Consider the following 60948-nt stretch of genomic DNA (forward strand, 5'->3'; position numbering starts at 1 on the left):
CCCATCTATGAGGTAGGTCATGCGGGGACATGAAGCTCTCAGGCACAGGGACAGCAGCTTTGGAGAGTTGGGCAGGTCTGGGTTTTGATTGACATTCCCAGGTACCTGAAAGGGAAACAGCATGTCTCCAGGTGGGACCCCCAGTCCTGCCTGGAAACCTCTGTGGCTATCCCACACCCGCAAGTTCAAAGCCTCTCTCCTAAATCTAGGCTTGAAGCCCTTCTGGTGTGGCAATTCCAACCTCCCTCTCTCCTTCCCCTCACAACACAGCTTATGGGGCCACCAACCCAGCAGGCTACTTCATATGTCCAGGCCTAGAGCGCCTTCTAATGTGTTGATTAGGGCAAACCCCTTCCTGGCCTTAAAAAGCCATTACATTCGTTCATTTGAACGCTGCTCGTTGAGTGCTGTGTGAAAAGCACATCTTCAGTACCTGGCACAAACTAGACACTCAAAAATGTGTATTGAGGGCCGGCCCGTGGCTCACTCGGTAGAGTGCGGTGCTGATAACACCAAGGCCCCGGGTTCGGATCCCATATACGGATGGCCGGTTTGCTCACTGGCTGAGCGTGGTGCTGACAACACCAAGTCGAGGGTTAAGATCCCCTTACCGGTCATCTTTAGAAAAAAAAAAAAAATGTGTATTGAAGGGACGAATGAGGGACTAATAATAATGTCTAATTTGATTTAGTGACTTCTGAGAATTTTCTAAGTGCCTTACATTTCTTAACTCATTTAACGCTCACAGATGACGCCATGAGGTAAACAGTACTGTTATCCCCATTTTACTGACGGGGAAGCTGAGGCCCTGAGAAGCTTAGGTAACTTGCCCAAGGTCACGCAGCTTGTGAGTGGAGGAGCTGAGGCCAATTATGTGAGAAATGGTTCCTAAATTGTTAGGTGCCGCATGAGGGCCAAGATAAAATTCTTCTCTTCCTTCTCTATGTCTTCTGTTCTTCTGCTCCTTCTTTCTCTGCCCCCAGCTCTGTCCCCTTTAACTAACTCTACATCAGGAGACGCTAAACCTCTGCTACATTTGCTGGTTGCTTCTTAAATTAACATTTAAAAGTAGTATATTTCCTGTTCTTCTAAGTAGCAGACCGGCTTAAAACTATGTTTTTCTTACATAAAAAACCTAAAGCAGATTTTTGTTATTTAAGTCCATAATAGAATGAGTTTTCCCATTCTGTAATATAGTGATTTACTCATCATTTTTCATATCATTTTTCATATTATTCATATTACCATCCTGACATGACATTCCTGTATGTTACAAGTCTTGGTGGTGCAGGGCTTTCCCCCAGCATCGGTCTCCCACCCATTTAATGCCAAAGCACCCCCATCGTGACAATCAAAATCTGCCTGCCAGGAATTCCCAAACGCGCCCCCAGAGGAGGCAGGAACAGGACCCTTGTCTGTCTTGATCATTGTGGTGTCCCCACTACCTAGCACAAGACCTGCGTGCAATAAACCAATAATTGTACCGTCTAGACATCCATGCTGTAACTTACTGCCCTCTTCCTACGAGGATTCCCTGTCCTCTCTTCACGCCCCCTGCCTGGGGAAAGGGGGAAGAAAAACAACTCAGGGCGCACAGAGCCCCCCCTTCCACAGTGGTGTCTACACTGTTCACAGAAGCTATGGGAAAATGGGTGCTTTAGGGCCCCTCAGTCCTGGTGGAGAGAGATGAGGACAGGGTGAGCAGAGACGTGTAGAGACGAGAACGGTTCAATGGGTGAACCACAGTCTGGAGCCCAGCAGCCTGGCTCTGGCGCTGGCTCTGACACTTCTATGTTGTCTGTGACCCCAGGGCTGACCGCTCCCCCCGTCTGTGGGACCCCAGGACTGACCGCTCCCCCAGACTGTGGGACCCCGGGAGTGATAACCTGCAGCCTGGAATGGACTACAGCGGCCGTGGGGAGGAGCGCAGAAACGGAACAGTCCACCCAGGAGCATACCCCTGGGGAGGGCGGCCATCTGGCAATGCACTATTTTGCTTGTGGGGGAGGAATACCGACGGAGCCTCATCTCCGCACGGGGACCGGCCTGCGCGACCCAAAGTCTCCGTCCCGTCTTCCCGACTCCCACCCGCCCTCGGCCTTCGTCACATCCGCCAGGTAAACGCCTCTCACCCGCCTCGATCCTTTATTTTGAATCAGCTTTCAGCGCACCCGAGCAGGCAATTGGCTCAGGGGCGGGCCCTCGTGGGCTCTGATTGGCCGATGACCGAATTCCGGTCCCTGCTGTTGTCCGGAACTGCCGGGGCCTCGGGAACAACATAGTCCCGCCTCCGCTCCTGCGCGCCGGGCTCCCATTGGTTACAGCATGGGGGCATGCGCAGTGGCTGCCGGGCACGAGCAGTGGAAGCTATCGCTGTGCTCCCGCTCCGGAAGCCGATTTTGGGGTTTGGGGGTGTTGGGTCCGGATTGTTCACCTGTAAAGGGTTGGAAGAGGGTGCTTACTGTTGGTGGTTAGTGAGCCCACACGCCACGGCGTGGCGCCTGGTGCGCGGAGCGCTTCCACCGTAACCTCCGACAAACCCAGTAGTGTTTTCTTTTTTTTTTTAAAAAAGATGACCGGTAAGGGGATCTTAACCCTTGACTTGGTGTTGTCAGCACCATGCTCAGCCAGTGAGCAACCGGCCATCCCTATATGGGATCCGAACCCGGGGCCTTGGTGTTATCAGCACCACACTCTCCCGAGTGAGCCACGGGCCGGCCCCCCAGTAGTGTTTTCTGCCTGAGCCCAGTCGTTCTTAAATTCATTTATTTTCTAGTTTCTCAAAACAGAAAGTGTTGCTTTGAGCTTGGATCTGCCGGAGTAGGACAGGCAGAGTGGGTGTCTCGTTCTCCCAACACCATAAATGTCAGTAAATATGCTGTGGTCTTTGGATACGATGTACTAAAATCATATTAATTTTGCTCCTCTGACAAAGTTACAAAGTTTACAGCAGATAAAAATCCCTAAGTGAAAGAAAGGAAAAGAAAAAATAAATGAAAATTTAAAAAGCCCCTTAATGCGCCAGCTTGTAACACGAAGGCTAGGGTTCGAATCTCCGCCCCGACCAACAGCAAAAATAAAAAATACATAAACGAGCCCTAAATGGTGGGGCTTTTGACGAAGGGAATAAAAGTTTTCCCCAGTTTTCCCCCAGGGAAAGTGATGGTTTTGGAGCATATGGCCCGGCCAGATGGACGGGATTGCTGGCATTGACCGTGATTGATTGATTGATTTGGCGGCTGCCCAATATGGGGATCCGAATCCTTGACCTTGGTGTTCTCAGCACCAAGCTCTACTGAATAAGCAAACCGGCCAGCCTTGACACGTGTTTTTTAACACACGTCGTAGGTGATGCAGTCAGTTACCTATTTTGAAGTTTCCAATTTTTACATTTTATGTATATGTAAATTAAAATACAAGTATATATTACATGCATCATAAAAGTATATGAATATGTATAAATACGTGATTCATAAGGATATAGATACGAAGATGCTACCGAAAGTTCGTAAAAAGATTAGTATTATCTTTTAATTCTATTTTTTCCACGAACTTTTTGAAGTCCTCTCATATAGTTGATGCAGATGAAGCAGTGGGGCCCCAGTTCACTGTCCTGGGTCAGTCACATGCTGAAGGGGAGGGGACTGTTGATAATTTAACTTGGTGCCCGATTTAGGAGGTCTGAACCCTGAGCCCCCTGCCTTCAGCAGGCAGGGACAATTTCCCTAAATTAGCTTGGAAACTCCAACTCTATGCTCAGTACTGCCTCCTTTGTTGAAACACAAATCGTCCTTTCTATCAGCTCTGGTCCCGAGAAAGATTGTTATTTTAAGTGTGTATGTATACACTGGGGTGCTGGGTGGAACACATCAAAGGTTCAGTTAAAGTGTGGGCACTTCATCACTGAATGTTTCTGAGGGAGGCAGGGTTTGTAACATATACACTTCAGTTTAGTACCTCCAGTCAGGGGCCATAGGAGGTGAGGGGTGCATCTGTTTTTGTTTGGGATCTTGCCCTAATGGTTACACTATGGTATAACCAAACATACAACAAGGTGTATGGTCTCATTTAAAGAAACACACCCAAAAGTATTACAAGTAAAAAAGAAAGGGCAGAACAAAATAAAATCTTTAGCTTATTAATAAAAGAATGAGCCTATTTAAATAGATTAAGATGCTTTAGAAAAAAAAACCTTGAGTAAATATAGCTGGTCTTTTAAGTCTGTAGCCCTTTAAATTATAAGAATTTCATCACCCTCATCGACCCCCCCCCCCCACACACAGACCTTCATTACAAGCAACTTGAAGAGAAAAAGTTTCTTTTTTTTTTTTTAAAGATGACCAGTAAGGGGATCTTAACCCTTGACTTGGTGTTGTCAGCACCATGCTCTCCCAAATGAGCTAACCGGCCAACCCTATATAGGGATCCGAACCCGTGGCCTTGGTGTTATCAGCACCACACTCTCCCAAGTGAGCCACAGGGTGGTCCTGGTATTTCTCTTTCTGCGTGCAAAAATCTCTTAAAAGAATTTTTTTTTACTTTTTGATTTTCCTTGATTTGTTACTGAATCTATTTTTTCAGTGTTCGAAAATATTCACTCTTTCAAGAGTTTTTTTTCTGATTCATTAGTAACAGCCTTTTTTGGGGGGATGAGGGTGGGCGGGGCAGCTGGCCTGTACGGGAACCTGAACCCTTGACCTCACTGTTAAAACACTGTGCACTAACCAACTGAGCTAACCGGCCAGCCCTTCTATAATTCTCTTATAATTCCAGTGTTACATGAGGAGTTCATCTATCTTTGTTAAGATAATGTTATGGACTGAATTGTGCCCCACCCCCAAATTCACATGTTGAAGTACTAACTTCAAATGTGGCTGTATTTGAGGTAGGGCCTTTAAGGAGGTAATAAAGGTTAAAAGAGGTCAGTAGGGCAGCGTCCTAATCCAACAAGACCAGTGTCCTTATGTATTTGTCCCTTTTTGTTGCTAAGAACAGAATACATGGAACTGGGTAATTTATAAGAAAATGAAATTCATTGCTTAGAGTTTCTGAGGCTCGCGAGTCCAAAGTCCATTGGGTGGTGGTGACAGTGACCCAGGGGTCTCACAATGCAAGATCGTGGAAGCAGAGAGAGAGAGACAGACTCTTTTCTTCATTTAAAGCCCTCAGAACCACGCCCCTGACCACCATTTTTAATCCATTCACTACTGTAGGGTCCTATAATCCAATCACCTCTTTAAGGCTCCACCTTTCAATTACCATAATAGGATTTCCCACCCTCTTAACAGTCACAGTGGGGGATAAGTTTCTAATACATAAAACTTGGGGGATACAATTCAAGCTCCAGGGAGTTTTTGGGGGACATAATTCAATCTACTACAGCCCCCCAAAAAATTAAAGGAAGTCTGTCTCATCATGTCTCCTTCCTCTGCTCCAACCCCCCACCACCGGCCCCCAGTGGCTCCCTATTTCACTCAGAATAGGAGCAAAAGCCTTTTAAATGGCCTACAAAGTCCTCTGTTGTTGCTTTGTGTTGCTTTGCTCCCACAGATTTGTCACCCTACTTCCCCTGGGTGAAAGAGATGCAAAGGATTACTCAAAGCCCATCTCTTCTGAGCAGTGAGAGACCCTGAAGCAGTTAACTTCCCTGGGACCCTCCAGCAAGAGGCAACCGTTCCTTGGGAAATTAATGCCAAATTGGGGTTCTCTTCCCACATTTATTTTCCAGACCAGGAAGTTACAGGAAGAGAACATAGGTCAGATTATAGTTTAACAATATAGGCTGGTAACTTTCAGTGAAACAAGCCAGATGACATTCCATTAGACAATTAAGTGATCTTACAGCAATTTCTCAGTATCTTTACATAACAATCAGTAACTAGTCTGTCCTTGAGCCAACAACCTTGCTGTGCCACAAATCTTTATCTTACACCAGGTACTTATAGCCTGAGGAAAATTTCCAGTCCTCTGCAAGGTTAATATTTGAAACTGCAAGACTTTGGAAAACCAGGCCCTGTGAGGTACATATGCTTTCTAGTATATTCCACACTCTGTGATCTGCCTGCCCCCCATACCACTGTGACCTCACTTGATCAAGTAACACTGATATCCTTGCTGTTCCTTCCTCCAGAAATGTTCCTCCCCCAAATGTCCACAAGGCTCACTCCCTCACTTCTTTCAGGTCTCTGCCCAAATATCACCTCATTATGTTATCAGGGGCTGCCTTCTCCCTTTCAAAAAGAAACCACTCCAAAGTCAAACATTGGTGAAAATGGAAGTCAGCTTTTATTCAGGAATATGGGTGACCTGAGGAGAGATGTTGGGCTAACCAATCTCTCTGGTAAACCTGAAGGAGAATGGCCAGGCTAAAGCCATCTCAAAGACTCAGGTTTACTGAGGGGTTTTTAAAGAGGGGGCTGAGGGTATGGAAAGTGGTAAATGCAAGGCAGGAGGGAGGGGGATGTGAGCTGGGGGGGGTGTCCGTGCAAGGAGCCAGGTGCAAGGTCTCACCAAGATTCCATCTGGTTTCTGCTCCCATCCTTTTGTTATCTCAGGGTCCTGCTTGATATTACGTGCCTCCTGGCAAGTCTGTAGCTTCAGGCTGACTGGAAAACTTTTTATTCATGTAAATAATGTCATCCTGCCCCATAATCAAGGTTCAAAATATCAAATAACCGAGGGAAAAGAGGGAACTCAGAGAAACGCATGCCAAGGAAAAAACTCTGTGTTGTTAAAATTTACCTACAACCCATGCAGTGTTAGCTCTCAACATGGCTTCAGTCCTGCTCACTCCAACAATTAGAGAAGCTTCTCTGACCACCCTAAATAAGATAGCAACCCCTGTCCTAGCCCTTCCTATCTCTTAATCCTTTTTCTCTCCATAGTACATATATATATGCATATATATGTATGTGTGTGTGTGTATGCATGTATGTATATATTCATCATTTTTCTCAAGGACAAGGATGTTGTTCTGGTTCCTGTTCTATTCCCAGCACCTAGTACAGCATGCCTGGCATATTTTAGGCACTCAGTAAATATTTGTTGAATAAATGCATGAATGAATGTTCAATGAATAGTTATTAAATGAAGGCATGTGGAAATTAGGATGTTACTTTTCAAAACATAATAGTTAGGGCTGGCCTGTTAGCTCAGTTGATTAGAGCACAGAGTTATAACACTGGGTCAAGGGTTTGCATCCCTGTACCGGACAGCTGCCAAGAAAAAAAAAGCTACATCAAAACATCAGAGTGAAAATTCCTCAATCCATAACCTGAATCCATTTTCCAGGATGCATTAGAGGAAGGAAATTGTTGTAGTTCAGTGAGTCACACCTACAAAGGTCAAATGTTCCAAGAAGGGACACTAATATTAAAGCTGGCCCAACTGGGGTCTGAGCAGAGTACTTTTTAGCTTCAAGAGTCATGTTTTGAGGAAGACTTATACTGAGATATACTTACAACTCATTTCCACAAATCTGGAATGCCTAAACTTTCATCCAAGTTTGGATTTCAACTTACTAGGTTATTGGAATTTTGTCCTTTTCAATCCTGACACCCCTTCTTATAATAACTTTGTATGACAGGAATATGCATCATTCTTTGTTCTCTGTTCTGTTGATATACAACATTAAGTAAATAACCAGACCACTGGATTGAAAAGCAAAGTAAAAAGGACTTAAAGACTTAGGAACCCATCTTAATTCAAGTAACATATTAAGTCCAATTTGCTCTAGGGAAAAAGGTGAGGTAAAACATTCATTGTGCAGGTGACAGTGGAGTGGTACCTTTACAACCAGAAGCTTTAACAGCTCACTTATGTACTTCTGAGTGTGGTATGGGAATCCCTGGGAGTCCCTGAGACCCTTTCATGACACTAAGACATTATTTACCCTCTTCACGCTCATTCTCTCACAAGTGTATAGTAGGGGTTTCCTGAGGTCACAAGATACATGATATCACAAGAGATTGAATGCAGAAGCAGATAGGAGAGTCTAGCCATATACTGTATGAAATCAAGTATATGGTTCTTTATGACTGGCTATTTTCAAGGTTCATCCATGTTGTTGCATGTGTTTTCTTTTTTCTTTTTTAAAAAGGATGACCGGTAAGGGGATCTTAACCCTTGACTTGGTGTTGTCAGCACCACGCTCTCCCAACTGAGCAAACTGGCCATCCCAATATAGGGATCCGAACCCACAACCTTGGTGTTATCAGCACCACACTCTCCCAAGTGAGCCACGGGCTGGCCCTGTTGCATGTGTTTTCTGCTTCTTTTTATGCCTAGCAACCTTTGTTTGGATAACATATGACAGAGTTTGGACATGTTGTCCTCCCCAAACTCATGTGGAAATCTGATCCCCAATGTGACAGTGTTGGGAGCTGTTTGAGTCATGGGGGCAGATCCCTCATGAATGGATTAATGCTCTCCCTGGGGGTTGAAGGTATTGAGTTCTTGCTCTATTAGTTCCCACGAGAGCTGGTTGTTTAAGACACTGACACCTCTCTCTCTCTCTCCCTCCCTCCTTCCCCCCCTCTCTCTCCCTCCCTTCCTCCTTCCCCCTCTCTCTCTCCCTCCCTCTCTCCTTCCCTCTCTCTCGCTGGCTCTTGCTCTCTCACTCTCTTGCTTCCTGTCTCCATGTGATCTGCTTGTACCCACCAGCTGCCTGCCACTTTCCACCATGAGTAGAAGCAGCCTGAGGCCCGTGCCAGATGCAGCTGTCCCAGAATCGTGAGCCAAATAAACCTCTTTTCCTTATAAATTACCCAGTCTCAGGTATTCTACTATAGCAACACAAAATGGACTAATACAACAGACATTGCAAATTTTACCTTTTTAGGTACTGGATTTTTTTTATTCCTATAGATCTTTTGAGGTCTTCCTTTTATGATTTATTAAGTGGGTCTGGAGCAGTACTAAGTCTAGGGCTAATTATTCCCCACAACTAAGGCGAGGCTTTCCTGTGTACTCTATGCCCTGTGAATTATGAGTTTTTCCAGTCTGGCTGGTGGGAGCAGGCACTATTCTCAGCCTTGTGAGTGCCAGGCCCTGTTCCCTCTAATCCCTTTGGATGGTTCTTTTCCTGGCCTTGGGTAGTTTGTCATAATGCATGTGTTGATAAGCACTTTGCTTGAGATATACTTTTTTTTTTGGCGACCGACTGATATGGGGATCCAAACCTGTGACCTTGGCATTACCAGCAATAAGTACTTTGCTGAATACTTTGCCCTCTGCAGATCTCTGTATGCAGCTCTCTCCTGATATTTCTGTCCTTTGAATTCTAGCTGCTTTTGTCTCTCTAGACCATCTCAACTTAGGGAGTCCACCAGGTTCTGCCTCAGTCTCCCCTTCCTGTACATGGAAATTCTCCAGGTAGTATGCTGGGGCAGCTGTAGGGCTCACCTTTTTCCCCATCTTCCGGGGATCACTGTCCTTCAGAGCCTGGTGTCTAACCTCTCAAAAGTCGCTGTTTCATGTATTTTATATGCTTTTGCAGGGGAAGAGGAGTTGGTTGTTTCATGTGAGAGGACAAATTTGGTCCCTGTTACTCCACCTTAACTAAAAGTGTATGATATGTTTTTTTTTTGTTTTTTTTTTTTAAAAAGATGACCGGTAAGGAGATCTTAACCCTTGGCTTGGGTGTTGTCAGCACCACGCTCAGCCAGTGAGCTAACCGGTCATCCCTATATGGGATCCGAACCCGGGGCCTTGGTGTTATCAGCACCGCACTCTCCCGAGTGAGCCACGGGCCGGCCCCAATATGATATGTTTTTGGTTTTTGGCAGCTGGCCAGTACGGGGATCCAAATAAATGCATGATATCTTTTGACAGTGGGACAAACAGAATCTGCCAGTGACAACAGAGGGGAATTAAACATGATATACCTGCTCTTTGGTGACAAACTGGGTGTTGTGGTGACATTGGTTGAGATGAGGGAGACAGGAGAAGGATGTTTGAGCAAGGGAAATGCAAGAGATCTGTTTGGGTGGATAAACTTTATGAGACATCCACCTAAACATGTCAAACAGGTCGTCACTGTATATGTGAGTCTGGTATTTAGGAGAGAGGTCTAGGCTGGAGAACTAAATTAGTACATCTTCCAAATATTTGCTATAATTAAGGCTATGAGACAAGATGAAGTCACCTAGGGAGAGAATATTGGCTACAAAAGTAAGGGGGCCAGGATCATACCAAAGGATACTCCAATAATTGAAAATTGGATACAAGTGGAGGAAGTAGCCAGAGATGGAGAAGAAAACCAAGAGTGACAGCAAGAAACTGGAGTGCATTAGGAGGTCACAGTAGAGGGCAAAGAAGTGATTGCTGCATTGGCAAGATTATTATTTATTCCTCAATGATCTGGTTAAGAGAAGTCTCAGAGACAGGAGAGTGACAGAAGCCATACTGAAGTGAGTTAAATGTAGTCTGGGTCATGAGGAAGTGGAGACTGAAGGAAGCCAGAAGATTGGCTTTGCTGAGGAGCACAACAACGCGGTCACGCCTGCTGGTGTATATGGGGTTAAAATTGACAAGTAATTGTATCCATGGATGTACCTGAAACCACCTAGATGGCCAACAATAGGGGAAGAGCTGAATGATGCTACATTTACACCACAGAATATCATGAAAGGATGAGATAAGCAGATGTCCTCATATATTAATATATGAAAAGATAAAAGCATCCAAACAATACGTCAAGAAAAAGTAAAGGATGGGTGGATTGTATCAATGTCAATATCCTGATTTTAATAAAATTATTTCTCTGTATTGTTTCTTACAACTGCGTGTGAATCTACACTTATCTCATAATTTTAAAATTTCCCTAAAAACACTTCCAAGTATGTACATAATTTGGGGGCTTTTTTTCCCCCCACAGGAAGCATTCATACCTTTTACCATCAAAAAAACTATTTTTCATTTTGTAAATAAAACAGAGCTGGGTGGGGGCAGGGAGAAAAAAAGCAAAATCCCATCCCTGGCTTTCCCTGGCCAACGGGATAGTCTCAACTTTGAAGGTCTCCAGATCCGCCCCCACCTCGAGCCTCCGGAGCCTCCTTTGTAGATAGGTCTGGGATTGACTCCATAAGAATAGAGAGAGGCTACTCTAGCTCACCTCGGAGGTCCAAGTCTTGTTACCCCGGAAGGTTAACCCCTCTAGCTCGCCGTGGGTTACCGAGTTGTTGATGCTCGGCCCTTTTCCGATTAGCGAGGGGAAGACGCTCTCTGTCTCCCATCCCTCTCCAGTTGCCTCAGTCAGTCTTGCCCTTATGGAGCCTCCTCCGCCTCCGGTTCCCCAGCCAACCTTCCTCCGCTCCCCACGCCCTCCTCAGAGGACTCCGCCATCGCTCGCGATGCTCCAAGACCGGCGAACTGGACGAGGAAGATTGCAGCCGCGTTTTTCGGGCCCAGGATGAGTCATTTCCGGTCACAGTTTCCCTCCCCCGGAAGTGGGGCCTGATGTAAACACCGGAGCCGGGCGCCAGGGCCCGGGAGGTCAGAAAGCCGGGCCGCGGGCGGCACCGACAGCTGCGGCCGGGGTCGGGGACGTGCGGAGGTGAGGCTGGTGAAGAGCTGGAGCACGATCTCAGGGTCGGTTGGTGTCTGGGGGAGGTCGGGGGTCTTTTGAGTAGGGGTCTTGGTAGACGGGGTGTCTAGGACAGGGGTCTTGAATGGATGCTGGTGTTGGAAGGAATATGAGGGCGGTCTTGGGAGAGGGATGAGGCATTCCGGGCAGGCTTCTTGGGTGGCGCGGGCATTTGGAATGGAGGCCCACAAAAGGGGTCTGGAAAGGTGGAGCTGTCCAACAAATGGGAGTGAAGCGATCCAGTGGAGGGTGTTACAGGGGAGGAAAGGTAGGAGGTTTGAGCTCTTGGAGGATGGACAGGGGGTGTGCCTGGGCAGAGGTCTTGGAGTGCTGAGGGTCTGAAAGGAAGATGGCTCTGGGGCAGGAATCTTGCGAGGAGGGCCTAGGCAGGCATCTGGGGGGTTGAGGTTTTCCTAGGCAAGGGTTTTGGGTAGTGTGTCCTGAGCAAGGGTCTTGAAGGGTGCCCTGGGGCAGGGTCTTGGGGAGAGGATAGGATGTCTACAGGAGGAATCTTAGGGAGATGGGGTTTCTGGGGGTGGGTCCAGGCCAGGTCATGTTGGAGTCGACAGCAGAACACAAGGAAGGGGATATCCCAGGGGTGGGGGATTTATAGTGACAAGGGAATCCTGAGATAGAGGCTTCAGGGCATAATGGGATCTGGGGGAACATCTAGGCTGGCCCTGGTTGGGCAAGTTAGCAGGGCAATAAAAGGGGTCATCCCAAGGTAGGTATGGGATCCTGAAGGGATTTGGGGAAACATCTGAGGGGAGAAAGTGTGAGAGGACTCTGGGGAGGTTGAATAGGTTAGATAGAGTTAGAAGGGCATGAGGAGAGGAATTCCTGTGGGTGTTGGACCAAGCATAGCAGTCTCAGGGCCAGGTCAGGAGGTGCAAGAAGAGATGGGTGTCCTAGCACACTATCTCCTATTTATTGGCAGGAGGAGTTGGGTGCTGAGTCCAGGTGTGAAAATGAGAACTGGTTGGGGAGCAGTTCCAGGCCATGTTGGGCATTGGGGCCAAGATTGGCTGGGGGTGGGGAGGAGATATCACTGGGGCACCCCCTACCCCATTACTTCCTGACAAGTCAGCGAGGGCCAGTGTCTAAGGGTGGAGGGTGGAGGGTGGAGGGGGTTTCCAGGTCAGTGTAGGCTTGTAGCTGGGATTGGCCAAGTGTGAGAGAATGGGAGGTTCCTGCCCATGCTGTTTGGAGTCTTGGGAGCTTAGAGCAGAGAACTCAAGACTTTCCTCCCGTTTTTGTCTTCTTTGCAGTCCTGCCAGGGTCAGTAGCTAGCAAAGTGGAAGGAGGAAGAAGGAATCACTTGGGGACAGGAGTTCTAGGACTTAGAGGGGAGGCCCCAAGACTCTTCCTAACTCTATCCATTTTTGTCCAGGGGAGAAATCCTGGAACATGACTCAGCAGCCACTTCGAGGAGTGACCAGCCTACGTTTCAACCAAGACCAAAGTGAGAGAGGCTGGCGCCTGTACCCTTGTGGGAGGGAGGGTGAAAGGGAGAAAAGGTTCAGAGGTGGGCCAGGGGCCTCCAGCTTCCTACTCGGACATTCTTTGAGGCAGTCTGGATTCCTTCTATCCCCAGGCTGCTTTTGCTGCGCCATGGAGACAGGTGTTCGCATCTACAATGTGGAGCCATTGATGGAGAAGGGGCATCTGGGTGAGCTGTTGGTGGGGTAGGGGCAATAGTCCGAATGATTGGGCTGGGCTTGGCATTGGCTCCCACCTCCACTGACATCCTGGTCCCTGTCCAGACCACGAGCAGGTGGGCAGCATGGGCCTGGTGGAGATGCTGCACCGCTCCAACCTGCTGGCCCTGGTGGGCGGTGGTAGCAGCCCCAAGTTCTCAGAGATCTCAGGTAAGTGCCCTCATCTTGTCCGCCCTTGGCCCAGATTCCTGGCCTCCCACAGGCACCCAGAAACACTGACAGATGAAGCTGTCAGAGCACATCCAAGTCTCACAATGAGGCCTGCAGCTTGGAAGTCATGGATCTTATAGCTTGAGAAGATGGATGTTTTGTTTTCATTTAAAAAACACTTATTGAGTGTCTCCTGTATGCCATGTCTTTACCTATGAAGCACTTACTGTGAACCTGGTATTGTTCTAAGCACTTTATGTGAATTAGCTCATTTAATCTGCACAGTAACTCTATGTGACAGGAAGTATCATTATCCCCATTTTTACCCATGAGGAAATTGAGACCCAGTGAGGTTAAATGACATATCCAAGATCACACAACCAATAGATTTAGAAATCTTGGAGCCCTCTCCCCAAAGCCCCCTTGGCTTGAGCATGAAATGCCACCTTGTTTTAAGGGTTTTTCTTGTTGATCCCACTGGGAAATGGCAAGTGTAACCCTTCACAGAGCCCTGGGATTCCTCACAGAAATCTCCTGGGGGTATGGACTGGGACCCTGGAGGCAGAAATCGTTACTAAGGGGAAGTGACAGGCCTGGGTGAGGGTCCCTACTTGGTTGCTGATGGGCTATGAGGTCCTTAAACCAGACACTCAACCCCCTTGAACTCAGTTTCCTCATCTGTAAATGACTATACATTTCTAGAACCAGTTCTCTCAGGAATCATGTCTACAAGTGTTCATGCTGTGTGAGGCTCACATTGGGTGTCTAGTGAAACGCTAAGCAAGTGGGTTGAAGTCCTGTTGGGGTACGGGTGGGTCCTGTGTCACCAGGGCTGCCCCTCACCCTAAACTTTGGCCCGACAACCAACCCACCTGCCCAGCAGTGCTGATCTGGGATGATGCCCGGGAAGGCAAGGACTCCAAGGACAAGCTGGTGCTGGAGTTCACCTTCACCAAGCCAGTGCTGGCTGTGCGCATGCGCCATGACAAGTGAGCCTGAGAAGGACTGGAGTGGGAGGTGGGAGGTTCCCACGGCAGGTGAGAAGCTTGCCACCCTCCCTTCATGGCCACCCTGTGTTGTGTGATGCCCACAGGATTGTGATCGTGCTGAGGAACCGCATCTATGTGTACTCCTTCCCCGACAACCCCCGAAAGCTGTTTGAGTTTGACACCCGGGACAACCCCAAGGGTGAGAGGACCCCGATGTGTAGGTGTAAGGGCGTGAGATGGTGGGCAGGGCAGGGGGCAGAGAGGAGGGAAAAGAAGGGGACACACACACAGAAACTGAGGAAGAGGCAGGGAGAGAGTCTTTGTACAGAGATGCTCACACTTGCAGTCTCCATTTTCCCATCCCTCAGCCACTTCTCTCTCCCCACCCTCGGCCCTGCCCCAAATGGCAGAGCTTCTATACCTAGTGAGGACATGGATGGGTTTCAGAAATTTCTGGGCCTCCTGGGGCTGTCATAGCCACTTACTAGAACTCACAGCTGTATGGGGAGGAAAGGAATCTGTCTAGCTGGTGGGGAGTGCAGCTGAGCCAAAGCCCCCAAGGGTTCTGTGGGTGACATGTATCATGGAAGGTTGAAATCTGGCCCTTATCTTCTTCTGTGCATTCTGAGACCCTGCCTGGCCCCTACCTCCCCTTTACCCTCACACCCTAGGGCTTTGTGACCTCTGCCCTAGCCTGGAGAAGCAACTGCTGGTTTTCCCAGGACACAAGTGTGGGAGTCTGCAACTTGTGGTGAGCCGCCCATCGGGCAAGGGTGGATAGGTGGGTCGGCTGGCTCTCCCTGTGGATTCTCAGCCCCTCCCCGTGGATTCTCAGCCCCTCCCCTCTATACCACTCAGAGCCCAAACTGCTCCCCTAGGACCTGGCGAGCACAAAGCCTGGCACCTCATCTGCTCCATTCACCATCAATGCACATCAGAGTGATGTGGCCTGCGTGTCCCTGAACCAGCCAGGCACTGTAGTGGCTTCGGCCTCCCAGAAGGGCACCCTCATTCGCCTTTTTGACACACAGTCCAAGGAGAAACTGGTGGAGCTGCGCCGAGGCACTGACCCGGCCACCCTCTACTGGTGAGCACAGGGTATGCTGGTGAGCTGGTGACCTCACACCACATGATGTGTAGGCATCACTGCTGGTCTGTCTTCCAGCATTAACTTCAGCCACGACTCCTCTTTCCTCTGCGCTTCCAGTGATAAGGGCACTGTCCATATCTTTGCTCTCAAGGATACCCGCCTCAACCGCCGCTCCGCGTGAGTACCCCCTGCCCCCCGCCCCGTCCCCATCCCCCTGCCCATGTACCACACCTGGGCTTAGCCAGTGCTGCCTACAGGCTGGCTCGTGTGGGCAAGGTGGGGCCTATGATTGGGCAGTACGTGGACTCTCAGTGGAGCCTGGCGAGCTTCACTGTGCCTGCCGAGTCAGCCTGCATCTGCGCCTTCGGTCGCAATACTTCCAAGAACGTCAACTCTGTCATTGGTGAGTGGGAATAGCCCCTTGGTTGAGAGTACTGCATGGGCAAAGGCCTGTAGGTTGGACCTGAAAGAATTTTAGAGCCATGGGAAGCCTGAGGGAGCTAGAATTTGTGACTCAGTTCTATCACTAGTAAGGGGGATGGCACTTGGGCAAAGGCCTGAAGGTAGACCCCAGGCCATGGGATACCTGAGAGGACTGGAGTATGTGGCTGTGGCAGTCTCTAAACTTACCATTCTTCCCCTCTCCCCCAGCCATCTGCGTAGATGGGACCTTCCACAAGTATGTCTTCACTCCTGATGGAAACTGCAACAGAGAGGCTTTCGACGTGTACCTTGACATCTGTGATGATGATGACTTTTAAGGACCCTGGGGGCTGTGCAAGGGACCTGTAGTGGCAGATTGCAGAACCGAGCCTTGGTGGGGGGACAGTGCTGTGGAAACCACCAGCCAGCAAGCATTAATGGGGGCCAGTGCCCACTTTCCACTCAGCAGAGCTGTGTCTGAATAAACAGCTCACTTCCCCCAAGCACTTCTTGATGACTGTGTGCTCCGAGAGCCATGCCGGAGACCCAGAGAGGCAGTAAATCCCCTGGGGCCACTAGCCTGGAGAAGGTTGCCAGGGACCCGGAGGGAGTCCTAATCCATCCTGAGGAATTAGAAAAGCTTCCCAGAAAGAGATGATCTCTGGTGTGATAAACATGAATAAAAGGCCCTTAATGGCATTTATGGCTTGACTTCAAGGGTGGGGCACGGAGTTTCCAGGAGACGCGGGACCCTCTTGGACCCTGACAGGAAGGATGTGGAGTCCAGCTTGGGTCCTTCTGACAGCCCCTGCTATCTTATCTCTGCCTGGCTGGGTATCGTGTGCTTGAGCTGCCAGCATTGCCCAGAACAGTCCCCAGAGGTGCTCCGCCCGGGGGTGGATAAGCGTTTGAAGGGTGGGGAGGGCCTCGCCCGTGGCGGAGGCTTGATTTCCCGGCAGCCTTTGCTGCCTCGCTGTATGGTATGATTTTTGCATTTCCGGTCACGTGCGTTACCGCCCCTGCGCAGTTCATATCGGTCTTTAGGAGAGTAACAATCCGGCACAAACTCCATTTCCCGGTGTGCGCCGCGATGGCGCGGGATGTAACGGATGTTGAGGTCTGGACGCCCTGTTGGCTGGTCCAGCAACATCGACCGGCAGGATGTCGGAGGTGCAGCTGCCACCGCTACGCGCCTTGGACGACTTTGTTCTGGGGTCGGCGCGTCTGGCGGCTCCGGATCCACACGACCCGCAGCGATGGTGCCACCGCGTCATCAACAACCTCCTCTACTACCAAACCAACTACCTTCTCTGCTTCGGCTTCGGTCTCGCTCTGGCCGGGTGAGGGACGGAGGGAGGTGACGGTTGGCCCGGGACGCCTGCAGGGCATGGAGGGTGGGTTCGGGGATCTTTGAGAATCGAGAGGGGGAACCCGAGAGGGATGTAAGGCCGAGAAGGACAAATTCAGTAGCGATGGAAGGCCTGAGAGGCATGGAAGGGGGGCGACTTGAAGAAGGTGGAACCTGGTTATAAGGAGGGCTTGCGGGGGATGGAGAAAAGTATAGTACTGAAGGGGAGAGTGGGCTGGTAGACAGACCTGAAGATAAGGAGGGCCCAAAAAGGGGATATGAGAGTACCTAGGGGCGGGGGGGGGGGGAGTGATAGTGGTGGTGGTGATGTGAGTGATGGGGCCATATTAAGGCAGCCCTGGAGGAATTAGGGCAGAAACAGTGACAGGGACGTGGTAAAGTTGAAGGGTTTAGAAGGTGGACTTGTGGCGGATCTGGTCTTGGAGGGGAACCTGGCTATGACTGGAACGCGCCCGGAGTAGGTACCTGTTGGGGAACTTCGGCCCAGAGGGAGGACCCAGGATTGGAAAACCTGAGACCAGAGGTATGGAGAATCTGGAGGAGGGACTTGGGCAGGGCTGGAAGGGGTTCTAGCAATTTTAGTGGGAGGAATCCGTAGGGAGACGGGAGCCTGGAGGAGGCATTTGAAGGGGAGGAAACCTGGAAGGAGGTCTTGTAAGGACCCTGGATTTGGGAAGAGGGAAATGTGTGGAGGCAGAAAGCCTGGAAGAGGTATCTGCAGGGGCTGGGCTTAAAGGGGGGATTTAACGGCAGGTTGGAGGGGGGAGGACTGAAGAGGGGCCTGCATGGATAGAAAAGGAAAGACCAGGGAAGCTTTGGGAGCCCCAAGGGTCTAGCGGGATGGGAAAGCCTGAAGTGGGGACCTCAAGAAGATGGGACTGTAGGACTGACACGGAGGAAACGAGGGTCCACAGAGGTCTTAGGAGTCAGAAGCCCTGGAGGACGGACCTGTTGGAGACGGGGTTGGCGGGAATATCTGCCGGACAGGAAGGTTCAGAGACCGGGAAGCAAAGCATCATCGGATGGATGGAAGGGGTGGATGGTAGTCCTGGAGGCTCGGAGGCCGGGCGGCACTCTCCCCGCCTCTCCAGCTAGCTTAGTTCCCTTGTCCCCGCAGGTACGTGCGCCCGCTGCACACGCTCCTAAGCGCGCTGGTAGTGGTGGTGGCCCTCGGCGTGCTGGTGTGGGCAGCTGAGACCCGCGCGGCCGTGCGCCGCTGCCGCCGCAGCCACCCCGCCGCCTGCCTGGCCGCAGTGCTTGCCGTCGGCCTCCTCGTTCTCTGGGCCGTGGGCGGCGCTTGCACCTTCCTGCTCAGCATCGCCGGGCCGGTGCTTCGTGAGTCTCCACTGCCCCGAGATAGCCGGGAAAACGGCCAGCGCATGCTTAAAGGCACCAGGCCCACCCTGCCCTGGTTCCTGGGCCGAGAGGGAGGCTGGGAAACTTGGAGGGCATGGCCAAACCCCCGTTAAAAACGCTTTCTCGGGCATCATTCCCCACTTCGGGGAACGGTACTCTTATTAGCGCCTTTTCCGGTCTTACGGCGTTAAGTGCCTTCCACTGGCCACGTCCCCGTTGCAAAGCGAATTACTCTGCGACACATTCGATCAGAGGCGTCCTGCCCACTCAACACTCCATTTGCCTGCCTGCGCGCCAATTACCTTCTCTGGGCCCCGATAGGCTGCAGGATGAGGTCCCATCCCACTGACCCCACTACTCTCGGTACCGCCCACAGTGATCCTGGTGCACGCCTCGCTGCGTCTGCGCAACCTTAAGAACAAGATTGAGAACAAGATCGAGAGCATTGGTCTCAAGCGGACGCCAATGGGGCTGCTACTAGAGGCGTTGGGGCAAGAGCAGGAGGCTGGATCCTAGGGGCCTGGGATCCGTATCCAGGACCTGGAGAACACCACATCCCTAGCTCGTATCAGGGATCCAGAGCCCTTTCCCAACCATTAAAGTAGGAGCCTAGAGCACCCCACCCCTCCGCTGTGTCAAAAGACCAGGACACCTGTACTGCCCCAACCCCACCCCAAAACTAGGATATCCCTCACACCCAGCCTCCATTACCTAGGGACCAGAGTCATCCCTAACCCTGAACTTAGGACCCAGAGCCACCTACTTCAAAACTGGGGCTTGAGACCAGAGCATCCATGACCAATCGCAAACTGTGGACTCAGAGACACTCCCCCAAACCAAATCTGGGACCCACCCTTCTCCAATATTCAGCCCCAAAGCTGAGGCCTGGGGCAAAGCATTCTCAAATGTTGAATTCTGGACCAAGGCTTTTCCAGACCCCACCCCAGTTTTGAACCTGGGTCGAGGCATTACCAAATCTTGAATCCAAGACCCAAGTGTTCCCAGCCCCCCATCTGGGTGGAGCCAGGTACCCTCTGTTTGAATCCTTGGTCCCAGGTGACCCCAACACTCACCAGTACCACTTATCTCCCTCCAGCTCTGCTTAGGGATTTTGCCCCTCCCTGCAATGCTCCACAGTGGTGAGGACCAAGGGGTAGGGTGTCCGGGGATAGGCTCCAACTGGGAATGGGGCATATATATCAGTGTTGCTGCAACAATAAAGGCTGTTGCATCTAAGCCAATTTGGGCCTCCTGGGCAAAGTCCTTGTGCATTTCAATGGACAGACGTGGCCTCTGCTTTTTAATTCTCCTAAAGACTCTTCCTGTGTCTGTCAAATATGTGGGCTGAAGGGGTAATCTCTAAGGCCCTTCTCAAAATCATTACCTCTGAATCAGTATTAAAGCACAGGGAGGGCTGGCTGGTTAGTTCGGTTGGTTAGCGGAGGGTGCTGATAATACCAAGGGGCAGCGTTTGATGTCTGTACCAGCCAGCCACCAAAAACAAAACAAAACGCACAGGGAAGCTAAGGGCATAGGGTGTTTACTGTCTTGTATTACCAAGGGTTCTTGTTTGAGGTTGGCTGGCAAAGAAGTCTCACATCACAAAGCAAGTAAATCAAAAGCCTGACACTACCAGAGGCTGTTTCCATAGGTTTTTTTTTTTCTTTTTTTTAACCCTGTAAAAAACATGATTATCTGGTCTGAAGGTATGGGCCCCCAAGGCAAGGCAGATAGAGAAGCAACACATGGGTTCAGTTTACACATTTATTATAGAAATCCCCTTCCAGTATGGGTAGTGTCTTGGGCCCAGATCCATTGGTACAAAAAGAAGAGTTTAACACCGGGTAAAGGGGGTAGGAGAACCCCCAGCTCCAGAAAGACAGGTATAGAAAACAGCTTGGGTGGATTTGTTTAAAAAGTAAATGGACAGAAAGCCAAGGAAGACGTGACGTGGCCTGTGGACCATGGCCAGATGTCACCTGAGGATTTTACTGGCATCTACCAGATGCCAGGTTCAACCTCCACAGCATCCCAGGACACAACACATCCAAAGACTCTGCCCTGTGCCCCTCCTGCCGGGCCTCTGATTGGGGATGGTCAGGGCAGAGGCTGCAGGCACAGACAGGGACAGGCTCCTTCAGGCACCCCACCCGGACTTCAGTCCTTCCAAATGTGGGCAGAGAGCCCACCTCCCCAAGAACTGCCCTGGTGGGGGGTGTCAGGGAGTTCTGTTCAAACCAGTCTCCTGGCTGCCCCAAGCAGGGCACTGAGACCCTCTATGGTCCACTTTGTGGAGGGGGTTCCTGTTTGGAACAGACTCAGCATGGGGACAGGAATGAACCCAACCAGAAGGAGACCACGGTTTCCCTTTTATAAAATGCCTCGTGTTGGGGAAGACAGTGAATACCTAAACCACAACTGTAAACAGAAATGGAGGAAGGGGCTTGGAGTCCCCATGACATCATCCCCCCTTTTAAGCTGACTGAGGCCCCCCAGTCCCCAGCACAGTGTGAGAGGAGAAGCAAGGTTTCAGACACCTTCCTGGGCCCTAGGGGAACCAGCGGCCTTGGAAGATCAGGTTGGTGCCCCCAGGACTGAGAACAACCACACCCCAGGGTTCAGCGAGATCAGCTGTGTGCTCCCCAGACTGGAGTCATGCCCAGACCAACAAGGGGGATATTAGAAGGGGTCAGACCAATGTCCCCGGGGTCTGGGGGTCAGAACTGGAGGACTGTTCCCCCTCTAGCGTCAGGTCACTTAAGCGAGCGCTCAGCTCCGGGGGGTACAGGAAGTCCGCGTAGTATCTTTAGAAGGGACAGCAGGAATCCAGAAGACAAGGTGGGGAAGACAGAGAAGAGAGGAAAAGACAGACAAGACACAGAAAGAGAGGGGAAGAGAGGCTTGTTAGAGAGGCAGAGGCAGAGGCAAAGGAAAAGGAAAGCACCTTCAGGCTCCCAAGCATGGGGCATGGAGAAAAGGGGAAGAGAAAGGCGAAGGGCACAAGATATCCTTTCCTCCTGGCACCCTGGCTTCAAGGCTTATTTTCGGCTGACATGCACTGGTTGTTAAAGTATTAAAATTCTTCTATAGCTCAGTAAAGAAATACTGCTACCAGCGCCCAAGATCCCCCTCCACCGGCACCCCACGGACTAATGCAGGTCATGCACTGTACACGGACCCTGTGCCAACGCTGCAGCTAGTTTCTTTGTCCAAGACATTAGCTATCATGACTAGCTGCTCCTGGGCCTGGAGATCTTCACCATCTGCCTTAAGAGACCCCCACCCATCAGTAAAAGCACCCCCCATACCTGCCAGAGACAGGGGGCGCCGTGAAACTCCTCGAGTGTGGGAGTGGCGCCTGGCTGGGGGCCCCGTACAGCGCCTGGCCCACCTCATAGCAGCGGGCCTGGAGGAAGGGTGGGTGTGGCGGGCCCACGTGAGGAAGCACAGGCCGGCGCTGGGGCCCCGCAGCCAGGCCTGAGTTCCGGATGTACCAGTCCCGCAGCCCCTCCAGGGCAAGGTTCTTATGGCCACTGCGTTCCCCAGCCAGGGGGATACGCGTGGGTGGGGGCATCCACAGCAGAGGATTTGGATGCACCTCTGGACCCTCAGCAGCATCTGGGGGCAGGCCACAGGGCTTGATGCGGGTGCCCCGGGTGTGGGGGTCCTTGCTGCGGAGGAGGGGGCTGCTGCCGTCAGCTGTGTACACAGGTGGTGGGCCAGGGAGCATGGTGAGGAGCCCATCCCGGCGGGTGAGGGGTCCTGGGACCTCAGGTGTAGGCAGCAGCTCCCCCCAGCCTGCCCCGCCGCTACCTCGGGGCAGGCCCCGGTCCAGGGAATAGTCCAAGAGGAAGTCCCCACACACAGGAGGGAGCCGGGGGGCTCCCCGGGAGGCAGGGGCAGCTGAGCTAGGCCGGGCAGCTCGGGGAGGGTCTGGGGGACCGGTTGTGCGGGAGGAGAAGGCAGGGGTTGGTTGGGGGCGTTCATACAGCACCTCACTGCTCTTGCAAACTGGGGGGCCGGCAGCAGGGGGAGCCAGAGGGGTAGGTGGAGAGCCGGCTCCTCCACCAGCTGCCCGGTCTACCAGCAGGGCCTCCGAGCTGTTGCTGCGGCGGGTGCGAGCTGCGAAGAGGGAGGCGCGATCGGAGGCAGGGTCCGCCCGGGGGAAGCCCATCTGGGAGTCCTGGCTGCCGGACCACTGGCGAGAGTGCAGGCCTTCGGGTCTGGGGCGCAGAGGTGAGGGTAATGGGAGTAGGGTTAGAAAAATCAGGCAGATGGTCTGAACACCCTCTCTACCCTGTCTCTTTCGGAGCCTTCACTTCTGTGTCTCCAAAATGGGCCCAGGACTGGAAACTGTGTGTATAAAGGCGTTAGGTAATGGCATGTAAAGAGCAGCCGAGGTTCTGTCCTAGACTAGGGGGCACAGGCATTGGAAGTGCATGGAGGGGCCTGGGGCTGTTAGCTCTGAGGGAGATGTAAATATGCCTAGGGCTGCAGAAAAAATGCTAGCAGAGGAGGGGGCTAACAGAGAAGAGGCCAACAAAGGGCTCTTCCTCATACATCACACCCCTCAGCTCCTGCCAAGGCCCTTCTCATGGCTCCTCAATGTCTCCAGGATGAAGCCTTAGTCCTTAGGCCTGGAATTTAAGAACCCTCTGTCCCATCATGTGTATGAACCACCCAAAACTATCATCCCAACAGCCACAAAATGCAAGCCCCACAAAGACAGGGACTTTTGTTCACAGCCCGGGAAAAGTAAGCACTTAGTATTTGTTTAAGAAATAGTAGAATATAGTGGTTAAAAGCATGGACTCTAGAGTCACACTTGCCTGGGTTCAAATACCAGGACTTCAGTTTACTAACAAGTTACTTAACCTTTCTGTGCCTCAGTTTTCTCATCTATAAAATGGGAATAAAAGAGTATCCACCTCACAGGGATCTTGTGATGATTAAATGAGTTGATACCACATAAAGCACTGATTCCTAGCAGATACAGGCACTCAATGCATGTTAACCAGAATTTATTATGCCTATGTCTTTCAAAGGCACATATATACTGCCCATTTTCACAAATGAAGAGACAAAGATTCAGAGAAGGGAACGCCTTGTCCAAAATGCACAGAAAAGCCCCTACACAAACTTTCATACTTCTGCCCCAAATCCCCACCCCATTTTTCTCCACCAAGACAGCTCCTATTCACCTTTCAAAACCCAGCCTCCCGTATCTTATACCTTTTGATAATGCTCTCCTCAGCACCTCCAGTGAGAACTAACAGTTCCCTCCTCTGATCCTCAACCCCACCCTCAGAGTCCCCTTACTTGCAGAGCTGGGGGCCAGTGCCCCGGGCGAGGACAGGGGTAGCAGGCACACTTCGCCCCTCAAAACTGGAGGCACTCCTGGGCAGCGAGCGTGTGGGGCTAGACAGAAACAGGCAGGCCCAGGTGGGGGCCCAGGTTAGAGATTGTACTCACCAGCAGGCCCTCCTGCCAGCCCAGGCTCAGGATCCAATTCTTGGCTCCTGGGGAAGGGAAGGATGGGGCTCATCCTCACCTGGTAGGGCTGGCCACTGAGTTCCGCCGGCTCTTCAGGTCCCCATAAAGATCTGACGGGGGTGGTTTCCATGGCGTTCGCCGCTCAGGGCTTCCTCCAGACACTGCCCGAAGCTGGTCCCAGGCCTTGGGTGGTGAGGGGCGCTCGGCCACAGAGAAGCAGGCACGGGGCTCCTCTGAGTGGAAGAAAGAAAGTGGGGTAGAATTCAATGAGAGTGGGGCCCAGAGAGGCAGCACAGGTTAGGAGCAAAGCAAAGGGTAGAGGCTAGGGAAGTAGGAGAGGGGCAAAGTGCTGGGACAGGGTTAAGCAGGCTGAGGAGTAGCTAAGGGATGAGGCAGGGCACAAAGGGTAAGGAAGGGGCTGACAAGCAGGACCGCCTGGGGCTGAGGGGCAGGGGTGGGGTGAAGCTAAGAAGATGGAGGGCCTGCAAGAAGATGGGGCATGGCAAAGTAGGAGCTGAAGAAGTAGGGGAGGAGCCAAGCATCAAAGGATGGGCTGGGGTGACACAGAAGGGGTTGTGGGCAGGTTTGGGGGATAGGAGTCCTCACCATTATCATGGCTGGCCCCAGACTCTGAGAGGGAGCTGCTCTCCGAGTGCAGAACAACATCCTCTACAAATGAGAAGGGGGAGAGCAGGGCCTATCACTCCAAGACCTGGGTACCACCCTTTACCCCACTGGATGGGCTCCTCTGCTTAGCCTGCCTCCTGGGCGGGCTCTTCCTCATCCTGTTCCTTCTCAAGAATACACCTTTACCTGAATCCAAGACCCCCATTGGCTTGGGTCCTTACTTTCCTGGTGCCTTTTGGTCAGTCCCCCATGGCCCACCTTTTCCCGTGAGCCAGTTTGTCAAAACCCTTCTTACTGGTTGAGTCCCTTAAGTTCTGCCTACCTCCCAGTCTTCACAGGCTGCTCACCCATCCCACCCCTACCACGTCCATTAGCCAGTGTCCACTCACTGGCCCACAGGCCCACTCCCCCACTCCCCCTGGTGGGCTGATGGGTCCTGGCTCACCTTGGCTGAGCTGAGCTAGGCGCGTGCCCAGGCACACTCCCTGGGCGGAGAGAACTGCCCCCGTGGACAGTGGCAATGGCTGGGGTGGCGGGAGCACCGGGAGGCCAAGGCGGGCCCGGATGTCCCTAAGTTGCTCCTCCAGCTCATGCAGCCTCCGCAGTGCATCTGCCTGGACCTGGCGCCGGCGCCGGCGCTGCTCGGCGCTCAGCTCAGGGGCCAGGGCCAGGCGGCGGGCAGCTGCTGTGATCTGCTGCTGCACGGACACCTCGCGCTCCAAGGCCTCAAGAGCCAGTTCCTGTGGGGCCCACCCAAGAGGGGTAGGATTGGACTAAATGTTGGAAATGGCCAGGCACAGGGACCAGATGGTGGCAGAGCCCATATACACCAGGGGTAGGGTCTGCTCTTCCTGGCGGCCTGCCTATTCACCTAGGGGTAGAGCTTATTCTTCCTCTGGGGGCTGGGCCTGTTCATGGCCTGTTCATCTTCCTGAGGGTGGGAGACCTGTCTTGACAGAGTTAGGGACCAGCATCCTCCCTCATACCAGAACCCACCTCCTCCAGCCCTTTTCCTTCTCTTAGCCTCTCCCTCCCCTGGACGCAACCCCCACTCTGTACCTGTCCCCTCTCCACCCATCTGCTCACCTCAGCAGGGCACAAGGAGTGGTGCGCTGGGTTGGGATGTGGTGGAGGGTAGGCACGGGCTGCCGGGAGCCGCCGGCGGACCAACTGGGGCCGTTCTCCAGGTTCCAGTGGACACTCAGGGGGCAGGTGGCCAGTCAGCTCCTGGCGGGGAGGCAGGGGTCAGAGACTACCAAGGGTTAGTTGGACGGACAGAGTAAAGCAGAAACGATCCCATAAGTTACAGAAGTCCTACGAGGAGCCTGGCCCTGATCAGCACCTCCCACACGCCATTTCTCTTCTGCCTCCCAATATCTCCACCAGGCAGGGGTGCAATGTAGACTCTCAGCCCCTCAGTGGCCCAAACCCCTGAGGCAGTGGGCATGGGAGGCAGGGAGACCTGCACTGGAATCCAGAATTTTTTAGTTTTTCTAAAGGCAACACAGTCTATATACTGCATATTACATAACACTCCTATCAGGGTCTGGAGCTGCATGGTCTGAACCACATTATTATTTCTGGCAAACTGTGTGGACATTCACACTGAGAGGTAAATCGAAACTATAAACCACTCCATGCCAGTTCAGGTCAAGTTTTGCTGCCAAATTTTGCACATTACTTTTGTACTTTTGAGGTTTTTTTAAATTTCAAATTATCAATAGTGGATTGCAGGCCTGAATCACCATATTTCATTGAGTCTATAACATCTAAGCTGAGCTTTGAGGAGACAGATGGTGACAGCCTAGACAAGTGGTTCAGCAATTGCCACCAAAGTCTACCTACCTAGGGGCCATAGCTTCTCCCTCCTACCCTGTCTGTCACCCCTAGGGCCAGGCCCTCACCGCCTCCTGGAGACACACTTTGCGGAGCTCCTGGAGTTTCAGGCTCAGGGCCTCCTGCAGGGCCCGCTGCCGGTCAAGCAGCCCCCGAAGACGCTCTGACTTCACCTGGGGGGCAGCCTCTCCAAATAGGGCAGCTGGACACAGAGGGAGCAAAGATCAGTGGGATAGCTAGGGCATCCTGGAGCAGCTGTGGGGCTGGGACCAACCCTTCACAACTGGACAGGTGGTGACTCAGAGCAGGGGAGGAGGTAGGAAGAGGGGGAACCAGCCACTGACCTGGGGCACTGAAGGTAGGAGAGCTGATCAGCTGACCTTTGACTTCCATCCTGGTGCTGTTGAGAGGCAGTGGCTGATGGCTGGACAAGGCCTGGCACCGACACACAGGAGCCATTAAGGAAGCACATCCCATGATACCCCAACCTCCAGCCCTACCCAGCTTCCCACACCCCAGCTGGGAATAAGGGGTGCCCTGGACCCCACCCGCCTGCTTGACCTGCCCTCATAGAATCTGTGTCGACGTCTGGACCCACTTGGCCCTGATACCTTGGTTCCCTTCCCATTGAGTGGGAGAAGAGCAAGTGGGGAGCTGGGCGGACTTACAACGCCTCCTCAGAGGCCCATGGACCACAGCCAGGAGTCTTGCCTGGGGAGGGAGAATTAATGGTACACATTTAACCAACTGCAACAGTGGGCACTTATTAAGCACCTGGGTGCTTGGAACAGTCACCTACTATGCCACATTTAACCTTCACAACCACCCAGTGATGGTAGTTCTGTGATTATTATCACCCCCATTTTAGAGATAAGGAGAGGAAGGCACAGAGAGGTGAAATAACTTGCCCACAGCCAAGGACGTAGCCCAGGCCCACTCCTCCAGTCCTACACTCTCCCTCACTAGAGCTTCTCCAACCCCACCAACTCCCTCCGGAACTTGCCAGTCCATCAGCCTCAGGGCCTTCGCCCAGGCTGTGGCTACTGTCTGAAGTACTTTTTTCAACCTCGCACCACCCCAGCCCCTGCTTCTTACTTATCATTCTGGGGCTTAAACGCCACTTCCCTGTGTAACGTCCTCACAACTGCTGTCCAACAAGAGATTGTGCCTCTCCTGTAAACCCATGAGGACAGGAAATGGATCTGTCCCGTTTTCATCAGTATCTCCAGCACCTTGAACACTCCTGTACACACAAGCGCCCAATGAATGTCTGCTGGATGAGTGAATAAATGGTCAAGTAAATGAATGATGAAGTAGCAGAGCCAGGGTTCAAGCCCAGATCTGTGGGTCTGTACTTGTCCCAACTACATCCTGTGGCCCTCGTACAGCAAGGAGAGTGTTCACTGGTTGCCAGGGTCCCTCCAGCCCCTCTCCCCATGCCAGTTTGTCTAGAGACTAGCATAGGGAAGTCACTCTGCAGGGATTTGTGAGAAGCGGAGTCCACAGCTGCAGATAACAAACTACCTGCCTCCTGCCTCCTTCTCTGACCCCAGACGTCCTGGCTGACCGTGCAGCCTGCCTTGGCTGGCCGCCAACATTGCCCTCATCCCTTCCTCTGGAGTTTGCTCCTTAGCCTCCCACATCCTGCTCAGTCCCCAGACGGGCAGCCAGGTGACATCACTTCCCATCACCTGGATTAACTTTGGTGGCAGGTGACTGGAAGAGCCTCATGGAGCCACAGAGTTCCCATCCCCACCTACCTTGCAATCCACAGCTTGTCATATGGTAGCCAGGTGTGGGGAAGACCCAGGCACTAAGGAGCCTTCAAGCCCTTGGTTCAAGCACCTTTCCCATCTACACATCATGGAGTGTGGCCAAGCTGCCTATAAGGTGCCACCAGTTTCTCTGCAGTCCTCCTGCCCGCTCCACAGGGCCTGTACCCCTCTCTCAAAGCAGTGGTGACTCGTCATCAACATCAAGAGCGAGGGTCAGTCTCTACAGCCTTTTTACAAATCCAGGCACAGCGTATACTTTGCAGAGGCACTCACACGCCGATCCATCTCAGGTCTGACGTTTCCCAACATGCCAGGGTTACGTGAACATCCCAGCTCAGCCTCGTCTACCCCTTGGCTCCTGGGGCTCCTCCTTTCCCAGCCCCCATTTGGGCTTGGGGAATTCTCACAAGGCTCCCTTCAGCCTTCCTCCACCCGAACGAGAACCCAGCTCTTGCCCTGATGGGCCCATTCGCCAGGATCAGTCCCACATCTCACACTGGGATGCCTCAATCCTTCCTTCTCTGGGAGCTCAGACATCCTGGAAGTCAACATGGGGTCCAGACACGAACCCGACTCCACCCTGTCAGCCTGGCCTCGGGGACATAGCTAGGGCATGAGTCACAGGGTCACTGGGCAGGTTAGACACAGGATCAACGCCCCACACCCCCACATCTGTTTCCGAACCTGTGCCTCCGCTCACCTGCCCTTGCCCTCCGCACATTTGCCTTGGGGCCTGGGGCTGCCCCGTGCCCACCCAGAGGTGATGAGAAGGGGATCCCAGCAACCTCCCTCCCCAACACGCCCCCACACCAGCCCCTCGGTCTCCCCACTGTGACCCCACAGCCAGTCCTGTCCCAGGGAGGGGCTGCAGCAGCAGAGCTGCAGAGGGCACTCCCCACTCCCACAGGCGGGCGCAGCAGGTTTTTCAGGTCTGCCCTTCTGACACCACAGCTGTGAAAGAAATTCCTGGCTGTAATGACTGTTTACAACCAAGACACCTCACCTGCGTGGCACCCCAACAATGTCAGTGGGACCCCCATTTCCACATCCTGCCACCAATGGAGCAAATACAGACTCCCAGTGCCTGGACTGTCCCCCCCCCCGAGCCCCTCCTTACTCTACTCTGATGAACAAATGGGGAGAAGGTAGGCAGGTGCTTGGCAATGGTTTCTCGACAGCCCAATCTGGTCTTTCCTGGGGGGCTGGGTCTTGGGTTGGGGGAGGGCAGAGGCTACTCCTACACTCCTGGGGGGAGAGTGTGGGAGAAGTGGAGAAGGGAGACTCATGCTTCTTCCCCCCCATCCCTCCTCGTCCATTTTGTCCACTTCCGGCCAGGAATCAGCTTCATACCAGGAAAGGAAATTGGACATTTTGGACTTTGCCCCTCTACTCAGGCCCTCCTTCCTCGCTGCACCCCTTGCCCTGCCCCACATTGTTGGTGTACCACTCCCACAGACCTGGCTTTCTCTGAATGGAGCTTCAGTACACCCCCAACCCCCCTCATGCCCTCGTCCCCCCACGCCCCTGGGCCCACTGCTCCTGGGTGCTCTCCAATGCCAGAGAGTGCTGTGGGGTAGCCTCACATACCTCAAGAGTAGTTGTCTCGACCAAGGCCCTGGCTCGGCTTGTAGTGGCAGTGAGCAGCAGTGGCGATGTCTCCTGTCTCCGTCTCCGCCGCCTCCCACCAGGTAATGACCCAGCCTACCTGGCCAGGAACTGGGCCGGCCCACACCTTTAACTCTTGCCTGCCTGTCACCAGGGCTAGGGCCTCTCCTGGGGACAGTCTCGGGGCCAGGTCCCCTCAGGGTGCCTGCATGGCTGAGAAGAGAGCCTGGAACTGCCTCCTCACCCCATACCCTTAACAGAGAACTGGGAAAAAAGGCTAAGAGTTGTGGGAGTAGCAGCTGCCTCTCCTGCTGCCCAAATTCCCAGGGGATTTGACCCTGCCCACCCAAGGCTATCACCTTGGAGCTGGCGGGATGGAGGTCTGGGGAGCTGTAAAGCACACAGGAGGCGGCCTGGGTGTAATGGGGTTTGTGTCTCTTGGCAGGGTGCATCACATTCCTGAGGACCCTACCCTTTCCTCCCAGGGCGAGGCAGGGGTGGGAGGAGGTCTTGGGGCAATTCCCACCCTCATTGGGGTAATAGTTACCCAAGGTGGGGACAGAGAATGCCAACCTTTCTAAGGAGAGACCAGGTCTCAAAACCCCATCACCTTCCGCAGCTCCAGAAGACATAATCACAGTAAATGAACAATTTATGCCCTACAAAATACTCATGTGTCTTAATGCCTCTTGGTCCCCACAAACCTGGGAGGATGGCACAGACCCAGCCTCCTCACCGCCGTTTTATAGCCATGGCAGCTGAGGCTCGGAGAGGTGAAGACAATGGCATAGGAGCAGGTAGGATCAGAATTCGGGGGGCTGGGTCCTGGGCTGGAGGCAGACAGAGGCTACTCCTGCAAGGGAAGAGGAGGAGGGAAGGGCACTCAGCACATCCGTGCTGGATCTCCCCCTTCCTCTCCCTCTGGCATTTCTGGCCATGAGTCAGGCTTCATGCCAGATAAGGAAATTGAGTCCCTACAAAGTACTGCTTCCCCTGGCAACACCATCTGCACTCTGGGCCTGTCCCCGCACACCCCACACATCCTGTGCTCCATTTGGGACCATCTGCTCTCTGAACTCAGGGCCCAAGCCCAACCAAGGCCCCTGTAGCAGTCCTTGCCATGATGCCATGATGTGAAAGAGCAGAGTGAGGAACGCTCCCTCCCTGGCAGGTGGGCCGAGCCTAGAGAGGAGCTCCCTATGTATCAGCAATGCCCCAAACACACGCTATTAAGGCCTCCTGCCATCCCTGCCCACCCTCCTTCCTGGGTGCGAGACTTCCAGCAAGGGACACAAAAGTCCCTTTCATCACCCTCCCTGCTTCTCCCCTCTTCACTGCCCAGGGCTGGTGGAGGCAGCAGCAGTTAGGTGGGCAGCTGGGTGTTGGTGGAAGTGTCTTCTTGGCCAGGGCCTCTCCCACCTCTTGTGGGCCACCAAGTATGGTGGGAAGAGGGATATTTATAAAATCGAGCCAAGAGGGACAAGAGAATCTGGCTGGCAGTGCAGATTGAGTCTCTGGGCTTAGGTTTCCTCATCTGTAAAATGGGTAAAAGGTGGTTACAGAGACAACAGAGGCAAAAGTAACTCTGGAAGTCATTTTGAAGCACAGGAAACACGCCATGCCATTAATGATTGTTAATAACAACAATAATAATTCACGCCGAGGTGGGCTGGCGTAGGAGTAAGTGAGGGAGAGCGAATAACTATACCTCCTGGGCCAGGCAGACAAGCGGGGCAGAGTCATCCACACATGTCACTGCCCTGGTCCATAACCTTTAACAGCCTGGAAGACTGCTCAGCCTCTCAGCCCCACCCCAGCCAGGTCCTGAGCCCCACACGGCCCTGCATGGCTAGTAAATGGTGGGCCTGGGATTCAACCCAGCTCTGCTAATTACGGCTTTGTGACTATTTAGACAAGTCACTTAACCTATCTGTGCCTCGATGGCCTCATCTGTAAAATGGGGACAATGAAAACAGACAATGGTACCTCATGGGATTGTTGTGAGCATTAAATGAGGTAATATATTTAAAGCTTGCTTAGGGGCCGGCCCGTGGCTCACTCGGGAGAGTGTGGTGCTAATAATACCAAGGCCCCGGGTTCGGATCCCGTATAGGGATGGCCGGTTTGCTCACTGGCTGAGCGTGGTGCTGACAACACCAAGTCAAGGGTTAAGATCCCCTTACCGGTCATCTTTTTAAAAAAAATAAAAATAAATAAATAAATAAATATAAATAAATAAAATAAATAAATAAATAAATAAATAAAGCTTGCTTAGGACAGCGCCTGGCCTGCAGTAAGTACTGAATATGTGCTGGCTGTCATAATTACAAGTATTTCAGGGCCGGCCCGTGGCTCACTCGGGAGAGTGTGGTGCTGATAACACCAAGGCCACAGGTTTGGATCCTATACAGGGATGGCCGGTTAGCTCACTGGTTGAGCGTGGTGCTGACAACACCAAGCCAAGGGTTAAGATCCCCTTACCGGTCATCTTTAAAAAAAAAAAAAAAATTACAAGTATTTCTCCCTGTACAAGCTCAGGAATCAAATAGATACATTTGGGATTGGCCAGGTAGCTCAGCTAGTTAGAGCACAGTGTTGATAACACCAAGGTCAAGGGTTTGGATCCCTGTACCAACCAGCCGCCAAACAAACAAACAAAAAACCAAACAAAAAACAGATATGTTTGGATACTTTTCTTTTTTTTTTTTTTTGAGACTTGAGACAGAGCTGATATCCCTCAGTCTCACCTGATAAATTTGAAACAGAGCTGTTTTACCTCAGAGAACTTGTCTGAACTCTCACTATGCACAATCAGGAACTAAATGTATTCAGATGCACTTTTGAGACAGAGCTCGTTATCTCTCTGCCTCTAAACCCTCCCTACTTGCTATCCAGACAGGGAATCCTCCCTATTCACCAAACCAGACATATCTGAAACTGAGCTATTTTCCCTCATTATCTGATCTCTCCCTACTCAACATCAAAAATGCAGGAACCAAATACATTCAGACAAATTGTCTGAACTCTCACTATCCAAATACAGCAACTGAAGAGATAAATACATTTTTAAGATAGAACTGGTATCCTTCACTCTTGAGCTTTCCTTACTCACCAGACAAAATGCAGGAACCAAATATATTTATACAACAGGGTACCCTCATTTCCCATCTCTTGCCCCTGGAGCTCAGGAAAGTTAACAGATTTGGATATATTGTTTTAGTTGGAGTCATTAACCCTCATCATCTGATCTTTCACTACTCACTAAGATACAAAAACAAAATAGGAGGGGCCTGCCTGTGGATCACTCGGGAGAGTGCGGTGCAGATAACACCAAGGCCATGAATTCAGATCCTGTATAGGGATGGCCGATTCGCTCACTGGCTGAGCTTGGTGCTGGCAACACCAAGCCAAGGGTTAAGATCCCCTTACCAGTCATCTTTAAAAAAAAAGAAAAAAAAAAAAATAGGGACAGATAACTTGGTATGTTTCACTGTCTGAACTTCAAACATCACCTTCTTGGAACTTAGGTATCAAATAGGTTGGGACAGTGAGGAATGCTTATGTTATTATTAACAAATCTGGATAAATGTTTTGGATAAATAAGATGGATCTGGTATCTCATTTTTCAAACTCACTACTCTCTATGAGAAGTACAGAAACATGGCCTGGCCAGTTAGCTTAGTTGGTCAGAGTGTGATGTTACAACACCAAGGTCAAGGGTTCAGATCCCCATACCGGCCAGTCACCAAAAAAAAAAAAAAAAAAGAGAGAGAGAGAGAGAAATAAATGCAGAAACAAAACATAATTGAGTAACACATTATCCCTCACTATTCAAACTCTCCCCATCCATCCCCAGAATCAAGGCGATTCAGTGAGGGAACCTCGTATTGTTGTTGTTGTTGTTACTACTGGATGGGCTTGATTTCAGCATCCGGTGACCACCTGCGCCGCCCTCGCCTCCCAGACCAGCCCCACAGCGGTGGGGTGGACTTAGCACCAAGATTTTTATGGGGCCGGCCCGTGGCTCACTCGGGCGAGTGCGGTGCTGATAACACCAAGGCCACAGGTTCGGATCCTATATAGGGATGGCCGGTTCGCTCACTTGTTGAGCATGGTGCTGACAACACCAAGCCAAGGGTTAAGATCCCCTTACCGGTCATCTTTAAAAAAAAAAAAAAAAGATTTTTATTGCTTACTGAAGGGAGAAGGGAGATAAACCCCTGCCCCCATCCCACCCCTACCAAGTCCTGAAGCCTCTGACCTAGAATAGACTTTTTTCCAGGCCAGGAAAACAGGGATCACGCACCCAAGATCAAGACCAGGGGAAGGGCGTAACGTGACCTAGAGGATTCATACCTAACCCTGGGTCCACCAACCCCACATATTTTCTCTATTCCCCCCCTCAACCCCAACATAGCAAGGCTGGAAACATGACCCAGACCTCTCAAACTCCCAGAGAATCACTGAATAATTTAGGGTGTTCTTTCACACTTGGGGAGGACAGGGAGTGTAGAACAGTTCCATGCCCTCCTGGGCAGGAAGAGAAATGCAAGCTCTACTTGAGATCAGTGGGATGGGGATGGGGAAAATCACATATAAAAACCCCATAAGCCACACTGGGCTTACAAGGCAGCTTGCTCTTGCTAAGAGAAGCATTTGGGATGTACTTCAGAGGTTCTGGGAATACGTAGAACCTTCAAGTTCAGGAGAAGGGTATAGTGGGACCTCTGTCCTGGGCTCAGAAGGGATGGGAAGTGGGTGTTAGGAACGAGGAAGATCTGAACAGGGTGGAAGAGCATGGTAAGGGGTAGAAGGCCCTGGGGTTGGGATGGAATGAAGGGACAGGACAGGATGGAGTGTAGGAATAAGACAGAATCAGAGTCATTATACGATGGAAGTCAAGAGGCAGGACAGTGAGTGGGCCCAGATACTGGCCAGGGGATGGGATGGAGTGAGATTCAGGACAGGAGTCACAGGAGAAATAGAAGAAAGGGACAAAATAGCTGGTCAAGGGTCAGGGCCACTATAGAAGACATGACTGGGACAGGCCAAGCCAGTGATGAAGGGAGGAAATACAGAAAAGGGCAGTTCAGGATGGAGGTCAGGAACAGGAAAAGACCAGGACAGAATGAGGATAGTGATGGGACAAGAAACGAAGAAAAACCAGGACAGGGTTGAGGGTTGGGGACAGGGACAGGGCAGGAGAGAGGGAGGGAGGTTTAAAGGTGGTGAGCCAGGATTGGGTGAGGAGAAAGTAAGGAAGTCAGAGGTCAGGAATCAGGACAGAAATGGATCAGATTCGGTTAAGGGGGACAAGACATGATTGGAAGGGGTTCCGAGACTGGATAAGAATTTAGGAACAGACTGGTCAAGCATCAGGACAGAAACTGGGGTCAGTGTTGAGCATCAGGACAGGGCAAGATGAGCTTCAGAGATAGGTCAGGGTCAGGCATGGATCCAAGGGTCAGGACAAGAATCCTAAGGATAGGACTGGATGGGGGTTGGGGTTAGGACTGGGTTTAGGGGGACAAAAGAGGGGTTGAAGATAACACCAGGCCAGAATATAGTTAGGTCAGGGGTCGGGCCAAAGGTCCTGAAGCCAAGTCTGACAGGGGTCGGAGGTTTAAAAAAGATGTAGTCAGGTCAGACAGGGTCATAGGTGAAGCCACAGGGTCAGAGGTCGCGGGTGCGCACGCAGGTATGTCCCCGTCGTTGTTTCCGGGCCTTCACCCCGCCCTGTCCCTTCCCTTCCTCCCCAGACGGGGGTTGTTACTCACCGAGGGTCCTCACACCGCGGCGTAGGCGGGGTCGGCGTAGGCCGGCAGGGGTAGTGGGCGCGCCCCTCCCTCGCCGCGACCTGCTCGTCCCTTGCCGCACGCCTACTCCCCTTCCGCGCCCTGCCCGTGGGCCGCGTTCGGCTGCGCGACCGTCAGCCTTGGGGGCCAGACGAGGGGGCGCGGGGAGAGTGGGAAAGGAGCACATCCGCCCCCTCCCACCTTTAACTTGGGTCAGTCTGCTCGCGGCGGCACGGCCACCTCTGTCGCTCAGCGCGAGCCTGGTGGGGGCAGGAGGGGGTAGGCTGAGGGGCAGGGCGCGAGACCACAGCAACGGCAGAGACGAAGTGCGCAGGCGCCAGCTCAGGTCTTCGATTTTCCTGCCCGGGGAGCGCAAGGAGCGAACGGGCTGGAAGCGCGTGCGCACACGCTTCCTCGAGGGCGGTGGAGCCCTGTCTCGCCGAGGCCACGCCCCTCAGTGAGCGGACTGCTGCCCCTGACCCCAAATCGCCCTCCACGGGACTCCCAAGCAGTACCCCAAACTGCTCTCTGTAAGCCATCGCCACACGCCTAAACTCCCCCAATTACCCTCTGTGCCGTCCCACAAATGCACCCCAACCACCCTCCATCATTCCCCAAATTATATCCCCAAACTACTGTCCATTGATCAAACAGTACCTCCAAACTATCTTCCATGGACACCCAAGCTGCACTCTCTATAGGCCTCCAAGCTATGGCCAAGTCACACTATACAGACCCCAAGTGTAGAACTAAGGCTAGGGTCTGGAGCTCACAGACCCCTCGAGCCCATTCACAAACCCTTCACACGCAGGTCTATGAGCTAGGTAACTGGCAGAAAGGTCCTTGGAGCCTTGGTTGAAGTAGGAATAGTCTTTATTCAGCACACACAACACTATGAGCTAAGCAGTCCACAGAGAAACTCAGAAACTCAACTGCTACCGGCAAAGCCCAAAGAAAAACTGAAACTGAGCAGCTACCAGCAGAGTAAACATGCTCTATTGTTACACGCAGCTCTCTGCTGCCAGCCTGCTTCACAAACTGCAGAACACACAAAAGCTAGAAAGATACATGGGTGCACATGTACACTAACTCCACCCACACACAACTTTTTTACAAGAAATGTGCTGCTCGACCCCCCCAGCCAGATCTGAGCTGAGGGACCCTGACTAAATTATTCTATTTTCCCCACAATCCACCCCTTCAGAGTCCCTCACCGTACGTATTAAAAATCTTCCACGATGTTCCCTTAGCGAGGATAAATGACCCTTTTTTTTATACAACCTATTGTCTGTTCGATATGCCTTAAGGCCTGTCTTGTAGTTCTGTCCTTTAGCCACACATGTCCGGTTAGTAGTCATCATTGGTTTGATTTTCCATGGGAATCTTGTAGTCATACTTATGTGAAGTTCAGTGTATATTCAGTAGATGATCACGCCAATGTATGTATGTACCCTGCAGTGCCTGCAGCCAGAACACTATGGGCGAAAAGACAGAAGGGTTATTGGTACCAATAGGGGAAAGTTCTCACCCCTCTGGTAAGATACATGCCAGTTTGCCATCCTGAGAGAGGATGGTTGCAGGAATAGGTATTTTACCCAGTTTGGGGCCCCACAAGTCCATACAAACAGAAGACCAGTAACTCTGACTTTGGCAGTGGTCCCATATCATCCACCTGCCACCATATCAGGGGCACTCTCACACGAGTTATCTGCCCATCAGGGGCACCCATCTGCTCATCAGGAGCACATCTACCCATCAGGGGCATTCTTTCTCAGGCTTACACGGCCCCTGGCAAGCCATCGACCACCCGGTCTTACAGCCAGCATGCTGCATTCTCCAGTGTAGCCACCCAGCTACATCAGCTGCTGGAGCTCTCTCTAGCCAGTTACCTTACCTTAGCCAGCACATTAGCTTCATCATTGCCAATTCAAAATGAGGCCTCTGGTCCTCATCTGCCCCCAAAAGAAGAGAACCTTGGCCTGCTCCTTAATCGAAATGGAACATTTCATCCGCCTCCTCAGGAGCAATCAAAAAGTCTTTTAAATCCACTGAACATACCTTGCTACCTGTTTCTGGACGTTTAATAAAACGCTGTTCAGAGCGCAATTGCTGCCACAAAGCAAACAGAACTGCATTTGGCTGCCAGTCAATTTTCTTCTTATCAACCCCTGCTGCAAGGAAGTCAAGCCACATCTGCTTACAGCTAGTCTTGTTTGGTCCACTTGGGATAAAATCCCGAGTATTTCTTGGGGGTTTGGTCTTAGCCACCTTTTGGACCCCTTTTGCTTGTCTGCTATCCTCTACTTCACCCAAGCTGGCTATTATGATCACTACCTTATATATAGGACGATCAATGTACGGGGCCAGTATGGCCATCAGTGACCCAAAGGACATTGACAGGGCATTCTGCAGCACTATGTCTCTCATGCTGCCTGTAAAATTTTCATCATCTGGGCCACAAGTGTTCACATTAAACATGGACTGCTGCATCCCCAGCTCTCGAGTTATTTGAACTAACAGTATATGTTTGCCATTTACTAACAATCTTGGGCAGTTCTCCAGCATTGGCCCACACGGTTCGAGAAGCAACACTCACCTATTCCATTAAGTAGTGATTACCTGCGGCAATTTTGCAGCCGGTGCCTCAGGGACGGGTGCATGGTGATGGAGGCCAATTTTCCATCTCCTCACCAGAGCACACCACACTATCCACCCCTAGGTCCCATAACCACAACAGCCAAGCAGCCAAGGGGCTCCCCCTGTTTCTGCTGAAATTGTCTCCCCAAATCAACTAACTCAACCTGGGTATATGGGACATAGGTGGTAAATTGGGTCACTTGTGGATAGCCCACTGGTTGTCCGCCCAGTCCCATAGGCTGCTCACGTTTCACTTTCTGGTGCACAACAGGTCGTGCATGGGGACCCACGGTCTGCCCCAACTCACCACTGGGTTGGTCGTCTTCCCTAGTGTGAGAGGCAGGAAAGACCAGTCGCCACATGTCATCCTCCAGGACATCTATCCGCACTTCCAACAACTCTGCTTTCCTCTTTGAATCTTCCAGAAGCTGCACGTCATCTGCCAACAACTTTGCTTTCCACTTCAAATCTTGGTCAGTTTGCAGCAGAGTGAGCAAAAGCCAGGCTCCAGTCAGCAGAAAAGTGGCCACTGGGCACCACATGCTCAAGGACAGCCACATTTCCTCCCCCACCAAAGGGGCTTTCTGCTTCATTGCCTGGCCTATGCTGCCTTGCATTACAGCGAGCAGCAACCAGATTCTGGTCAACAGGAAACTGGCCACAGGGCACAGCATGGTCAAAAGTAGCCACATTTCCTCCTCCAAGGGCTTCTTGGCTCCTGTACCTGCTCAGAATCCTGCTGACTATGCCAACTGTGGCGTAATCCTGCTGCCTACACCAATTGTAGAGCTAGGACTAGGGTCTGGAGCTCACAGACCCCTCGAGCCTGTTCACAAACTCTTCACACACAGGTCTATGAGCTAGGTAACCGGCAAAAAGGTCCTTGGAGCCTTGGTTGAAGAAGGAATAGTCTTTATTCAGCACACAGTGCTAAGAGCTAAGCAGTCCAAAGGAGAAAACTCAGAAACTCAACTGCTACTGGCAAAGTCCAAAGAAAAACAAACTGAGCAGCTGCCAGCAGAGTAAACATGCCCTATTGTTAGAAGCGAGCTCTCTGCTGCCAGCCTGCTTCACAAACTGCAGAACACACAAAAGCTAGAAAGATACATGGGTGCCCATGTACACTAACTCCACCCACACACAACTTGTTTACAAGAAATGTGCTGCTTGACCCCCCAGCCAGATCTGAGCGAGGGAGCCTTACTAAATTATTCCATTTTCCCCACACCAAGCTACCCATAAATTACACACTCCATGGATTTAAAATTGCACTCAAAAAGGTTAACCACAGACCCCCCTCCCAGTGCACCCCAAAGCACATTCCATCAACCCCCATATCATTCTCCATTTACCTCTGAATTTCAACCTCCAAGTCACCTTCCATCATGCCCCAAATTGTATCCCCAAACTACTGTCCATTGATCCCAAGCAGTACCTCCAAACCAACCTCGGTGAACACCCAAGCTCTACCAATAAACTACTTTCTACTACCCCCAAGTTGTTCTCCCAAACTACCTTCAAACAACACTGAAACCATTAACCTCCAAACAGCAGTTCCAAACCACCCTCCTTCCACCTCCAATATGCACCCCAAACACCTTCCAATGACCGGAAATAACTCCATGTACCCTCCAAACTACTGATCCCCAAGTGGCTCTCCAAGAGTCCCCAACACCACCCTAAACGTTCCCAACTACCCTTGACATGGACCTAACCTGTACCTCAAATCAATTCTAACAGTCACTTGTGCTACCTCCAAACCATGCTCCATGGACACCCACCCCCAACCAAACCACCATCCATGGACCTCCCCTCCTGTCCCCACAAAACTACCCAACAGTCCCTATCACTATCCCATATACTCCCAACTACACTTTGTGTGGTCTCCCAACTGCACTTTGAACCACCCTCCAATAACCTCTGCACTACCAGAACACACTCCACAGACACAAACTGCACCCCCAAACCACTCTCCAACACTCCTCAACTATATGTCCAAATAACTACCAAATATCTTGCTGCAGTTACCCATTTGAGCCCCCAAGTCATACTCAAGTGGCCCAAAGTGTGTCCCCCATACCCTCCAATGACTCTTACCTGCACCCCAAATCATACTTCAGTGACCCAAATTACAAAACGCTCCCCAATGATCTTTTCTTTTGGGGGACAGCTGGCCAGTATGGGGTGATCTTTTCTTAAAATAACTTAATTGAGATTTAATTTACATACCATAAATGTCATCCATTTTTAAGTGTGCAACTCAACAATTTTAGTAAATTTACCGAAATGTGCAACAATCACCATAACCCAGTTTTAAAGCATTTTTATCACTCAAATAAGATCCCTCATGCCTGAATACGGTTAATCCCCTGTGGGGAAAATAGAATAATTTAGTCAGGCTCCCTCGACATTTCTTGTAAACAAGTTGTGTGTGGGTGGAGTTAGTGTGCATGTGCACCCATGTATCTTTCTAGTTAATTGCTTTTGTGTGTTTTGCAGTTTGTGAAGGCTGCTGGCGGCAGAGAGCTCGCGTCTAAAAATAGAGCATGTTTACTCTGCTAGCAGATGCTCAGTTTCAGTTTTTCTTTGGACTTTGCCAGTAGAAGTGGAGTTTCTGAGTTTCTCTGTGGGCTGCTTGGCTCATAGTGTTGTGTATGCTGAATAAAGACTCCTCTTCAACCAAGGCTCCAAGGACCTTTCTGCCGGTTACCTAGCTCATAGACCTGTGTGTGAAGGGTTTGCGAATAGGCTGGAGGGGTCTGTTAGCTCCAGACCCTAGCCCTAGCTCTTCTTCCCCATTCCCATTCCCAGCCCTAGGCAACCACTAATCTACTTTCTGTCTCTACAGATTTGCTTTTCCTGGATATTTCATATAAATGCAATATGTGGGCTTTTTGTGTCTGGCTTCTTTCACTTAGCTTAATGTTTTTAAGAGTCATCTATATTGTAGCATGTATCAGTAGTTTGTTCCTTTTATTGCTGAATAGTAGTCTATCCAATGATCTTTAACTTCTCCCCAAATCACCCACCAATAGCTCCCCAACTACAACAGCCCTCAAAACAGTCCTCCAAACTGACATCCAGGCTTCCAAACAGGCCTCCAAACTGCACCCCAGATCATACCCACCAGCCCTTAGCTGAAACCCCAAACCACTCTATAGATGCTCAAGCTTTATCACTAAACTACCCTCCCAAAGCCTCACCTTCACCTCCAAACCACCTTCCACCAACCCCCAATACATCCTCAAATTGCCCTTTATCAACTCCAAAGTTGAATTTCAACCTCCAAGCCACCTTCCATCATCCCCCAAATTGATACCCAACCATAACCCCAAACTACTCTCTAACAATTAAAAACCTCACCACTAAAATTCCCCTTCCAACAGTCCCCAAACTTGCCTCTAAACACCCCCTAACAAGGGATGGCCCATGGTTCACTTGGGAGAGTGTGGTGCTGATAACACCAAGGCCGTGGGTTTGAATCCCTATATAGGGATGGCCGGTTAGCTCATTTGGGAGAGTGTGGTGCTGACAACACCAAGTCAGGGATTAAGATCCCCTTTCTGCTCATCTTTAAAAAAAAAAAACAAAAAACCCCCTAACTACCTTCCCTTGCTCCCACAACTACAGCCCCAAACTATAACACCAAACCACTCTTCAGTGACCACCATGCCCAACTCTGTCTTAAATTACATGCAACTACACCCATGAAACATTTTCCAATTTTTCCCAACTATAACATCCAAACCACCCTCCAAGAATTCCCAACTACACCCTAAACTGCCATCTAATAGTGCCCAGTGCTACTTGTAACTATCCCCCATTTACCTTCCCACAGTCTCGCAACTATACCTCCAAATCACCCTTCAGTGACCCCTCAACTCTACCTCAGTCTTCCCTTTGATGGTTCCAACTGCACCCAAATGCTTTCCAATGGCCCCAAATTATACCCTCAAGCCACCTTCAATAACCTCCAAGCACACCCCTAAATCCCTCCAGTGACCCCCAACTCTGCCCTCAAGCCTCCTGTGGCTGCTGTAACTAATTACTACAAGCTTGGTGGCTTAAAACAACAAAACTGTATTCTTTCTTTAACAGTTCTGGGTGCCAGAAGTCCAAAATCAGTTTCACTGGGCCAAAATCAAGGTGTCAGTATAGCCGTTCTCCCTGTGGAGGCTCTAGGGGACAATCTGTTACCTCTTCCAGCTTCTGGTAGCTGCTGACATTCCTTGGCTTGTGGCCACATCACTACAATCCATGCCTCCATAGTCATATTGCCTCCTCCTTTTCCATCAGTCAAATCTGCTTCTGTCTACCTATTATAAGGACACTTTTTTTTTGTTTTTTTGGTGGCTGGCCATATAAGGACTCTTGTGGTTACAATTAGGGTCTACCCAGATAATCCAGAATAATCTCCCCATCTCAAAATCCTTAACTTAATCACATCTGCAAAGTCCTTTTTCTTGACCATATAAGGTAACATTCATAGGTTTCAGGGTTCACATAGAGATCTTTCAGGGGTCCATTATTCAGCCTACCACACCATCCTATGACAGTTAACAGCTCTACTCCTTAAACTACATTACAGAAGACTCAGCTCTGTCCCTAAACATGCACTATCTTCCTATAGTCCCTCCAACTGCACCCCAAACCATCTTCCAGTCCCCAACTGTATTCCCAGTCCACCCTACAATAGCTTGTACCTGCATTCTTAAAACTGTTCTCTAGCAGCCCCATTCCTGCCAAAGACCTTCACGTGATCCTTCAATTGCATGAAAACTGTCCTGTCATAGACCCCAACCTCACCCCAAGCTACGCTCAATCACTACCACATTTTTTTTGACTCAACAGAAAGTCATTTTTTTACCCAACAGAGCACCACCACTCATATCTATCCCTAAATACCCCCAACTTCACCATCCAAGTGCCCTCCCTCCTCCCTCCTCATCTCCTCTTCGTCCAGTGAAACTCTATCTACACGGTGGCAGAGGGAGGCTATTGAGAAGGTTGAGAAGTTGAGATTAAGAGAGAGAAATTGAGAAAGATGGGGGAGGGCATATTGTGCAGGGTATGTGATGAGAAAGCAAGTGTAATGGGAAGTTCCGGTCAAGAAGACGCAGCTGTGCCCTTCAGATGCAGTTACTTGGAGGTGGCAGGGGAGAAGAGGGCCTTGGCGGCCCCCAGGACAGCAAGACCACTAATAGGGTTCCTGTGGACCCACACAGGAGCGAGGAGCCAGAACAATTGAAAAAAGGGAGCCATTCAGAGGCTGTTGAGTCATTGCAAGGGACCGGCACAGGGCCTGTCCCATGGGAAGTGTTTGGAGCAGGGCGGTGGGGGAGATGGACCCACTGGGAGAACACTGGGGCACAGCAAGGACAGCTGATCCAGTCCGCAATCAGCGCAGGACCACGCAGAGGAGACCGGTCGGGAATGCAGAATTGTATGGGGTGCAGTTTGATGAATAAACTCAGGCCCAGATCAGAGATTCTACACAACACAGATCCACCGGGTCTCTGGAGAGCCAGAAGTACCTCTAAGGTCAACCATTAAACCCTGAGCTGCACAAAAATCCTTCCCTAGGGAAACAGCAGCAAAGCAGCAATTTACCTAAACCACACAGCTCAAGTACTGGTTCCCACAGGAAGTTCCCCTGTTTTAGAAGTAAGCAAAGCACAAAAAATTAGTTCTGGCCCAGGCACACCACCAGCACCTTGGGGCCTGCCTGGGAACCAGAGGATTGGAGCCGGGGACCGGACCCCACTCCCACATCCAGGCAAACCACACCAGCGCCTCAGGGCCCGACCAGGGACCTGTGCCATGGAGAAGGGGACCAGACACACCCCACAACCAGGCACACCACCAGCGCCAAGGAGCATGCCAAAAACATCACCTCCATGTGGGTGGTCCAGCACAGCCACCACAATAACCATGGCTGCCACAAAAGCAGCTAGACGCCACAATCGCAGATGGTCTGCCAACCACTGGAGTGCATTGACACAAGGAGAGTCACCAGCAGAGATAAAGAAAAGAAGAGGATGTCTCTCTCCACAAAGCCCACTTCAGAGTGACAGAAGAAGCATCTGCTCTATGATAATATTGGGGGACCTGATCACACCTCTCAGCATTGGACAGATCATCTAGGCAACAAATTAACAGAGTAACCATGATTTTTTCAGAAGGAGAGAAGAATTCTAGGGTAATTAGAAGATGGAGGGGGGAAGAAGTGGGGGAAGGGGGAAGATTGGACAAGGGGCATAAAGAATAATTACGATTTGTAACAATATATATGCTAGAAATATTGATTTGATCAACATATCTCAATGTTCAACCCCCAAAATATATATAATTAATTTTGATTCAATAAATAAAATAAAAATTTTTTAAAAAGCACGTGTCATGAACACATTTGAGACTTGTGTACAAAGCTGGTGTTTGTAGGACTGGGATATATGATGGGATAATTAATCTGTGGGTCTAATGCTTTAAATATTTGTTCCCAGTTTTTCACAAGTCTTTTAACGTTGTTCGTAGCATCTTTCATCAGACTGTAGTTTTATATTTTCATGTAGAATGGAGAGACCTATGGAGACTGCAGAGCACAATGGTGAAGACTGACTGGGTTCAAATTCCAGGTTTTATGCGCTGGGGTGACCTAGCACATATGACTTAACCTTGCTGTACCTTGGTTTCCTGATCTATAGGTTGGTGTAATAAATAGAACTCTTTTCAGAGGTCTGTTGTAAGGAGCAAAATGAATTAATGCAGAAAAAGTGCCAAGAATGACCAATAAACGTTGGTTATTGTTACATTTCTTTATATCTTTTGCTTTTTGTATCTTGCTTCTTTTCTGCCCAAAGCCTTGAACATATTCTCTAAAAACATGTTGTTCTAATATTTTTATAGTTTTACAGTTTTGCTTTTTATGCTTAGATCTTTAACCAATCTGGAACTAATTTTTCTGAATTGTGTAAATTAAAAAAACTAATCCCTCTCCCCAAAAGATAGTCATTTCTCCCAAACCATTTTAGTGAATAGTTCATCTCTCTCCAAGTGTCTTGAAATATTTTTCTCATTTACCAATTCCCATAAATACCCAGGTCAACTTTTGGATTCTGTTTCTGTACCACTGATCTAGTTTTCTATTCCTACTCCCATACCACAACGTTTTTTTTAATTACTAGAGCTTTGTAATATATATTTAATCTGGTAAGACAATGCCCTACTCTTTCTTTTTCTTTTGTAAAACTATCCATTCTTATATATTTAAGGTTCCATAGGAGTTCCAGTCAAGATGGCAGAATAGACAGTTCCCAGCGTCACTCTCTTGCACAAATCAACCAATTTACAACTATAAAAATGTGGGCCGGCCCTGGCTCACTTGGGAGAGTGTGGTGCTGATAACACCAAAGCCACGGGTTTGGATCCCCACATAGGGATGGCCGGTTAGCTCACTTGGGAGAGCATGGTGCTGACAACACCAAGTCAAGGGTTAAGATCCCCTTACCGGTCATCTTTAAAAAAAAAAAAAAAAGTATAAAAATGTAACAGCTCCAGCTGGGGCCGCTGGAGCTCAGGGGAAGAGGAGGAAAGACCTATGGAGTTCATGAAGGCGGGAGAAACTACGATGAGAGAAAGAAAAAACTGCTTAGAGCGTTTCATGCTGTTACGGCTTTAAGGCTGGAACTGCTGAGCACATGGAGCAGGAGCCGGCAGAAGCCGCTGCTGTGCCCTTCAGATGGAGTTACCTGGAGGCGGCAGGGAAGAGAGGGCCTTGGCGGCCCCCAGGACAGCAAGACCACTAATAGGGTTCCCGTGGACCCACACAGGAGCGAGGAGCCAGAACAGCTGAAAAAAGGGAGCCATTCAGAGGCTGTTGAGTCATCGCAAGGGACCAGCGTAGGGCCCGTCCCACGGGAAGTGTTTGGAGCACAGGTAGTGGGGGAGACATGCCCACTGGGAGAACACTGGGGCACAGCAAGGACAGCTGATCCAGTCCGCAATCAGCGCAGGACCATGCAGAGGAGACCGGTCGGGAATGCAGAATTGTATGGGATGCAGTTTGATGAAAAAACTCAGGCCCAGATCAGAGATTCTACACAACCCAGTTGCACTGGGTCTCTGGAGAGCCAGAAGTACCTCTAAAGTCAACCATTAAACCCTGAGCTGCACAAAAATCCTTCCCTAGGGAAACAGCAGCAAAGCAGCAATTTAGCTCAACCACCCAGCTCAAGTACTGCTTCCCACAGGATGTTCCCCATTTTAGAAGTAAGCAAAGGACAAAAAATTAGTTCAGGCTCAGGCACACCACCAGCACCTCCAAGCCCGCCTGGGGACATGAAGTATGGAGCAGGGACCAGACCCCCACCCACAAGCAGGCACAATACCAGCACCTCAGGGCCTGCCCAGAGTCCTGATGCATAGAGCTGGGGACCAGACCCCCCCCCCCCCCACAACCAGGCACACCACCAGCGCCAAGGAGCATGCCAAAAACATCACCTCCATGTGGGTGGTCCATGACAGACACCATAGTAACCACAGCTGCTGTGAAAGTGTCTAGATGTCACAACCACCACACAGATGGTCCACCAGCCACTGGAGTGCATTGACACAAGGAGAGTCACCAGCAGAGACCAAAGAGGATGTCTCTCTCCACAAAACCCATTCCAGAGTGACAGAAGAAGCAGCTGCTCTATGATAATATTGGGGGACCTGAACACACCTATCAGCATTGGATAGATCATCTAGGCAACAAATCAACAGAGTAACCATTACTCTTTCAGAGGGAGAGAAGAAATCTAGGGTTATCAGGGGTGAGTGGGGAGAGGAAGAGGGGGATAGGGAGAGATTGGACAAGGGGCATAAATAATAAGTACAATTCGTAACAATATACATACTAGTAATATTGATTTGATCAACATGTGTCAACATTGAACCCCCCAATATGTATAATCAATTATGATTCAATAAAAATAAATAAATAAAATTTTTAAAAAGGTACCATAGGCATTTTAACATCAGGTCTACAAATTCCATTTTGGAAATTTAATTGGTAATATATTGATTTTTTAAAGATTAATTTGGGGAAGTACTGTCATCTTTATTGTGTAGAAGGTCTCCCTTTCTACAAGATGGTTGACCTGCGAAATAAGGGTGCCAGTACAGAAAGGTGTGAGGCAAATGCGAGTCCACTGATGTTCCCGAAGTTCTAACTGAAGGGGGGTTCTTGAGATGCTGGCAAGGAGGAAGGGAAGGTTGTGAGTCCTGGTGTTTTGTGAGCTATATGCATCTGAAGATATGGGTGAAACCCTCTGCTGTGTGCAAGCTGGTTTGCATGTATCTGGCACACAGAGGCGCTCAGTAAATGTTGAATCAGTGAGCAAATAAGTGAATCAATTACTTTTTGGAGAACTTATTGTATGCCAAACAACCTGCTAACACTTGTCATAAATCATCTCTAATCCTCATAACAACCCTGCCAGATAGGTATTATGAGCCCCATTTGACAGGCCAGGAAAGCTGAGGCTCGGAGATCGGAGGTCCTCTGCCATATTCAAACCTGGATCTTCATGATTCCAAAAGGAGGTCGTCCACTCATTCATCCCTTTGTCAGGGATTTGTTAAGAGTCTCTTGAGTAGCACAACGACCGACCGGAGTACTACAACCGCTCTAGATGGCATAGAACAGGCGGAGCAATCCCAGGAAAACCAGCTCGTGGCTGGGCTACGGATCGGGGCGGAGTTTCTGGCTCGCACCTCCAGGTAATGTAGCTGCCTCTGCCTCATAGTTATGGCTTTGGCTGAGTGGGCAAGGCTAGATCAAGTTTGGAGCGCGGCCGGGGCGCAGATATTACGGATACTGGCCGAGAGAGGGCGCGGTTCCGCAGCTAAAAGCTCGGTTTTGAGACCCTCAGCCCGCCAACTGGCCATTGGTGCGCAGGCGCAGAGGACACAAGGAGCGGCTTATTTTGCGGAGGGATAATTTGAGAGGAGGGAGCGTGGATAGAAAGTGACGCAAACATGGGGGCGGGACTCAACCAAATTACCCCTCACCTATTTGCCTCTGCCACTGAGGGCGTGGCCTAGGTGCCCTTCTCGGAATGAGGGTGGCCCGAGTCTAGATTTCCCTCCGAGTCGGAGGCGCGGCTTAGGGCGGGCCCTCGAATTACCTTGCAACGATTGGTCACCTCATTCAGGGGGTGGGGCCGACGAGCCGTCCATCCCTGGTGTGGTCATTTCCTGTGGAGTTTCCCCAGCCCAGGGAGGAGGGGGAAGAGGACGATAGGGAGGAGGGCGGTCGTCCGGGGTTAGGTTGGGGGGTGTCGGTCCGTTCAGGGCGGGAGATGACTCACGGCCCATCCCATCTCTCCGACGCCGCCCGCCCGCGCAGAGCTAGCTCCATGGCTTAGCGGAGGAGGAGGCAGTGGCGAGCGGGGGTGGGGGACTCTTATTTTGTTAGGGGGACCGGGCCGAGGTCCGACCGGCCTGGCAGGGCTCGCCCGGGGCCGGGCGTCATGTCTCATGCAGCCGAGCCAGCTCGGGACGGCGTAGAGGCCAGCGCGGAGGGCCCTCGAGCCGTGTTCGTGCTGTTGGAGGAGCGCAGGCCGGCCGACTCGGCCCAGCTGCTCAGGTGCGGGGCCCCCTGGGACCGGGAGTGCCGACTGGGTTCCCAGGGGCCTGATCTGGGGGCAACAGGGGCCCCGGACAGGGATTGGAAGCCCTCGGCCTAGGCTTGGAGGACGTCGGGGCGCCTGTCTTGGGGGGGCACCTAAGGAATCTGGCGGTGGCCTGCTTAGACTGAGGCTTAAAGGAGTCGTGGGAGTGCATTAAGGGGGGGTCTGATTTGGGTAGAGGAGCTCATTTTGTATTATCCAGAAACTGGTCTGCGGTAGGTGAACTTGGGAGACTGAGACTCTGATTAAAGACTGAATTCGGGGTCCTTCAGTTGGGCATGAGGGGAATGAATTTGAGGGTACACTGCCAGGTGAGGCACTGATTTTAAGGGAATCCTGTAATCTTTTTCCTTCAGTTTGGAAGAAGGAGTCCTGGGGGACAGAAGTGCTATCTTGGGAACTTAGTGACTCCCAGTGGCTGGTTGCTTTGTTTGGGGATAACATGAATCTGGAGGGCTTTGGGGGTATCTCAGATATGTTGTGTGTGTGGGTCCAGCCTTGTGAGTGTGTGTGAATGAGCAAGAGAAGCAACATTCAGCAAGATTTGACCAGAATAATCCTTTCAGCTGCCACCCACCCGGCTGGGGCAGATATCAGGGATAGTGGAAAACCCCTCTTCCCACACCTTATTGGGGCTTGAATGGGAAACAGCCAGACAGGGAATAAAGATGATGTTACCTCTTAGCTCAGAGAAGAAGGCCTCAGACCTTATTTGGGAACCCAGAGGAGGGTCTTGTTCCTCCTGCCATCCGCCCTCGCCTCTCAGCCAGCCCTGCCCACTCCCTACCCACATGCCCCTTTTTATCTTGCCCTCCTATCTCTCAATTCCTGGGGTAGTCTTCAATCTGTCCCTAGAGCTGGAGTGAGTACTGATTGCACCATCCCTGTCTGGGTGGGTCCTCTCTGGCCTCTTTCTCATCCTCACTTCCATCAACGGGATTTGGAGCCCCAGCCCTCTCTGTCCACTCCCCTGCCCACCCCAGTGCCCATCTCTTCCAATTTCTGTGTAATGGGGGTGGGGGGTGGGGTTTGCCTCCTTTCTGCCTGGGATTGTGCTGAGCTCAGCTCTCCCCAAGCTTCCTCTTCCCGACTTCCTGGGTGGTTTTAGGGCCCCATCTGAGGGTGAGGAGAGGAAGGAAGATACATCCTTGGGGAGGGGAGAGAATTCTTCTCAAGTGAAGTCACCCACGGTCTCTCAGGATTCTAAATCTTTGACTAAATTCAAGGATGCATGTTAACCCACGTGTGTGTTAGTGTCCCCTGCACACTGGGGTCCTCGCATCCAGCACGGAGGGCTGAGTAGGCGCCTTTTTGTATATCGATTCTAATTCCTTTATAGCAACCTAGATCACCATAGTAGTGGGCGTAGTTGAAAGGGAGAGGTGTACATGGCTTCTTGTTTTGTGTGCCAGTGAGTGCTGGTGTTGAGGGTGTGTGTGTGTGTGTTTTGTTCTATCCAAAAAACAGGAGAGGATCGGGTCTGGTTCCATTGTCTCCCCCATCAGACTGAGGGCCATGACCAGGCCTGGTTCTTCTGTTTCCCCTCTCCTCTGGCTAAGAAAAGGATACCCGTGTAAAGTGGATCATCCACCCATATTCTCCCTCTTGTAAATCTAAACTGTTGGAGCAAGGGGAGCCTTTGATATTTCCATTTTCATATTTCAGTGTGTGTTGGCATCCCATGAACTTTGGCTGGGGCTGGGAAAAACTCATTTGTGAGGTGGTAGATCCTTATGTAAAGTGAATCATCCAGCCCAGTTCTCTTTGTGATGCATTCAGTTTGTGTTACAATGGACTATTAGGCTGCGGGATGCCCCCATTGCTCTGTGTGTGTACATATGTGGGCTCACATTCAGCTGTCAGGAAAACAGTAGGGGGTGGGGGGCTGGGAGAACTCTGAATGCAAAGTCAGGAATCCTTATGTAAAGTGAATTGTCATTCCTAAATTCTTCTATTTTCCTCAAACCCAGGTTGTTGTTACATGTGATTGTTAGGGTAAGAGGGTTGGGATCCGGGCACTCTTATTATTCTGATGCTTAAGAAACTGTGGGTAACACAAAGCATGCAAAAGTGGGGAGGGGAATGGGGGGTGGGGAGAGGACTTGGGAATTCAAGGTGGTGGTATCCAGCAGGGTGGTGAAATAGGAGGGGGTCTCTCTCTCCCTCTCCTCCCCCTCCCTCTCTCTCTTCTCTCTCACTCCCCTCCCCCCAGAGGGGAGGGGAATGAGATCTCCCTACAGTCACTAACCACCACCCCTACCTCCTCCTACCCTTAGCCTGAACTCTTTGCTTCCGGAATCCGGGATTGTTGCTGACATTGAATTAGAAAACATCCTTGATCCTGACAGTTTCTACGAGCTCAAAAGCCAACCCCTACCCCTACGTTCAAGGTATGGCTCGCCTATCTGACTTTCCTCTCAATTCTTCAGCGCCTCCCCTTGATGGGCAAAGGCCCTCAGTGCCAGCCCAATCCATCCTCTCACCAGCCTGCATTTTCCAGGTGGTAAAATTAAGGGCCAGAAAGAGCATGTCACACAGGAAAGCAGGTGGCCAAGCTAGGATTCCAGTATCTCTGAGAAGACCTCCCCTACCTCCCCACCCCACCTGCATACCCATTCATACACAGATATTCCAGCTGCCTGGAGACCTGTTTAAGCTCCCACCCCCAAGTGGGTAAAGCCATACCCAGAGCCCCTGCTCAGCCCCCTCCCACACTCTACAAACTCACCCACCCTCAGCCCATGAGGAACCCTGCTGGTCTCTTCTTTCCCCCAGCTTGGAAGTCTAAATGTGCTGAGTCATTGGCCTGGGCTTTAAGAGAGGGGAGGGGACCTGGAAGAGGGGCAGGAAGAGAGGATTGTGAAATCTCTCAGATTTTCAAAACTGACTGGCTCCTGGGACCAGAGGCCTAGGCAGGGGAAGAAGGGGGAACTGGGGCTGCCCATGTAGCCTGATGCCCGCCCCCAGGAGCTCAGAGAGCATCTCCAGCCCCTAATTGGACTTAGGAGCCCTCTTCATCCACGTTATACTGCCACAGCCTCTCAGTCTGCCTCTTCTCTTCTTTAAATAGGATAAGCCCCTCTCACAGAGCCTAGCAATGGCACATCCACTTAATATATGAACAGGCTCAAATCTAGGCTTCACTGTAAGGACTGAGGGTGAAAATTCCCCCACCAGACTGTGACCTCTGAGTGCTGGAACCGGGCCTGGTTCCTATGTTTCCCTTCCACATTGTGGCCTCTGAAGGCAGAAAACAGGCCTGGTTCCTGTGTCTGCTCCATCATACTGTGACCCCTTAGGCTTAGGATGAGACTTTTAGCTTACCTATGGCCCCGTATTTCCCATTCCACAGCCTCCCAATATCACTGCAGGCCACACCAGCCACCCCAGCCACTCCAGCTACACTCTCTGCATCGTCTTCTGCAGGGGGCTCCAGGACCCCTGCCATGTCATCATCTTCTTCGTCGCGTGTCTTGCTGCGACAGCAGCTGATGCGGGCCCAGGCGCAAGAGCAGGAGAGGCGTGAGCGTCAGGAACAGGCTGCAGCTGCTCCCTTCCCCAGTCCTGCACCTGCCTCTCCTGCCATCTCTGTGGTTGGCGTTTCTGCTGGGGGCCACACATTAAGCCGTCCACCCCCTGCTCAGGTGCCTAGGGAGGTGCTTAAGGTAATGTTAGGCCCAGAGGCCCTGGGAGGGGGCTCCTAGTGACTGAGGAGTGGGCCTAGGAGCTAGGGGTGGCCTGGGGTTCCTGATGGCTTTTGGGAGAGGCCCTAGGGACCCTAAGGACGGTCCCTTGTACCATTTAAAGGGTATGTGCTTGTGTCCCATGTGCTGAGAGTTTCTGAGGTGTTCTGGAGTTGTGAGGGGTTCTTGGGGGCTATGAGGATGTTTTGGTGGACCATGGAGAGTCATGAGGGCCCTCAATGGGCCCTGGCTTTGTAGGAAGAGCTTCATGTGTGTAAGATACATTAGGAGTTCTTTGGCCATTAGGGTGTCTTGGGAAGCCATCATATGTGGTTCCTAGGTCTGTTAGGTGGTGTCAGAAACTAGCAGGGAGTCTTGGGGATTGTGACAGGGTTTTCCGGAAACTGCGAGGGATCCTGTCAGCCATGGGTGGATCTTGGGGGCTGTGAAGGGTTTCTGCGAAAGGGCGTTTTGGTCCTGGGGGAGACTCACCAACATTTTTGTGGGGTTCTCAAATTCTGGGCCTGGTTTGCCCACCTGAGCCTAGGAACAGATATATAAGTTAGGACGGTCAGGCTGGGACTCAGAGTCACCCTCCTGAGCTCTGTTCTACCTTGTCCCCTTCCCTCCTTGTCCCCCTTATCCCACAGGTGCAGACTCACCTAGAGAACCCAACGCGCTACCACCTGCAGCAGGCACGCCGGCAGCAGGTGAAACAGTACCTGTCTACCACACTTGGGCCCAAGCTGGCTTCCCAGGCCCTCACCCCACCACCAGGGCCCACGAGTGCCCAGCCATTGCCTGCCCCTGAGACTGCCCACGCTACCGGCCCCACAGGCAGTGCTCCCAACAGTCCCATGGCACTGCTCACCATTGGCTCCAGCTCAGAAAAGGAGGTAAGAGGCTGCAGCCAACCGTCCCACACTCCCCTCCCCAGATTCTTCTAACCCCGTATAATATTTACTTTTTCCCCCAGATTGATGATGTCATTGATGAGATCATCAGCCTGGAGTCCAGTTACAATGATGAGATGCTCAGCTATCTGCCCGGAGGCACCGCAGGGCTGCAGCTCCCCAGCACGGTGAGGCCCTGAGATGGGAGGTTGGTCTGAAAATTACGGCATCTCTGTCATTGAGACCACACCCATGCATGCTGGTTGTGGATATATCAAACCCCTGCTGTAGATTGTGCTCAGGTAGAGAGGGAGGCCTTATGACGACAATGGGACATGCCAGTGCTCTTGGGCCTTGTGTTGGACTGCATCAGGAGGTGGGTCTTATAGACTCAAATAGATATGGGGCAGGGAGTTCATGGAGGTATGAGGGCATACCAAGGTGCTTGGGCTTTGCTGTGGGAAGTACCAAGAGGTGGGACTTGTGTAGCAATTTGAATGTACCAAGGGATTCAGGACATTGAGACATACCCAGACCCTGTAGTGATTGGAACATACCAAAAGTCTCCAAACTCGGTATGGATTGTAACAAGTGGTTGGACCTCGTAGTGACTGGAATGTATTAAGATTCTTGCAATGAACTGTGCCAAGAGGCAGGGTCCTGGTAGAGAGTGGATAAAAGTCTCTAGAGTAAGTGATGTACCACTGTAACCTTCTGGTTCTAGAACATTCCAAGAATCTTATAACTTGTTTTGGAACATACCAAGTGGCTATAGCTTTGCTTTCTTCCAACGTATCAAGAGGATAGAAGCATGCATAAAAATGGTACCAGTTTATCAGAACTTTTTATTGATTTGGGGGGTGGCCAGTTAGTTCACCCAGTTAGAGCATGGTGCTGATAACACCAAGCTCAAGGGTTTGGATCCCCTTAACGACTAGCTGCCAAAAAAGAAAGAAAAAAAGAGAGCTTTTAATTGATTTAGATATAGCTAGAGATTGGAAACTTATATTAAAAGGATCTAGCATACTGGAGGAGGTTTCAAGAGACAAAAACTCATCAAGAGGTGGGACTTGGTTGTACTTTTAGGTTAGTGTGTTGCGCTAGAGTCTATCCAGGATAGTGTGAAGGAGAGAAAAAAACTGGGCTGACATAAAAGCAGTGCTAGTTGAATATAGTTGGACAGGAAATTCTGGGCGATCAGATTGTGCAGGAAGATACTAGAGCCAGGATCTTGGTACATGACAGTAGGAGACCATGGTACGTAAGGTGGTACGACCTGATCACAGTGAAACACTGGAGATTAGGTTGGAACTCTCCAGAAGGCCAGATTTTGGATGGAATGTTGCCACGACAATTTACCAAGGTCTGAGAAGATTGGGTTGGAGTGTTCCAAGAATGCTGGATTGGAATGTTGTGCTGGGAGGAGCTAACGGACTGGAATGTCGCATAAGAGCCGACAAAGACCTGAGAACGGTGGTTTTCCAGGATCTCTTCTCAGAGCCAGGCCTGGGGTTTGGGAGAAGGGCTTCAGAGGTCACTGAGGGATTTGAGGGGCTGGTAGGGAATGATAAGCAGGCCAGGCTCCAGTCTCCCAGCAAAGCAGGGTAGGTCCACTTCGCTCTGTCCTCCCTGTTGCCATGTGAAATCACCTTGAAGAGGAAGAAAGGGTGCTTGTGCCAAGTTAGCCAGTCCTTGTGTTAGAGGGCCCAGTCTTTGGGATGTATGGTGGGCCAGGAGCCTGGTTCTGAGGAGGGGCCGAGTCTGGGGTCTGTTCCCATCCATTGTTTCTCTGCCTTCCCTGCGCCAAGCTGCCTGTGTCAGGGAATCTGCTTGATGTGTACAGCAGTCAGGGCGTGGCCACGCCAGCCATCACTGTCAGCAACTCCTGCCCAGCTGAGCTGCCCAACATCAAACGGGAGATCTCCGGTAAGTGCTGAGGTCTGGGCCCCATGCCCCCACTCTGTAACCTGGGATGAACCCCATGCCTACCAGGTCTGGGGTGGGCCTGATTCTAGTAGGGGAAGGGGTTGGAGCTTACAGAAACGGGAGCTGGTTGCCCTCTTTTTCTATACGTCCCCATGGTCCTGCTTTCTCCCCACTTACTCTCACTTATTGAGTTTAACAACTGTCCTGTCACCATGGCCTTGTAAAAAGACAGTTTTAAAAATAAGTCAGTACGAAACCCTATAGGTGCAGGTGCTCCCTTCTTTCCCATGCCCAGAGACCCTGATCACCCCCACTCTCTTCCAGAGACTGAGGCAAAGGCCCTTTTGAAGGAACGGCAGAAGAAAGACAATCACAACCTCAGTAAGTCAGGGAGTGTGTGTGCTTGCCCACACACCGCCCAGCCCCGCCTCACTCTGAGTCCGGCCCTCTGTGGGGGGCTTCCCTGCAACAGCCCGCAATACCCCCAGTTTTTCCCTATTCCCTTCTTCACTGATTGATGACTCTTTCCCACTCTTTCTCTCTCTCCCTGCCTCCAAAGTTGAGCGTCGCAGGCGATTCAACATTAACGATAGGATCAAAGAGCTGGGCACCCTCATCCCCAAGTCCAGTGACCCGTGAGTCTGGGCTGGGGACCCCAGGCCAGCGGGAGTTGGGGCGAGAGGTGGGGAGGTGTGGCTAAAGTTGTTCCATGGTGCGCCTGTCAGGCAGTCGTGCCCAGGCAGTTCTCCTCTGGTCTTTTCTCAGCCTGAACAGGGTTACTGACCCTCACCATGTCCCTGCCTAAAATTTTAGGTGTGCCCCATCTAGTCCTCCTTGTGCCCCATCTAGTCCTCCTAGGACATATGCATCTCATTTTCTGTTCATTTTGCACTTCCTTTATTTATTCAAGATTTATTTATTGAGCCTCTGCTTTGTGTGAGGTACTGCGCTAGGCCCTGAGGATACCCCTGACCTAGTGAAACTGATGTTTTAGTGGGGGCAGACAGACGCTAAACAAGATAAAGAAGTAAATCTTGTGAAATCCATGACAGTGAATGTTATGGAGAGGAATCAAGAATGGAAGATAGGAGAATAGTGGGAGGGTCACAGTTTGGGGTGAGGAGGGTAGGGATGGGGCAGGCCTCCACTGTACCAGGGAACATTTGAATAAAGAGCCAAAGTAGGCAAGGCAAGGAGCTACATGGGTGTCTGGGGGAAGAATGTTCCAGGGGGAAGGCACAGCTGGGATGGAGGCCCCAAGATGGGAATGGTTTCCCATGTTCTAGGAGCACTGAAAGGCAAATGTGGCTGAAAGGAGATGAATCAGAGGGACGTAGCTAAGAGAGGAGCCATAAGGGGTCAGGTCAGAGAGGGGGTCAAAGACTTGGGTGTGAAGGGGCACCTTTGGAAGGTTCCAGACAGAGGGTTTTCATCTGAACACTCCATACCCTTGAGGTACCCTCACTTCAAGTTCTTCATGTGGTGGGGTGCTCCATCTACCTGGTGCAATCCCCCCTCACTCAGCTCTTGAGACTCCATATGCAGCACTTCCTTCTCCCCTGCCCCACCGGGCCCCATAGGGAGATGCGCTGGAACAAGGGCACCATTCTGAAGGCCTCTGTGGATTACATCCGCAAGTTGCAGAAGGAGCAACAGCGCTCCAAAGACCTGGAGAGCCGGCAGCGATCCCTGGAGCAGGCCAACCGCAGTCTGCAGCTCCGAATTCAGGTCTGGAAGGAGGAGATGGTGGCAGGGGTGAGGGGAGCTTCCTGCAGGCAGAGGCAGAGGAAAAACAGGCCAGGGTTCCCCTTTCTGGCATACTTGGGGAATCCCCAGGCTTCCTGACTCTCATGATGATGATGATGATGACAGTAATAATCATAACATTAACAAGAATAATAATGAATATTAGCAAATGTACATAGCATTTCTCTTGTGCCATGCACTGAGACAAGAACTTTATATCCATTAACTCATTTGATCCTCACAACAACCCAATGAGATTGGGACCATTATTATACCCATTTTACAGATTGAGACTGATGCTCAGATGTTAAGCGACTTGCCTAAAGTTTTACAACTAGTGAGTGGCAGAGGCTGAACTCAAACCCAGGCAGCCTGCCCTTTTAATCATTACACTCATCTGTCTCTGAGGGACTGTGAACCCCATCTTATCCTGCACCCATCCCCTACTTTTTGCAGGAGCTAGAACTGCAAGCTCAGATCCATGGTCTGCCGGTACCTCCCACCCCAGGGCTACTCTCCCTGGCCACAACCTCGGCCTCTGACAGTCTCAAGCCAGAGCAGCTGGACATTGAGGAGGAGAGCAGGCCAGGCACAGTGACGTTTCATGTAGGGGGGGGATCTACCCAGAATGCTCCCCATCAGCAGCCCCCAGCACCACCCTCGGATGCCCTTCTGGACCTGCACTTTCCCAGTGATCACCTGGGGGACCTGGGAGACCCCTTCCACCTGGGGCTGGAGGACATTCTGATGGAGGAGGAGGAGGGGGTGGTGGGAGGACTGTCGGGGGGTGCCCTGTCCCCACTGCGGGCTGCCTCTGACCCCCTGCTCTCATCAGTATCCCCGGCTGTCTCCAAGGCCAGCAGCCGCCGCAGCAGCTTCAGCATGGAGGAGGAGTCCTGATCAGGCCTCACTCCTCCCCTGGGACTTCCCCACCTAGGAAAGGAGGACAAGTCAGGATGAGGCCCCATCTTTTCCCCCCGACCCTCCCATGAGACTGCCCTGCCCAGGTATTCTGGGGGAAGAGGAGATGTGATCAAGCCCCACCCCTGCAATCAGGCAAGGAGGAGGAGCCAGATGAGGCCCCACCCCTTCCTCAAAGGAACAGCTCAGTATAGGTATTTCAGAGGGAGAAGGTGGTGAGATCAGGGCCTATCCCCTGGAGATCATGGCCTCATCCCTACCCTGTGGGACCCTCCCTTGCCCAGATAAGGGAAGGAGACAAGATGAGGTCCTGCCCTTGTCCCCTAGGGACTGTCCTAGCCAAGTCTCCTAGGAAAAGGAGGTGTCAGGATGTTGCTCCATCCCTTCTCTTAGAACTGCCAGTCTTGTACATCCTGGCATGGAAGAGGAGTGAAAATGATAGAGGTCCGACCACTGGGGGCTTAAGCCCTGCCCCTTTCCCATGAACCCTGCCCTGCCCAGGCAAGGAACAGAAGTAAGGATGAGACCTGGCTCCAGTGGAGGAGCCAGGCCCTGCCTCTTCCCTACAGGAACAGCCCAGTGCAGGTATTTCAGGTGTGGAGGACTCAGTAAGATCAGGCTACCCCATGTAGTGATCACAGCCCCACCCTTGTCCCTTAGCAACATCCCATCCAAGCATTTCACACTTCAGGGAGGAGTGGTACCTAAGCTCCCCCACCTTAACCTGGGACCAACCTGACCTAACCTAGGAGGGCTCTGAGCCCACCTTGCTCTTGGGGAAAAGGGCAGATCTTGAAGTCTTGTGGATTGACTTTCCAGACCTAGATCTGGCCCCCCACCCTTGGGTAGAGTCCTGCCTTCTTCCTTGAGGGGCAGTTTGCAAAGGTGATGGAGATTAGCGGGGACTGAGTCCAAGTTTCAAGAACCAGTATCCCAGCACTCTTTTTCAATGTGCAGAGGAACAGGATGAAGGAAGGGGTTATTCCCAGGAGTTCCCTAGCCCAGGAGAAAGTGGAAGCCTCCTCCACCCAGGCAGAGGCTTGGAGGAAGGTTTCAGAAGCGTATTGTACCCCCCTTATTTGTTTATCTGATTTTTTTTATTGACCCCTAATCAGAAGTTAGGTCACCCCCAACCTCTGGCCCCCACCCAGTCCCATTTTAGAGGAATCCCCCCATTTCGGAGTTATCAAGAGATACTCCCTGCCCATTCCCATCCCTCCTACCACCTACACTGAAGGCTGTCAGCTTTGGATTGCTGGGGCCAGACCCCAAGGAAGGTATACTGAGGAGTCTGTAGGTTTGTGATTAAGATAATAAAGTGCTAGGCGTGTTTGAAGCGCTTTTAACTTTGGCAAAGAGTCTCCTGTCCTTGTTTTTGACTGTGCAGTGAACATGACTCATGCAGGCCAGGAGGGACAAAAGTTCTTAGAAGAAACAAATTTCAGAGGGATGGATAAAAGAATTTAGATAGGAAGAGGGGCTGGAGGAAAACAACCTGCAAACAAAAGCAATCAGTCCTCATAACGACCTGCCAGGCACTGTTCTAACTGCTGCAAGTGTTTCACCTAATTTATTTGTCTAAGGAATGTTAGTCAGAAAGTTCTGCTTCTTCCCAACTCGTGTTTGAAAAAGCTGAGCGATAGAACCTAACTGTTCTGAAGATATGCAGCCTATAAATGGGGGAAGTGCTAAGCGGTCAAGTTAGATGAGTGAGGGCTCTGGATTGAAAAATGTCGCCGAGGGCAGAGGGGATTTTCTTGCAAGTTCACTTTCGAAACTGATAAGGCAGTATAGTCTTGTGTTGCTTAACGACAGGGATCCGACAGGGATCCGTTCTGAGAAATGTGTCCTTAGGTGATTTCAACGTTGTGGGAACATCCCAGAGTGTACTTACCCCAACCTAGATGATACTGCCTACTGCACACCTAGGCTATATGGTATAGCCTGTTGCTCCTAGGCTACAAACCTGTACAGCATGTGACTGTAACTGTATACTGTAGGCAGTGGTAACACAGTGGTAAGCATTTGTGTATCCAAAAATGTCTAAACATAGAAAAGGTATAGTAAATATGGTATTAAAGATAAAAAATGGTACACCTGTATAGGGCACTTACCATGAATGGAGCTTGCAGGACTGGAAGCTGCTCTGGATGAGTCAGTGAGTGAGTGTAAAGCCCTAGGACACTATTGTACACCGCTGTAAACTTAATACACTGTACACTCAGGCTACACTAAATGTATAAAGAAATAAAGTAATCGTGCTTTGATGTTACAACTAATCTTATGGGACCACCATCATATATGCGATCCGTCATTGACTGAAACGTTATGCAGCGCATGACTATACGTGAGGGTATCTCCTGGTAGACAACAGAGGTATTCAAGATGGTGGAAAGGGCAAGACAAAAACCATAAATGTAGAGGAACAGGCAAGCAACTCAATTTTGGAACAGACATTGAAATTTTGGGAAGATTTGTTTGTTTATTTTTGGCAGCTGGCGGGTACAAGAATCCAAACCCCTGACCTTGGTGCTTGTTGTTATCAGCACGTGCTCTAACCAAGTGAGCTAACCAGCCAGCTCCTAGGAGAATATAAATGAAGGTGAACAGACACAAATATTTTTTTGAAGCCTGGGGTAAAAAAATTTTCCTGGGGCTG

General features: G+C 51.1%; 4 protein-coding genes across 15 annotated transcripts; 3 read left to right on the plus strand and 1 right to left on the minus strand.

Annotated features, from left to right (window-relative positions):
- Nucleotides 1–11471: 11471 nt before the first annotated feature.
- Nucleotides 11472–16653, plus strand: WDR45 (WD repeat domain 45). Of its 9 annotated transcripts, none has more exons than XM_063083344.1 (11): nt 11472–11554; nt 12975–13046; nt 13179–13253; nt 13348–13452; nt 14333–14441; nt 14546–14640; nt 15071–15192; nt 15320–15528; nt 15607–15708; nt 15789–15934; nt 16183–16653. In XM_063083344.1, exons 2-11 carry the CDS (start codon nt 12992–12994, stop codon nt 16290–16292), a joined length of 1128 nt encoding a protein of 375 aa, XP_062939414.1. In that variant the 5' UTR covers nt 11472–11554; nt 12975–12991; the 3' UTR covers nt 16293–16653. The 9 variants fall into 9 exon arrangements, with proteins under 9 accessions (XP_062939414.1, XP_062939413.1, XP_062939417.1 ...); XM_063083343.1 differs by having other exon boundaries at nt 11500–11589; XM_063083347.1 differs by having other exon boundaries at nt 11500–11589; nt 15649–15708.
- A 369-nt stretch (nt 16654–17022) lies between these two features.
- On the plus strand, nt 17023–19964 carry PRAF2 (PRA1 domain family member 2). The gene is made up of 3 exons (XM_063084114.1): nt 17023–17294; nt 18441–18658; nt 19056–19964. Exons 1-3 carry the CDS (start codon nt 17116–17118, stop codon nt 19193–19195), a joined length of 537 nt encoding a protein of 178 aa, XP_062940184.1. The 5' UTR covers nt 17023–17115; the 3' UTR covers nt 19196–19964.
- A 498-nt stretch (nt 19965–20462) lies between these two features.
- On the minus strand, nt 20463–27263 carry CCDC120 (coiled-coil domain containing 120). Of its 2 annotated transcripts, XM_063083906.1 has the most exons (10): nt 27201–27263; nt 26980–27070; nt 26704–26837; nt 25886–26026; nt 25245–25539; nt 24779–24841; nt 24231–24405; nt 23999–24097; nt 21988–22902; nt 20463–21483 (listed from the first exon to the last, which is right to left on the minus strand). In XM_063083906.1, the coding sequence occupies exons 1-10, from the start codon at nt 27261–27263 to the stop codon at nt 21369–21371; spliced, it is 2091 nt and encodes a 696-aa protein (XP_062939976.1). In that variant the 3' UTR covers nt 20463–21368. The 2 variants fall into 2 exon arrangements, with proteins under 2 accessions (XP_062939976.1, XP_062939977.1); XM_063083907.1 differs by lacking the exon at nt 27201–27263 and having other exon boundaries at nt 27016–27028.
- Nucleotides 27264–48737: 21474 nt separating this feature from the next.
- Nucleotides 48738–59645, plus strand: TFE3 (transcription factor binding to IGHM enhancer 3). Of its 3 annotated transcripts, XM_063083302.1 has the most exons (10): nt 48738–49077; nt 51397–51510; nt 52473–52785; nt 53454–53699; nt 53780–53884; nt 55505–55622; nt 55947–56003; nt 56182–56257; nt 57203–57350; nt 57825–59645. In XM_063083302.1, exons 1-10 carry the CDS (start codon nt 48962–48964, stop codon nt 58266–58268), a joined length of 1737 nt encoding a protein of 578 aa, XP_062939372.1. In that variant the 5' UTR covers nt 48738–48961; the 3' UTR covers nt 58269–59645. The 3 variants fall into 3 exon arrangements, with proteins under 3 accessions (XP_062939372.1, XP_062939374.1, XP_062939373.1); XM_063083304.1 differs by lacking the exon at nt 48738–49077 and having other exon boundaries at nt 51423–51510; nt 52547–52785; XM_063083303.1 differs by lacking the exon at nt 48738–49077 and having other exon boundaries at nt 51437–51510; nt 52492–52785.
- Nucleotides 59646–60948: the final 1303 nt, after the last annotated feature.

Source organism: Cynocephalus volans, chromosome X, assembly GCF_027409185.1.
Source record: "Cynocephalus volans isolate mCynVol1 chromosome X, mCynVol1.pri, whole genome shotgun sequence".
Lineage (NCBI taxonomy): Eukaryota > Metazoa > Chordata > Mammalia > Dermoptera > Cynocephalidae > Cynocephalus > Cynocephalus volans.

What these genes read in the sequence shown, in the direction of transcription:
- PRAF2 (XM_063084114.1), top strand. Translation starts at nt 17,116, where the DNA reads ATGTCGGAGGTGCAGCTGCCACCGCTACGCGCCTTGGACGACTTTGTT. An exon ending in TTCGGTCTCGCTCTGGCCGG is followed by an intron (nt 17,295 to 18,440) that starts GTGAGGGACGGA and finishes TTGTCCCCGCAG; the next exon opens with GTACGTGCGCCCGCTGCACA. An exon ending in CATCGCCGGGCCGGTGCTTC is followed by an intron (nt 18,659 to 19,055) that starts GTGAGTCTCCAC and finishes TACCGCCCACAG; the next exon opens with TGATCCTGGTGCACGCCTCG.
- WDR45 (XM_063083344.1), top strand. Translation starts at nt 12,992, where the DNA reads ATGACTCAGCAGCCACTTCGAGGAGTGACCAGCCTACGTTTCAACCAA. An exon ending in GATGGAGAAGGGGCATCTGG is followed by an intron (nt 13,254 to 13,347) that starts GTGAGCTGTTGG and finishes GTCCCTGTCCAG; the next exon opens with ACCACGAGCAGGTGGGCAGC. An exon ending in CACCCGGGACAACCCCAAGG is followed by an intron (nt 14,641 to 15,070) that starts GTGAGAGGACCC and finishes GTGCATTCTGAG; the next exon opens with ACCCTGCCTGGCCCCTACCT.
- CCDC120 (XM_063083906.1), bottom strand. Translation starts at nt 27,263, where the DNA reads ATGGGAAGGGAACCAAGGTATCAGGGCCAAGTGGGTCCAGACGTCGAC. An exon ending in ACTCCTTGTGCCCTGCTGAG is followed by an intron (nt 25,540 to 25,885) that starts GTGAGCAGATGG and finishes TGGGCCCCACAG; the next exon opens with GAACTGGCTCTTGAGGCCTT. An exon ending in TCAGTGGCCAGCCCTACCAG is followed by an intron (nt 24,098 to 24,230) that starts GTGAGGATGAGC and finishes GTTTCTGTCTAG; the next exon opens with CCCCACACGCTCGCTGCCCA.
- TFE3 (XM_063083302.1), top strand. Translation starts at nt 48,962, where the DNA reads ATGTCTCATGCAGCCGAGCCAGCTCGGGACGGCGTAGAGGCCAGCGCG. An exon ending in CATCAAACGGGAGATCTCCG is followed by an intron (nt 55,623 to 55,946) that starts GTAAGTGCTGAG and finishes ACTCTCTTCCAG; the next exon opens with AGACTGAGGCAAAGGCCCTT. An exon ending in ATCCCCAAGTCCAGTGACCC is followed by an intron (nt 56,258 to 57,202) that starts GTGAGTCTGGGC and finishes CGGGCCCCATAG; the next exon opens with GGAGATGCGCTGGAACAAGG.